Source organism: Lytechinus pictus, chromosome 14 (assembly GCF_037042905.1).
Source record: "Lytechinus pictus isolate F3 Inbred chromosome 14, Lp3.0, whole genome shotgun sequence".
NCBI lineage: Eukaryota > Metazoa > Echinodermata > Echinoidea > Temnopleuroida > Toxopneustidae > Lytechinus > Lytechinus pictus.
In genome coordinates this window covers 11928868-12000956 of record NC_087258.1, presented here as the reverse complement: position 1 = coordinate 12000956, position 72089 = coordinate 11928868, and the positions used below count along the sequence as shown (strand labels likewise).

Genomic DNA, 72089 nt, shown 5'->3' with positions numbered 1-72089 from the left:
ATAGGGAGCTGTAAACATGGTAAAGATGAACCTGGTGGTGGGAAAAATCGTAGGTTAGTGTCTCGTTCATTCAAGGAAAGACTCTCACCTTTATCGTGGCACTCGTCGGGCATTTTTGGAAACGTTACCTGACTTGTCAGATAATGGTCGTTTCTATCAAAAGCATTGTGGGCGTTGTCTCGAGTGTTTGCACGTTCTATTACTGTTTCTTTGCCAAGGATACCAGTGTCTCTGCCCGGTGGTTCCGTCTCACGGCCTGTCGAAGAAGTACCGATACCTACATCTTGACTGACCGTAGGAAGACCATGTCCATTGTTGATCAGGTCGGCGTGAATCTTAGCCCTTTTCCGCAAATAGTGGTACACGAGGCCGTACATGACAGAAATTGTTGCAAAAGATAAGAAAAACAGGCCCAGGTGCAAAACAAGGAACGAGAGAGTCACATTATTTTGCGCCGATGATACGCACGTGATGCTTCCGTCAGAATTTAAGTCTGGGACTACACTGAATGTGACGAATGGGCTGTTCGTGACGATGGCGACCAAATACATACCGCTACCATGAAGTTCGACGCTCGTACCGTGACCCGACGTCGTAATGGACGACAGACAGCCATGTATAGCGGTCGACACTGATTACCAAGGTTGGCAAGATCGAAGCAAGAGCGTAAACTTCTCCCAAGAACAAACCGAGAGCTACTCTATCCGACACATGAGATCGGCATTCAGCTCTAGAACTCTCAGCAGAAAAATGCATACAGGTGTGGATGTGCTGGCGACCAAGTCGACTACCGCTTGACCAGTGATGGGGATGTCCGTGCTCGTCTTCCGTTTCTTCCAGGTATAAGCGCGGATGATGACGCCGTTGCCTGGCATTCCTAAAATTAATATAATCGTATGGAAAATCAAATAAGCAATTTTGTTAGTTTTAATAATGTCGTTGTGTGTGTCGTACTGGCAAACATCATTTGATGCCGAATTATAGCCTGCAAGCAAGTCCAATTCTTGAGGATCATCCATTGCAGATCAGTTGATGACAACTCTACTTTAAATAAGATGGTTTCAAGAACTCGAATACTTGTATATACTGCCATCGGTTTAACTGTTGTATCATTCGAGTCAGCCTAAGTAACAAACACTGGGCCGTAAAACGAGCATCATGCCTCAATTGAACAAGAATGAATAATCGGGGGAGGATTACATATAATGTTAAAAGTAATTCTTATAACGCTGTCGTCTTGCGTCTACAGTTAATTAAAGTGAAAATAAGGTTGGGTGACATTTCCTTGATGGGCAACTCATTTCACATTTCAAAGCAAATAAAGACATCGTGCGGATGTATCTGCAATGCCTCCGTAGTATTATGAAGGTTAACATGAATGGACGAAAAACACTTCTATGTACGGTAATGAATAGAAACCACCGTCAAAGAACTACTTTGAAAATTAACAATTGACGAGCAGAGAGAGAGAGAGAGGGGGGGGGGGGTTGACAGAGAGAGAGAGAGAGAGATAGTGGGGAGGAGGGAGAAATGCATGTGGAAAACCTGATTGCGATAACTTATTTGAAATGAAATTAAAGAAGCATAAGGGATTAAATAAATCTCGCAGTTTCTAAACGATTCAGAACTTTGAATATGTATATCATTGCCCTACCGCTTTCTCTCTCTCCCTCCACGTATTGGTGTGGTGACACGACACCTGCTCCTACGACATTTGCTCCAGTCTTAATATCTCAGAGAGTATAGGGTTAGAGTAAGGACTGTAATATAGCATAGGTACAGAATAAGTTTTTGAGGATGGGTTTTATGTTTGGCTTAATATGCAGAGTTTTTATCGGAGAAAATGTCATGGAACCATTGGTGCATAAGGATCGTATTGGTGTATAAGAGTCGTATTGGGGTATAAGAGTCGCATTGGTGTATAAGGGTCGTATAGGGGTATAACGGTCGTATAGCCTATTTGGGGTATAAGTGTCTTATTGGTGTATTAGGGTCGTATTGGGGTGTAAGGGTCGTATTGGTGTATTAGGGTCGTATTGGGGTATAAGGGTCGTAGTGGTGTATAAGGGTCGGATTGGGTTATAAGGGTAATTTTTATAATAATTATTTTTTTCATTCACGATGTGCCATTTTCCTTGGGTTGAAATGACTAATACGTCACATATTTTCCAAGCCCAAAAAATTATTTGAATGTCGGGTGGCAAAGGCACTTGTTGTTGAAATGGTAGGGCTTTATCTGTATATCAGATGAATGTACCAACTCAGAAATTATTAATCAGCATGCACTTCGGGTAAGCACATATATATTTATATGTATACATATATATTTAGCCTTTACTAGGTAAGAAATCTGTAATTTATTACATGCTTGTGTATTAGCAGGGGCGGATCCAGCTTTCGCCAATAGGGGGGGGGGGCGAAAAATATTTTCATCAACATTTTTCTAGATTGGCTGCTATAATCTGATTTTTTTGTTGGTTTTTCAGGGGGTAGTCCTAACTAAAGACTGAAGTTTTAAGTACATGTTAATTTTTATCGTTATAAACAAGATAATGTATCTCATGTGGTCTTAATATATAATGCGAGCGCAAGACAAGGGTGTCCATTATCAGCATTGTTGTTTATTTTGGTTGCAGAGATTTTAGCAATTCGTATTAAAGAAAATGATGAAATCAGAGGAATAGATATTTCTGGAAATTGTTTATGCTTACCACACAGAGAGATAAAAATAACACAGTTCGCAGACGATACGACGATATTTATTAATTCGATTAATTCCCTTTATAATGTTATGAAAGAGATAAATAATTTCGGTAATATTGCAGGTCCAAAAGTAAATTGGAATAAGACAAAGATGTTAAAAATAGGGATATTTAACTTAGAAAGAAGTGAGTTCGATTTTACAGATGATCCTGTTAAGTATTTAGGAATATTTGTGGGAAAAAATGAAGAGCATATACGAAAGCTAAATTGGGAAGGGAAAATTGAAAAGGTCAATAACATATTAAAAACATGGAAAATGAGACAGCTTACATGTTATGGTAAAATAATTATTATAAAATGTTTAATTGTGCCTCAAATCGTTTATGTTGGTACGGTTATACCAATGCCAGACTATATATGCAAGGGTTTACATAAGATAATGTATTGCTTTTTATGGAATTCAAAGCGTGAAAAAGTTAAACGTAATATTTGTGTCAGACCGATAGTTGAAGGTGGTCTTGGTATGATCGATCTATATTCGAAATCAAAATCACTTATATTGTCTTGGATAAATTCCTTTTTTAATAATTATGATGCAGTCTGGAAAACACTTTTGTCGTTTTGGTTAAGTTACATAGGAGAAATCCCCTACTGTTTTCAAATGAATTGTCATCCAAAACACATGTTAAAGCTTTGTCGAAAAAAGGGTTTACCAATGTTTTATATTGAATTTCTATATACATGGGCTCAATTACGATATTTAGATGAGCAGAATGTTGAAAATATATATCGTGAAACATTATGGAATAATAGTAATATTACAATAAATGGACAACCTTTAAATTTTCAGGAATGGAAAGAAGCTGGTATTTTATATGTTAAACAAGTTGTATATAAAGGTAAATGGAAAGATATATCATTTTTTAGAAACTTTTTTGATGTTGATAATTTAGTATTTAGTTTTAGATTTTTAAAATTAAAAAAAGCATTTCCTGCTCATTGGCTTAAAAAAATAAGTACGATGAAAGAAAAGCAAAATGAGTCTTCAGAACAAGAAGAAATTGATACATCTGTTGGTGAACGTATTAATATAACTTGCACCAGAGCAAAACAATATTATGTGTTGTTTTTACAACAAAAGAATGTTGATTTTTATATTCTGGACATCTGGGGAAAACAACTAAAATTGCCAGAAAATTTAGTTTGGAAAGATATCCTTCATTTTAAATTCAAAAAGATAAAAGATAACAGAATTAAGCAATTCAATTTCAGACTGTTACATAAAATATTACCTTCTAGAGACAATTTGTTCAAGTGGAAAATTGTAAATACAAATCAATGCGAAATCTGTAATGAAATCGAGACCATTGGCCATTTTCTGTTTTTTTGCAAAAAGATTAAAGTTTATTGGAAAATCATATCGAGGATGATTTATTTCATTTTCAAAGAAGAAATGGTGATAACTATGAAAACATTGTTAATTGGGTATAAAATAGAAAACCCAAAATTTGAACTTATTAATTTGACGATCAATGTTGCTCAGTTTGTAGTTTATAATCATTATGTAAAATGCAACCTTCAGAATCTAAATCATAGCAATAAGAGATTGATCACGGAATTCGTTTCATATTTGAAGTTTTATTTGAATCATTACGGATCTAAACAATTTTGTGTATTAGAGGTCAAGAAAATTATTGATATATTGTAATTCCTGTTATAAATATTATATCATTTGACTCTTGAAAAAAAGTTATTCCTATATAAATATGTATATATGTAAATATTTTGAAACAATAAATCCTCAAGGAAGAGGCAAAGAGAAAAAAAAAATAATGCGAGCGCAAGCGCGAGCTTAAATTCTTTGATATTTTATGTCTATAGACCTGAAGTTTCTGAAGAGATTTTATAATCATGAAAAAAGATAAGTATCCAACTGAACAATGCGAGCGCGAAGCGCGAGCCGAAATTTTATTATAGTAACGTGAAAAGGGACTCAATTAGGAACGTTTTTTAGTGATTAATGAAGAGGATGCAAGTATCACCAGCGAAATGTTTTATATAAAGTCTATTTTCCAATTCTTCCCCTCACCTTTTTCTTGTTTCTTTTCGGCCGGGATCGGGCCGGCCGTTACGAGGCTGTAAATTACAAATCATGGGTATGATACCTCTTTCTGACTTTTCTTTCTGTACACTTTTTTTCTGCATGTTGTCCAAAAATAGGTGGGGGGCCGGGGCCGGCTCGGCCCCCTCCTGGATCCGCGCCTGGTTAGTATATTGTGTAAGTCAATGTGTGCAATCGTGAGAGTGCTTACGTGCAAACTTAAGTGTGCGCGCTTATATGTGAATCTGAATATAAACGACATATTTAGAAACCAATATCTTCACAAATGAACCCATTTTTTATGTTGCATATCATAATAGCATTTATTCTGAATCAGAATTCGTCCGCATATGTTTATAGACTATATTTTCATAAGATGTCTATTATAATTACCTGCAAAACGTAAATGACTTCGATATCAAGGATCACTAATGTAATAACCTTTTTATGTCTAGGCCTATAGGCATTTGGTGATAACCTCGCATGAAGAAATTGTTTGTAAGTTATAGCTATTTTTTCTCTCATTCGGTTCGTTTAGATACTGTTTATAGAACTTGTCTTCATTATAATAATAGCTCAGCAGCTCATTCAATAAGTCGTCTATTCGAAGAGAACTCGAGACAAATTCTATGCCAAATCCAAAATTTAATACCTATTTATAGATACTGCCGATACAGCGATATTCAATAGTTGTTGGTATTTTTATTCATTTAATGTCCACTCAGATGTGATCGCATCTATATCTTTATCAAGATGTTTCTCTTTATATATCTTATCACCAATGGTATTGTTCATAGAGTACTGTAATATCCATAGCCCATGACGTTGTGCTAACTTTAAGAGATCGATTATTTCATTAGTTTCATGAATTTTCAAAGTAACGCGAAATAAGAATTAAAAGAATCTATCATTTTATTTAACTGGTAGATTCGTACTTGAAATTTATTAACAGAGGCATTTTATCCCACTTTTTGATGACGGGACTTCCTTTTTGTTCATTTGAAAAATCTACTTTTAATCAAGGGGAATTATTTTGAATGCGATTGCTTTCTGACTTTATTACGAAGTAATCAGCTAACAAATCCATTTTTGTAAGTTTCTTGTCACGGCGAAAATTACTTGCGAGAGTGCGAGCGATCAAAATGATTGATTCCGGGACATGATTGATTTGTCAATATCATAACACAATGTCAAAGCTATTAGACCGACGTTGTTACTCCAGTAAAAGGCTTACAAATGATGTCAACATAAAATAAAAACTTCATAAAAAAAAATACTTGACAGAGAAAGAGGCAGACCACTGAAATTGGAAGTCAATATCATATTACCCCTCGCACACTGGTTTTCAAATTTATCCCGGTGCTGCCAAGGGACGGCGACACTGCTATAAACCTGCTATAAATGCATTCACAGTAGAAAATTTATCCCGGCACGGAATAAATTTCATGTACCCATTCACACTGCAGCAAGGGATTTTACTACCTGCATAACAAAACACATGTAGGCTTGTGACCCCATGAGTGACGCGACTCTGATATACTGGAAATACTTGAGGCGGAGAATCGAACCCACGTTCTTCAGAGTGAAAGACGAGAATCATAACCACTAGACCATGACGCCCCCACATTATGGTGAACATATCATAAGTGGTTTATCCAGTGTTGTAGAGTTGTACCTTCACTTTTGCCACCTTTCGCAAACCTCAGGGGCGGTGACATAATTATAGGGTCCCGTAACACAAAGATTAACGATTAATCGTTCACTCGATTTTGACGATTGATTGTACATTATATTCAATGGAACCAGTCGTATAAAACTGTTCTACAATCTTTGCTAAGCTTTGTGTTACAGGCCCAAGATCTGCGTTTCGTGTGCAAAATTCTTTCATGCGACACCATGCAAGCCATTCAGGTTGTGAGATCAGAAAATCCCGTGCTTTCATGTACGAACGACTGCACATCACAGCATGCCCGCCTGATCCCGGGGCTGTGCTCCGGCCGCTGAGCTGGGGATATCATGATAAACACTAGGCGTACATGGTGTATTAGGACATGGATAAAATAAGAAAGTGGTTTTCCAAACAAATCGTGTACATAAGTGAGGAAAAACTTACTGAATTCAGGCTTAGGTATAGGCCTATATCATTACAGTCCATCAAATCGATATTGCATCTAACGTGGATTATTGGTGGATCGCTGGCAATTAAATGCGTTGGTCATATTCACCTCTCCTGCTAAACCACTTTGCATGCGATATATGCACAGCAAATCTGTCTGAAAACGATCTGGATTTGTTGCTATTCTTTTCTTTTGCTGGCTCCTCATACACAAACGGAAAGCCATCTCGCAAACAATGTGAAGAATATTATGCCCGTGTGCATGGTGGGTATTATGTTTTACTTCCCTCCGAAATGGGGGATTAGATTTCAAATTTCCGGGGGTGACCACTTCCATTGACGAGTGGATACCAGGCGCGACCATGGGGTTTCGAAAAGCACCCTAAACAAGTCTGTTCCATATTATGAAAATGCAGCCCTTAACAAGTATTGGCGTGTGAAACCCTACCCCTAACAAATATTGGAAATTTGACCGTAAACACGTAGCTTTCCTAACGAAATATATACAATTTTTTTAAGTATTTTAAACAGCGTTTTTGACACCCTTATTACGTTACATACGTAACGTGCCCACTCTTGAAAAAAAAATCCCCTCTTACGCGTGGTCGCGCCTGGTATCCACTCGTCAATGGAAGTGGACCCCCCCCCCCCTTTCCGGGCGGAGAAATTTTTTCCCACCGCAGTTGTGGACATCAATATGAATATTCATGACTTTCGTCTTCGGAATAAGACTACGCGTGGACTTGTCTTTACAAAATTGTGGCCGTTTTGTTCGCGTTGCATGCATGCCATGAATGAATCAGCTAGCTCCCTCAAATTGCCGGTAGGCCTAACCAATTATAGCCTAGGCCTTAGCCCTTAGATCTATATCTAGATCCAAGTCTTAAACACTTATCAAATTGACATTAATGACAAGACAAAATGTTAGGCTAGGCTATAACCTAGGCTAGGGCATTTTGTTCGACATCTCAATATGATGTTCGCACTGATGTTTGTAACTCTGTAAACGTAGAATATAATGCACCATTGATTACCCACGACTTTGTGGTAAAAACTATAAATAATCTCTCGTGCAAGAAAGCTACTGGACATGATAACTTGTCTGTAAAACTGTTAAAACTTTTAATTACCGTCCCTATCGTTCTGTCCACGCTTGTTTATATCTTGAACCTATCATTGAATGAAGGACTGTTTCCAACCGAATGGAAAACTGCTAGAATTCAACCAATTCCCAAATCAGGTGATAAAGCATTTGTTCAGAATTATAGACCGATAGCTATTTTACCTGTGCTCTCCAAGATCATTGAAAGAGCTGTAAGTTCAAGCCTTCTAAAACATCTTCTTCAACAAGAAATGTTGTCTCCTAATCAGTTTGGCTTTAGGCCTAATCATTCATGCGAGACAGCACTACTTTGTATGGTTGATGATTGGTCGAAGCAAGTAGATGGTGGGAGACTGAACGGTGTTGCATTCATTGACTTACGTCGTGCTTTCGACACAGTAGACCATTCACTTCTCCTCAATAAACTTAAATCATGTGGCTGCTCTCGATCGTATTTAAAATGGTTTGAATCGTACTTAGAAAACCTCAGACAATTCGTTTCTTTAGGTAATGAAAAGTCTTCTACAAAAGAAATTAATGTAGGTGTCCCTCAGGGCTCAATTCTTGCCCCGGTTCTGTTTTCACTATTTATCAACGACTTATCGAATCATGTTACTAGTGCCTCAGTATATATGTACGCAGATGACACTACTATTTCAGTATCTGGTAAGACTATGGCAGAGGTCGAAACCAATCTAACCCAGGCACTATACGAGACCTATTCATGGATAAGAAATAACAAACTGATCTTAAACTATAATAAAACAAAAGTAATGCTATTAGGGTCAAAACAAAAACTAAGTACTACTCATAATCAACAAATATCAATAAATATACTGTACATGGCTGTACTCTAGAATGTGTAAATGAAGTGAAGTGTTTGGGCGTAACAATTGCTAATTGCCTTGACTTTAAGCAACATACCAATTCAATTTCAAACCTTATCAAACGTAAGCTTGGACTTATTCGCAGGAATAAACATTATTTTAATCAATCTCAACTTTCCAAACTTTATTGGGGATATGTCATTCCCCATATCCTTTATTGTTCTAATGTTGGTTTGGGAGATCAGAAGGAAATTATGACACGCTTAACAGGTTACATAAAAGAGCAGCGTATCTGATATCAAATCGCACATGGATGACACGTTCTGAAATCGTGTTTAAAGAACTAGATTGGCCCTCTCTAAACAAAGTTCTCCATAGAACCTCATGTGTTCTTATGTATAAGTGTGTCAACAAATTATCGCCCGCCATTTTGTACGATAGACTTTCATTTGTCGATGATGTCTCTACGAGAACCACACGTAGTTCTGACAAATTGCTCTTGAGATTGCCAAAATGTCGTACGACCTTTTACCAAAAATCTTTTCTGTTTCTAGGCTCTTTCAATTGGAACCAGCTGCCTGACCATACAAGATTTTCAAAATCCGTACATTCTTTCAAATACCAACTTAAACACATATAGACAAATCATATCGTTCATTTTAATCAGTATACAATACACTTATCACCAACTATTCTCTTGTCCGTGTCGTTCCTAAAGTACTCTTAATCTTGATTGCTGCTCTTTTCTTGTCTTTCTGTGTTTCCCACTTATTATTTAGACATTAAAGCGTGTCGTGTTTTGTTTGTTGTTTTTTTTTCTTTCTTTTTATTTCGATGTATATTAGTGATGAAATTTCCAATGATGCGATATGTCTTCTGCTTGATACATTGCCTTATGTTTTAACGATCTTTCATCTTTTTTTATTTATTTTTTTATTTTTCAAATATATATATATAATCACAGGACCCTCAAGTAGACCAGCTTTTAATGTTAATATTTTTCGTATTTATAATCTTGCCATCTGTAACTCGTAACATATTTCCGTATTTTACTTTGTATTTGTTCCTTTTTTCTGTATCTCATAATGACCTGTTACTATGTTTTTCGTATATTGTATGTTTTTTAATGCTGATCAGGCCACTCTGTATAAATATTCGAGAATAAATAAATAAATAAATAAATTAACTTAATTTCAAATATGGACCTGTCTAATGCCTGCAGCAGCCGACTAATGCCATGGTTAGCTTAGAACTGGTTAATTCCGAACTTTACGTTTACTTACGTTAAACCAATGAGCTTGGTAGCCTTAGTTTACAAAGTCTAGTCCGCATATAAAACTAGTAACACAATTGCCTATTTCGATCGAGCACGGAAAATTAAAAACTTAATAATTTGTTTAAAAAAATACTTATCGATCAATTACATTTTGTTGATCAAGAGAGTTTACACATACATGTGACGTGTACTGACGTTAATTTGTGCCTGACGTTTAGTAGGTCTACGTGATCATGAGTGTAGATCAGAAAGGTCTATCACGATCTAGATCCAGAGACTAGACTAGATCTAAACTAAATTTATTTAGATCTAGGACTATAGTTTCATATACGGACTAGGTCGACCTATTAAATCAAGGCTACCAAGCTCATCGGTCTAACGTAAGTAAACGTAAAGTTCAGAATTAACCAGTTCTAAGTTAACCATTAGTCGGCGCAGGCACTAGACAGGTCCAGATTTGAGATAAAGTTAATGCCCTAGCCTAGGCTATAGCCATACCCTACCCCAACATATTGTCTTGTCATTAATGGCTATTCGATAAGTGTATAGGAATTGGATCTAGATATAGATCTAAACCTAAGGCCTCGGCTAGGCCTACAGGGTACCGGCAATTTTAGGGTGCTGATTCATTTATGGCAAGTTGCGAACGGCCACATTAATTTGTCCACGCGCGTGCGTAGTCTTATTCCGACGACAAAATCATGAATATTCATATTGATGTCCACAACTGCGGTGGGAAAAATAATTTTGCTTCCGGGCAGCTACCTCGAGCTCTAGGACGAACCAAAGGTGGCTCTGGAAACTCCTAAATCGGATATGTCGCTGTTACCATAGTAGCAACCAGAATTTTGCACACGAGCCTCAGATTGAATGTTTCCGTGTTGGATGCGAAAGGTAAACAAATTCTCATAATATTAATATACAGTTCTTGTATAGCGCATAACACATTATGAATATTGTCTCTATGCGCTTCCAAAGGACTTGGATATTATTACCCCAGCTGTAGCTTGGCAGCCGTAATTACTAAGATTACAGCGCACACGCATTTCAAGGAATAAATTCCTGCCAGGTACCCATTCACCTCACCTGTGTTGAGTGCAGCACAATGTGGATGAATTTCTTGCTGAAGGAAATTACACCATGGCTGGGATTCGAACCCACGACCCTCTGTTTCAAAGTCAGAAGACTAATCCACTGGGCCACAACGCTCCATAATTGGATTCAATTAAATGATTTATGTGAAAATATTCCTATACACTATTTTAAATATGTTGATGATTTGTCTTTAGTACAGTGTCGTAAATCAACCGACACTTCGCAATTACAATCAGTACTTAATTCTGATCAGTGCAATCCTGGTCACAATCAAATAATATGTCACTCAATCCCTCAAAGTGTTTTACCTTACATATTACTTTTATGAAAAACCCCATCACTCTTGAGGTTCTTGCCATTAATAACTCTGCCTTATGTAATGTAGAAAGTATCAAAATTCTTGGAGTTATTATACAATCTGATTTGAAATGGAATTTACATGTCGATGACTTGGTTAAAAGGTGCAATAGAAAATTATATATGTTAAGGAAACTGAAAAAGTTCAATTTACCTTTGAAGGATTTAGTGACAATATATATGGGTTATATACGACCAATTTTAGAATATTGTGCTCCAGTTTTTCATAGCAGTCTTACAGCAAAACAAAATAATACTATTGAAAGAATACAACGGAGAGTATGTTAAATTATCATAGGACATAATTACATGTACATCACATACACAAATGCATGTCAGGTATGTAATTTACCAACACTTGAGGAGAGAAGACTGACACTGTGTAAAAAAATTGCAAAATCACCGTGAATTTCAACTCATCCTTTGTGTAAGACATGGCTACCTCGAAAAAAAAACATACAAACATATCTCTTCGTCGCACAAACAACTATCAACAATTTCCAATAAGAACAACAAGATTTAAAAACAGTCCATTGCCTTTTTTGGTTGACATACTCAACAAAAGATGAGTGTGTAGACTAGAAAAGGCAATGCAAAATGGTCATCCCCACCCCACCATACAATTAATTTTGTCATTTAAATAAGTGTCAGTCTCCTCTCCTTCAAGTCTGCCATTATCATATTACATTCATTCATTCATTGCCTTTTATGCTATCTAAATTGTATTAACTTTTAAATGTATAGCCTTTCTTAATGCATTTTACTATGGTTTTTACTATGTATTTAATAATGTGCCAACACCAACTTGTAAACATGATTTTTCCAGCTCTTGCTGTTTTTTCATGAATGATTGTTAACATGTTTGATTATTAATAAAGACCATTTTTAAATTGAATTGAATTGAATGAAATGTCAAACAACTTGCATTAATTGCAGGACAGTCTCTCCAAAAGTCTCAACTTACCGTCGTAAAGTCCGTTTGCGTCGTGCAGCGAAAGTCCAGACTGAAGGTACACCGCGACAGTCACGCGGGGCTGTCTATTGTTATAGTCCAGATTGGACCTTGGTGTTTGGAAGTTCCTTTTTCCAAATCAAACATAGAGGGCACATGTCCCCCAATCTCTAATCAGCGCCAATTCACTCATCTTCCCTGGGTTGGCACTGATTAGTGATTGGGAGACATGTGCCCTCTATGTTAGCTTTGGGAAAGGGAACTTCCAAACACCAAGGTCCAAACTGGACTACTATTGTTATGGCTTGCCTAGCGAGAGTTTGTGGTGGAGTTAATTTATGCGAGGCAATGTTATCCTGGAGTACTTTAATGCGGGTCCGAGAATTCACACTGAACATGTGCTGAAGGCAACACTGCTATATACAGTCTCAGGACAGTCCCGGTACTGTAGCGGTGTTTGTGGCTAGTTTTAAGAGGGTAATGCAGACGGAGAGGATTAAATGAGACAAAGGGGGGACTTTGGCAAGATATTAAGTAATTAAGGAGTATTATTCACGTATGTATAGGGCAAGTCTGTGGGAGAGGCTATTGATGTAAGTTTTCTGAGACTTATAAATGTGGAATATTATCATTATCATAATATATTAAAAAAGAAGATCCACGGTGGAAGCTTGATGTCCATTTACATGTAATTGAGTTTTTATTATTCTGCGATGGGTGATTGTTATGTTTTTATATTCTATTCGATAACATTTCCGATATATTGATGTGAAAATATTAATGACTTGTAATCTTGGTGATGTAACATTAAGTTGCATGCATGTGTGTTCTCATAACACAAGTCTAAGGCAAGATCAATATTTGAATTATACATGCACGACAAAAGAAAAATTAACTTGGGGGAGTGCTTTTAAAAAAAGTTTGACGACAATAACCTACATCATCTATAATGGTGTATATGAAGTCTATATTTTTTCCGTAACTCTCCAGTTAATGACATTTAAGATTTATCTCCTAAATTGTATTCTTCAAATCATTGTCAGTTTTCATTATATCAAACTATTAAAATGCTCCATCAACATGTCAAGCCTTTCAAGCAGTCTCCTCTATGCCGTCATGTACTTTAATTACCAGGACATGACACTTATAAACCACCCCTCCCCCTGGTTTTGATCTTCATCATCGCTGTCTATATTTGATGTTGGTCATTTCAACCCAAGGAAAATGGCATATCGTGAATGAAAAAAAAAATGAAACCAGTCCACTTATACGCCAATACAACCCTTATATACCAATACGACCCTTATACCCCAATACGACCCTGATACACCAATACGACCCTTATACACCAATACGGCCCTTATACACCAATACGAACCTCATACACTAATACGACCCTTATCCACCAATACGACCCTTTTACCCCAATACGACCCTTATACACCAATACGAACATTATACACCAATACGACCCTCATACGCCAATACGAACCTTGTACTTCAAATATGACCCTCATACACCAATACGAACCTTATACACCAATACGAATCTTATACCCCTATACGGCCCTTATACACCAATACGACCCTTATACCCCAATACGACCCTTATACACCAATACGACCCTTATTCCCCAATACGACCCTTATACACCAATACGACCCTTATACCCCTATACGGCCCTTATACACCAATACGGCCCTTATACACCAATACGAATCTTATATACCAATACGACCCTTATACACCAATACGACCCTTATACACCAATACGACCCTTATACACCAATACTTGGAGGGAAAAAGAGAAAATGGGGGGGGGGGTGATGATATACATATTCAAAGGTCTGAATTGTTCAGAAACTGTGAGATTTGTTTAATCCCTTATTACAGTATCATTTTAAATAAGTTATCGCAATAAAATTTTCCACATGCATCTCTCGATCCTCAATACCCTCTTCCTCTCCCTCTTTCTCTCCATCTCTCTCTCCATCTCTCTCCGTATCTCTCTCTATCTCTCTATCTCTCTGTTCTTCAAGTGTGAATTTCCGAAGTCTTTCTGTAATGGTGGCTTCCATTCATTCTGTGAATGGAATTAGTGTTTTTCGTCTATTCTTGTTCAGCTTCATTCAGCTTCAGGTACATCCAAACGATGTTTTTATTTGCATGAAGTGAGTTGCTCATCGAGAAACTGTCACTTTATTTTCACAGTAATTATTGTAGGCACAAGACGACATCAGCGTTATATGAATATCTTTCATCATCATATATAAACCCACCCCGATTATTCATTCTTGTTCAATTGAGGCATGAATATTCGTGTTAGGTCCAAGTGTTTGTTAGGCTAACTCGAATGCTACAACAGTTAGACTGTTTGCAGTATATATATATATATATATATATATATATATATATATTCGAGAATTTTGAAAACCATTTTACTCTAGAGCTGTCATCAACGAATCTGCAACGAAAGATTCTCAAGAATTGGACTTGCTTGCAGCCTATAATAATGTATCAAATGATGTCTGCCAGGACGACACACATACCAACATCGACGAAATTACCAAAATTGCTGATTTGATTTTCTATACGATGGTATTGATTTTAGGAATGCCCGGCAACGCCGTCATCATCCGCGCTTATACCTGGAAGAAACGGAAGACGAGCACGGACATCCTCATCATCGGCCAAGCGGTAGTCGACTTAATTGCTAGCACGTTCTCATCTGTCATGCCTGTAGGCAATTTTGTGCTGAGAGATCTGGAGCTGAACGCCAATCTCACGTGTCTGATGGTAGCTCTCCGTTGGTTCTTAAAAGAAATTTATACTTTAGCTTCGCTCTTTCTAACCTTGTCAATCAGTATTGACCGCTACGTGGCTGTCTGTCGTCCATTACGACGTCGGATCACGGTACGATCGTCGTGTTTCATTGTAGCGGTATGTATTCTGGTCGCCATCGTCTCAAACATCCCATTCGTCACATTTAGTGTAGTCGGAGACATAACGCTTTACGGAATCATCACTTGCGTATCATCGGTGCCGAATGACGTGACTTTCCCATTCCGGGTTTTGTACTTTATCTTGTTTTTCTTATCTTTTGTAACAATATCTATCATGTACGGCCTCGTGTACCACTCTTTGCGGAAGAGGGCCAAGATTCATGCCGACCTGGTCAACAATAGACATGGCCTTCCTACGGTCAGTCAAGATGTAGTTATCAGTACTTCTTCGACAGGCCGTGAGACGGAACCACCGGGCAGAGACACTGGTATCCTTGGCAAAGAAACAATAATGAAACGTGCAAACACTCGAGACAACGCCCATAATGCTTTTGATAGAAACGACCATTCTCTGACAAGTCCGGTGTCTTCGTTTAAAAAAATAGCCGAAGAGGGCCACGATGAAGGTGAGAGCCATTTCTTGAATGCAGGAGACACTAACCTACGATTCCCCCCACCAACAGGTTCATCTTCACAGCTCTCTGTTCCTGTTTCTGTTCCACCGAAGTCGATAAAGAACAAAAAGTATTCTGATCATGGACGGAAAACTACTCGCATGCTTCTCATCATAACAGCTTTCTTCTTGGTAACGTGGACCCCTAAACTAATTATCCCTGTCTTACCGATATTGTTTTGGCGTCGATTCCATATCGTCATCAACATTCTGTTAGATCTCGCGCTCCTCAACCACGTCGTTAACTTCTTTGTGTATTATCTTGTCAACAACAGCTTCAGAAATGATGTGAAGGAATCTTTTAAATTTTGTAGATTTGCTAAATGATTTTGGCAATGAATCGAGGAATGCAAGCCATGAAAATACCTTTGTAATTCAAAAAGGAATCAGGATGGAATCCTTGCTAACCTGACAACTATAGTGTCTGAATGTTCCTGCAACAACTCCATTTAGAAAAATAGCGATCGCGAGAAAATGAAATAATATCTTTTGAAACATATTTTTTTTTAATGTCGATAATTGTGTGATGACATGTGTTTTGAACGTGTGTCCTGTTGGTATTGTATAAAGCTATTCGTAAAATTACATACGACGTTACACACGACTCTAAAAAAATTTCAGTGCTAAGTCAGCTACATAGGCATAGAATATGAATACACAATTTTAGTACAAGAAAGGGTCAGCAGTCATGAGTAAAATCACGCGTAACTTCATGAAATTACGAACAGCTGCATTCTACGTCAATCGCAGACATCTCATCTTCAATAAAATGAATCGCGGCACTCTCGTCATTTAACGTGGCGTTGTTTACCACGCTCCATCCAGGTGTAGAGCTCGAGTGCCTGATAAGGTTGGCCGTTTTCAAGCTATATAAACATTCTATAAAGCGCTTCGTACATTCTGCATAATATTTATTTGATTGACCCACTCATAATGGTATAGGCGGGGATTGGCAGGCCGCTGATGTTCCTTCTTCCACGTTGTCTGTATGGGCATGTTGAATAAATGAAACCCTCAGAATTACATTCATATTTCGTAATTTCATTCACATATTTTTTTGGTTTTGTGTTCCCGTAACTGGAAAATGCACCATATAAGCATGCTTATATGGTGCAGCCTTCTGTTACAATAATTATAATTTATATTATTTTATCATTACTATTATTATTATCATCATCATCATCATCATCATTATCATCATAATCATCATTTTACTTTCCTTCCAAAACTCATTCATTGCTGACAAACAACACTACTTGGACTAGTTTCTTTTATTGTTTATTATCCCCCTAATATTAGAACGACATATTTCAGAATTACAATAACAAATTTATATTACAAATGCAAAAATTTATCACTTTCCCCAAAATGGAGCAATTTTTACATAAAGAGAATACATAAATACACAATTGGAGTTGAATATAGAACTGTTTTAAATCTATTCCTGGTAAAAATGCAATTCATTATATACTAGAAAAATATAAGATTATACATTTATTTTTTTAATGATTCTCCATATAAACACTTTAAGGGGGAGTCACTACAACGCTATATAATATACTGTATAAGCACATGCTTGTACATAATTATCTCAATAAATAACTATTCATTGTAACATTCATTCAACTCAATGTCAGTGTTAAGGGTAAATTACTTTTTGATTGCATATTTAATGAGGCAGTGGAATTTTCATTATTCAGAAATGAACCACATAATTATTAACCTGCATTAATCTCTATAGACAATATGATTCGCTGGCTGGCAAGGAAAAAGGACAAGATAGGTATTGTTTTTACCATTATGAGATCATTCAGGATGTTTTTTAAACTAGTGTATTTTTCTTGAAGAAAGGGGAATGTCCATATTGTAGAAATAACTGGAAGCTTCAAGAAGATTGGAAATTGATATCAAAGTTTGGGAGATTTTTCAGAAGAATCAGAACTCAAAATATCACAAGATAGAATTTCAGAGCCCAGAATTTATCTCCGTACAGATCGAGTTTTATACGGAACTGTTTGCCAGTATGTAAAGAGCAATTTTCAGTTCTCATTCTGCAACCCGTGGACTGCTGAAATCAGCTGTTTATCATCATCGACATTGTCTTCACGGACATTTTAGTTCAATACGGTGACTGCGATCGCCCATCGCATTTTCAGCATCCGTTTCATCATAACCAGCATTGCGGACTACAACTTAAGGAGTTTCTACCAGCCCAGTTGGTTCTTTTGTTGGATTATGACCAGGGGCCCATTTCATAAAGGTACAGCGTCAGCGTCAAGTCCCAAAACAGCGTCAAATTTTCACTTGCAGCGTCAAATTTAATATTTGACGCTGCAGCGCATTTCATAAAAAGTTGACGCTCCAGTAGGAGCGTCAACTTTTTACTGGAAAGTCAAGTATGGTTACTGGAGCGTCAAATAGGGTTAAATATTTGAAGCTGGCCATAGGGGAGCGTCAAGTTGACACTGTAAAGGGTTTTTCATTGTTAAGAATGGCGTACGTTGTGCTCAGGCATGCCCAAAGGGCTCTTACAAGAGAACGGATATTTAGAGCAATGTCTGTGATAATTAATAATGGTTACACTTCGTAATTCTGAAGGTTCTATATTTCGAAGGTTCGTAATTCCGAAACACGTAAATTGCCTATACCTCGATGTTCGTCAATCCGAAAACGTAGAAGGGTTCGTTAATCCGAACATTTGTGGCGTTATTCCGAAGGTTCGATAATCTGAAAACGAAATAAGGTTCGATGTTCCAATGGTTCGTTAGTCTGAAAACGAAATAAGGTTTGTTAATCATTATGTTTTCGGAATCACGAACCTCATTTTGTTTTCGGATTAACAAACCTTCGGAATTACAAACCTCACTTTGTTTTCGGACTAACGAACCTTCGGAATAACGAACCCTATTTCGTTTTCGGACTTACGAACTTTCGGAATTACGAACCTTCGGAATAACGAACCTTCGGAATATGCGAACCATTGGAATAACGAAGCTTCGGAATTACGAATGTATGCGTTAATAATGCTAATAACATGAATAAAGAATATATTAAGGGAACGCTTTCTAGTAGAAATGCAGTTTCTTTTTTTTGTCCTACCTACCAAAAAAAAAATGTTAAAAAATTCTTCCGAAACAACAAATTTTTCAGTTTATCACGGGGCAGGCCAAGGAAAAAAAAAGGGAAGTTATAGACAGACTTAAAAAAAAAAGACAAATGGAGAGGATCTTTTTTCTTGTAGGAAAAAATAGAGGAAGGTAGATCTATTATGTGGAAGTGTTTAATTTAAAGCCTAAATTAAAAAAGTCCTAGGCCATAAAAAAAAAAATGATAAAATCTTTTTTTTCTGTTTCTGACTTTCTCAACAACAAAAAAAGTCATGGCCATGGCATTGTGGAATCCGTTTACTTTTAAAGTTTTAGTTTACGGTACTGAATGGTTATTCGCCGTTGAAACCGATAACTTAAAAATATTTCCATTATAAACAAAAATAATCTTTTAAGGTCATTTTCGATGTTTCATGCATGATTAGAGCCTACAAATTTACTTGCTTCAGGTACGTGATTTTTAATAGCACTGCACCAGCAGTGGCCTGCGCCTGCCTAACCCAGGGAGCTCCGGCCCGCCCAGCAGGCCGGAGCCCAGGGGCTTACCGTGTATTTTACCATACTCAAAAAAAAGTTCTCTCCTTCTACCGTACCCCAGTCTCGATCGGCCATTTTGTTACAATTCATAACAAAAATGGCCGATCGAGACGGGGGTAGAAGGAGATAACTTTTCATTTTTTTGAGGTTCCAGTTTGTGCCCAGATGTCAGGAAACTGCCACTCGTTAGACCTTCATCCATATAATCGTGGTAAGTGCATAATTTCTGTTTTCACAATTCATTTGGAGAAATATTTAGACCACAAATCACCCTAGTCCCGTGAGTATGGTAAAATACACGGTAAGCCCCTGGGCTACCGCCCGCTACGCGGGCGGGAGCTCCCTGGGTTAGCGCCTGCCTTGTTGTTGATACAACCTTGCATTACCGACACAAATAGTCAAGTGTGGGACTGGGATGAAAATTGTACGGTAGAAACTTTGTTGAAGGTGAAATTTCGACCGGCAATAATAATAAATTTTCCCCCTTTTTAAAATAATTTTTTCCCTGGCATAGGGCTAAATTAAATCAATTCTCTGAAAACTTACACAATGGAGAAACAATGCTATGCCATCCTGTGACAAATTGATATTTTCTTCTTACTCTCTTCTAGAATGGCAAACTATCGCCATAGAGCCATCACTCTGCTTCAACTGCTAGTCTTATGCTGCAGACCCTGTTTGCAGCTGCTAAATAATAATTTCGCTCCCGAAAAAATTAATAAGCAAAAAAAAAATATATATTCTCTTTCAATTTTTTTCTTCTAATTTTGCTTCTCAAAGGTGGGGGGGGGGGGGGGGCACGAGCCGGCTGTGCCCCCCCCCTGAATCCGCCAGTGCTTTCTACCTAAACTTATGACTTGAATTGAAAACAAAAAACTGGAGATAAAGGGGATTTCCCCCTAATCAGCCTCGTACATGACTATTCAAATAAATAGCTGGAAAGTCAAGCTGACTTTCCAGCGAATGTGCTTTTATGAAATGCAAAGTTGCTAGCATAGCAAGCAAAAGCTGCTATTCTACCAGAGTTGCTATGATAGCAACTTGCTATGATAGCAACTCTTTATGAAATGGGCCCCAGAACTGTCTATGCCTTCCAACGGAAGTTTACGTACGATTTTTTTTTAAAAACAGAAAAAAGGGATTCTATACAAAATGTTGGTCATTTTGGTTACATTTCTCCATTTTGTCACACCTACCAGAATTCCAGGGGTGCTGCCTATGGAGAATAATACACGCAGCACCCCCGCTTCCCAGGGCCATTGCTGTGACATTATATCATTATCGGTTGTAACATGGCCAGGTGAAAAGCAAGTGGATCGTAGTCTGCAAACACAGATTCATATTTGAAACTTTAACCAAATATACCATGTCTAGAGTGAAGACTAGACGCCAAAGGCTCTGTCTGCGTCAAATAAGACAGAACCAGCCACAGTACACAGTTAATCTAGTCTCACTCTGTTCTATGCACAATGCAAACTGTGAAATCAAAGGGTCTGTGCCAGCAGACTAAGTGGATAGATTAATAGGCTAGTAATAGGCATGCATATTAAAGTCTATACTGTTTGCTAGCTTGCAGCACGCTTAAATTTCTCTAGGGGCACTACAATCCTACAAGCCTAGAATGAAAAATTGTAAAAAAAAAACGTAGATCGCAGAAAGGAGAGAAAATACAAAGCAGCTACTGAAGGAATCATTGTAGCTGCATCTCCTCCCCGCCGGCGACTGCGTACGCACTCGCATCACAACCGAGCTAGCCACGTGAACGCTGTCTCCATCGGATAACCGTCGTCAATCTGGACGGTGTAATCGTTAAACCGGTAATGATCGGTTCCTTTGAAGAACTCTGCTACCAGGATGATTCGCGACATGACCTTCAACGAGTGAGCACGTGTGCGGACCCTCTCCTAAAATTTGTATTGACTTTGTGTGTACTGAGATTTGAACCCGCAAGCACCTGCAATGAACCGAGACAAGCGAAAGAAACCGTCCTCTAGCCCCGGGAGCCAGGCAACAGGGACCGCCGGCGCTGGGCAGAGAAATGAGAATGAAGAGACTGAATCTCTTAGACAGCTGATGAACAACCATTTCAGACAGACGCAAGAAAGGCTAGATAGACTTGAGAAAAATATGGAGGCCCAGATTCGAAACACAATGTCTCGCGTTATGGAAATGGAAACGAAGTTGACGGAATTGATTACATCGGTATCCTATAACGCAAACGTGACGGAGAAAATAACTTTGGAGACCATACCGCAGGTGGAAAAAAACTTCAAGGAGAAGTTCGAGAAGCTGTCGATGGAGCTGGAAAAGCTGAGTGTTTACGCCGCACGAGAAAACATTGTGTTTCTTGGGATTGCAGAAGGAGGAGGCCCAGCTGAACCAGAGGATACACAAAAGGTGGTGAGAGATTTTATGAAGGAGAAATTGAAGATGAATGAGGAAGAGGTTCGAGGAATGGAGTTTCAGCGAGTCCATCGATGCCCGGCTCCACGAGGTCCTCGTCCGATCAAAGCAAGAATGCTGCGGTATCCAGATAAAGATAAAATAATGAAAAATGCCAAGCATCTTAAAGGTACCAAGTTTGTTATAACGGATGATCTCCCTAAAGCTGTCCGGGAGGCGAGGAAACCTCAATTTCCACTGCTGCATGCGGCCAAGGATGCTGGAAAAAGAGTTTATTTTTCAAGGGCAGAACCGAGGAAGCTATATATTGAGAGTAAGTTCGTTCCCCTAGGGGAACAGAAAGCCTTGTTGGATGAATTTCGAAACCCGGGCAGAGAGAGGCCAGTACATTTCAATATTTAATTTATGAAAGAAAATGTAACTGAAATGTAATCTTTAGGCTAGATGCTTCTAAAGGGAATATTACAGAATAAACATTATCAGCATTATACAGCTCTGATTCTCTGAATCTTTTTTTGTTTGTTTTTTGGTTACCTATATTTACCTTCATTCGGAAAACTGAGCTGAAACGTTATTTTTCTTTACCTAAAAGATGTGAACAATGATTAAATGTTTTGCTTTTAGGTATATTGTGATTTATATACGATTGATGTGTTTACTACACGCCATTAACAGAGAAACAGTGTAGTTTAAAATCTCTGTTGGCGATCTTGAAATTTGAAGAGGTAATGTTGCCTTAGCTTTTCTTTGCTCCAAAATTAAAATTTTATTATCGGTAATCAAGTTATTGATCAATGAAAACTTTTCGTCCTGATGAATATACAAGGTAAAATGACAGGAATAAGCAGTTTGAAGTTAAGTGCAGGTTTTTGTTTTCTGTTAATGCCAATATTTACACTTGCATCTATATAACATTATTAAGGAAAAATGGCCTACCCTGAAAAGCAGATTATAAAAATGACCTTTCCCATGTTTTCATGATTATGATATGGCTGTATTAAACCTCAGTTATTGATTTGATGATGATTCCATAAAACAATAGGTCTACATCTTCTGTCAAGAGTGCGATTTACATGTTTCTCTGTATTGAGGGGCACTAAGTGCCAGCTAGAAGAGAAACATAAATTTCATATCCAGGAGTAATGTTGCTATATAGCATTTATATTTTCCAAAACTATGATTCATGATCATGAGTCCAGTCTTGGGTCAATAAGAACTTTTAGTCCTGATATTATACAAGGAGAAAATAACAGGAATGAGCAATTTGAAATCAACAGCACAAATCGTTTTATTTTGAGGTCAATATTTACACTTGCAATAACATTTCAATGGAAATATACTTTGAAAGGTAAATTATAAAAAATGATTTTCCAGGTTTTCATGGTTGTATTTAGTCTCATATTGAATTGATACATGTAATAGTGGTAGTTTCATGAGGTAGTATAGCTTCTGTGAACAGTGGGAGCTACATGTTTCTCTAGTTTTACATGGAGATTTATTATTATTATTTTTAAGTTAAACAGAAATTTGAATGGTTTCGAATAATTTTTCCCCATTTCATTTGATACAGAAAAAGACATTGGTAGGACCTCAAATTCTATTGCTGGCATTTATTAATTCAATAATGTTAATCAGAGAGGCGAGATTTTTTTTGTAATTTCTTTGGTACTGTATCGTGTTATAGATAGATCTGGAACTAATCATATGTGCACACAATAATATAGTATATTTTAGGTCATTCAAATTGATTGTGTGAATTCTCTATTTGCAGCTACTTAGTGGAACAAGGGCTTTAAGTGTAGTATACAGTCTAAAAATACCCTTCTCTGAAGAATGTACAGAAAAGGTTAATTTTCCACTGATTAGGTTTATTAAGTATTTTGAATGACAATTTTGATTTGCCATGTAGGCTTAACTGTTCTACAAAACATTGACACTTAAAACCCTTGCGTAGCATATTGGTCCATGTTTTGTTTGGATGACCTTTTTTTTTTTTTTTTTTTTGTGTGGTTTATTTATTTTTTAAGGGGGGGGGGGGAATCCCAGAATGTCAATTGAATGATAACTCCAGCTTTGGAGCTTTTTTTAGAGGGGTATTTGATTATGTTACGCAAGATCACAGTCAATGTATGTTATGTACAATGCTTTTCTAAATGAAGCTTAAGTTAATGTACTTGAAATTATGCATGCATGTAATGAGTTAGGTTGGGACGTATCTGAAGGACAATGCAGTTTAGTACCTATTAACAGTTTGGATATTTTAGTAAGATGGAATTTTTGACCTGCATTTGTTTTTCCATCTAACGAAATGTTTTTTTTTTCCTTCTTTCATAATGAGTAGTTTGATCACATTCCTATGAACTGTAGATAGTTCAGAATTTAAATCGGTATGGTTGCCTTTCTGCTGTGGATTTTTTTGAGAGTCCACTATCGGGCACGGAAATAAACCAAGATTGGAATTCAGATGAACAGAAGGTACTGCCCGGGTAGGTGTGTAGCGTAGTGTAGGCTGTAGCAGTAGTGAAGTGGAGACTACACGAACATCACTTGAGGTACAGTGCTCTCTGAGTCTCTGTGTCATTACAAAGATTGCATTTATCTTCATTGTTGAAGGCATTACGCATGCATATATGCAGCAACACTCTAATCAGAAAGAAACACCAGACTCTAATTTTGGCCCACCCAAGGGTTCATTACATGCCGCCGCGCACAGAAAATTCAAGCCATAGAAGTCGTGTGTTGTGGACCTAAGAAGTGAGATCCCAGCACGCGCGACCCACTAGTTAGAAATCCACTGCCAAACGCGGTTTGCTGGCTCCTCATACACAAACGGAAAGCCATCTCGCAAACAATGTGAAGAATATTATGCCCGTGTTCATGGTTGGCAGTATGTTTTACTTCCCTCCGAAATGGGGGATTAGATTTCAAATTTCCGGGGGGGGGGGGACCACTTCCATTGGCGAGTGGATACCAGGCGCGACCATGGGGTTTCGAAAAGCACCCTAAACAAGTCTGTTCCATATTATGAAAATGCAGCCCTTAACAAGTATTGGCGTGTGAAACCCTACCCCTAACAAATATTGGAAATTTGACCGTAAACACGTAGCTTTCCTAACGAAATATATACAATTTTTTAAAAGTATTTTAAACAGCGTTTTTGACACCCTTATTACGTTACATAAGTAACGTGCCCACTCTTGAAAAAATAAAATCCCCTCTTACGTGTGGTCGCGCCTGGTATCCACTCGTCAATGGAAGTGGACCCCCCCCCCCCTTTCCGGGCAGCGAATTTTTTTTCCCACCGCAGTTGTGGACATTAATATGAATATTCATGACTTTCGTCTTCGGAATAAGACTACGCGTGGACTTGTCTTTACAAAATTGTGGCCGTTTTGTTCGCGTTGCATGCATGCCATGAATGAATCAGCTAGCTCCCTCAAATTGCCGGTAGGCCTAACCAATTATAGCCTAGGCCTTAGCCCTTAGATCTATATCTAGATCCAAGTCTTAAACACTTATCAAATTGACATTAATGACAAGACAAAATGTTAGGCTAGGCTATAGCCTAGGCTAGGGCATTAACTTAATTTCAAATATGGACCTGTCTAATGCCTGCAGCAGCCGACTAATGCTATGGTTAGCTTAGAACTGGTTAATTCCGAACTTTACGTTTACTTACGTTAAACCAATGAGCTTGGTAGCCTTAGTTTACAAAGTCTAGTCCGTATATAAAACTAGTAACACAATTGCCTATTTCGATCGAGCACGGGAAATTACAAATTAATAATTTGTAAAAAAAAAAATACTTATCGATCAATTACATTTTGTTGATCAAGAGAGTTTACTTGGCGATCGAAATAACAATGCCGCAGACGTCGGCCAGCTCTGCGCGTTAATGTGCAGCGTGCAGCGCAGAGCCGCGCGTTTTAACACACGTCACATGCATGTTCTGCGCACTGACGTTAATTTGTGCCTGACGTTTAGTAGGCCTACGTGATCATGAGTGTAGATCAGAAAGGTCTATCACGATCTAGATCCAGAGACTAGACTAGATCTAAACTAAATTTATTTATATCTAGGACTATAGTTTCATATACGGACTAGGTCGACCTATTAAACCGAGGCTACCAAGCTCATCGGTCTAACGTAAGTAAACGTAAAGTTCAGAATTAACCAGTTCTAAGTTAACCATTAGTCTGCGCAGGCACTAGACAGGTCCAGATTTGAGATAAAGTTAATGCCCTAGCCTAGGCTATAGCCATACCCTAGCCCAACATATTGTCTTGTCATTAATGGCTATTCGATAAGTGATATAGAAATAGATCTAAACCTAAGGCCTCGGCTAGGCCTACAGGGTACCGGCAATTTTAGGGTGCTGATTCATTTATGGCAAGTTGCGAACGGCCACATTAATTTTGTCCACGCGCGTGAATAATGTCTCTATGCGCTTCCAAAGGACCTGGATATTATCACCCCAGCTGTAGCTTGGCAGCTGTAATTACTAAGATTACAGCGCACACGCATTCAAGGAATAAATTCCTGCCAGGTACCCATTCACCTCACCTGGGTTGAGTGCAGCACAATGTGGATGAATTTTTTGCTGAAGGAAATTACGCCATGGCTGGGATTCGAACCCACGGCCCTCTGTTTCAAAGTCAGAAGACTAATCCACTGGGCCACAACGCTCCATAATTGGATGTCACAAAACTTGCATTAATTGCAGGACAGTCTCTCCAAAAGTCTCAACTTACCGTCGTAAAGTCCGTTTGCGTCGTGCAGCGAAAGTCCAGACTGAAGCTACACCGCGACAGTCACGCGGGGCTGTCTATTGTTATAGTCCAGATTGGACCTTGGTGTTTGGAAGTTCCTTTTTCCAAAGCTAACATAGAGGGCACGTTTCTCCCAATCTCTAATCAGCGCCAATTCACTCATCTTCCCTGGATTGGCACTGATTAGTGATCGGGAGACATGTGCCCTCTATGTTAGCTTTGGGAAAGGGAACTTCCAAACACCAAGGTCCAAACTGGACTACTATTGTTATGGCTTGCCTAGCGAGAGTTTGTGGTGGAGTTAATTTATGCGAGGCAATGTTATCCCGGAGTACTTTAATGCGGGTCCGAGAAATTACACTGAACATGTGCTGAAGGCAACACTGCTACAGTCTCAGGACAGTCCCGGTACTGTAGCGGTGTTTGTGGCTAGTTTGAAGGGGGTAATGCAGACGGAGAGGATTAAATGAGACAAAGGGGGGACTTTGGCAAGATATGAAGTAATTAAGGAGTATTATTCACGTATGTATAGGGCAAGTCTGTGGGAGAGGCTATTGATGTAAGTTTTCTGAGACTTATAAATGTGGAATATTATCATTATCATAATAAATTAAAAAAGAAGATCCACGGTGGAAGCTTGATGTCCATTTACATGTAATTGAGTTTTTATTATTCTGCGATGGGTGATTGTTATGTGTTTATATTCTATTCGATAACATTACCGATATATTGATGTGAAAATATTAATGACTTGTAATCTTGGCAATGTAACATTAAGTTGCATGCATGTGTGTTCTCATAACACAAGTCTAAGGCAAGATCAATATTTGAATTATACATGCACCAGAAAAGGGAAATTAACTTGGGGAGTGCTTTTAAAAAAGTTTGACGACAATAACCTACATCATCTATAATGGTTTATATGAAGTCTATATTTTTTCCGTAACTCTCCATTTAATGACATTTAAGATTTATCTCCTAAATTGTATTCTACAAATCATTGTCAGTTTTCATTAAATCAAACTATTAAAATGCTCCATCAACATGTCAAGCCTTTCAAGCAATCTCCTCTATGCCGTCATGTACTTTAATTACCAGGACACGACACTTATAAACCATCCCTCCCCCTGGTTCTTATCTTCATCGTCGCTGTCTATATGTGATGTTTGTCATTTCAACCCAAGGAAAATGGCATATCGTGAATGAAAAAAAAAATGAAACCAGTACACTTATACGCCAATACAACCCTTATATACCAATACGACACTTATACCCCAATACGACCCTGATACACCAATACGACCCGTATACACCAAAACGTCCCTTATACACCAATACGAACCTTATACACCTATACGACCCGTATACACCAATACGTCCCTTATACACCAATACGAACCTTATACACCTATACGGCCCTTATACACCAATACGACCCTTATACACCAATACGACCCTTATACCCCAATACGACCCTTATACCCCAATGGGACCCTTATACCCCTATACGGCCCTTATACACCAATACGACCCTTATACACCAATACGACCCTTATACCCCAATACGGCCCTTATACACCAATACGACCCTTATACACCAATACGAACCTTAAACACCAATACGACCCTTATACACCAATACGAACCTTGTACCTCAAATATGACCCTCATACACCAATACGACCCTTATACACCAATACGACCCTTTTACCCCAATACGACCCTTATACACCAATACGAACCTTATACACCAATACGACCCTTATACACCAATACGAACCTTGTACCTCAAATATGACCCTCATACACCAATACGACCCTTATACACCAATACGACCCTTTTACCCCAATACGACCCTTATACACCAATACGAACCTTATACACCAATACGACCCTTATACACCAATACGAACCTTGTACCTCAAATATGACCCTCATACACCAATACGAACCTTATACACCAATACGAACCTTATACCCCTATACGGCCCTTATACACCAATACGACCCTTATACCCCTATACGACCCTTATAACCCAACACGAACCTTATACACCAATACGACCCTTATACCCCTATACGACCCTTATACACCAATACGACCCTTATACCCCAATACGACCCTTTTACACCAATACGACCATTATACCCCAATACGACCCTTATACACCAATACGACCCTAATACCCCAATACGACCCTTATACCCCAATACGACCCTGATACCTAGTACGGCCCTCTTATCCAATACGACCTTATATCCCAATACGACCCGTATACACCAATACGTGGAGGGAAAAAGAGAAAATGGGAGGGAGCAGGGTGATGATATACATATTCAAAGTTCTGAATTGTTCAGAAACTGTGAGATTTGTTTAATCCCTTATTACAGTATCATTTTGAATAAGTTATCGCAATAAAATTTTCCACATGCATCTCTCGATCCTCAATACCCTCTTTCTCTCCCTCTTTCTCTCCATCTCTCTCCCTATCTCTCTCTCTCTCTCTCTCTGTTCGTCAAGTGTTAATTTCCGAAGTCTTTCTTAAATGGTGGCTTCCATTCATTCTGTGAATGGAATTCGTCTATTCTTGTTCAGCTCCATAATACTCGGAGACATGACAGGTACATCCAAACGATGTTTTTGTTTGCATGAAGTGAGTTGCTCATCGAGAAATTGTCACTTTATTTTCACAGTAATTATTGTAGGCACAAGACGACATCAGCGTTATATGAATATCTTTCAGCATTATATATAAACCCACCCCGATTATTCATTCTTGTTCAATTGAGGCATGAATATTCGTGTTAGGTCCAAGTGTTTGTTAGGCTAACTCGAATGCTACAACAGTTAGACTGTTTGCAGTATATATATATATATATATATATTCGAGAATTTTGAAAACCATTTTACTCAAGAGTTGTCATCAACGAATCTGCAATGGAAGATTATCAAGAATTGGACTTGCTTGCAGCCTATAATAATGTATCAAATGATGTCTGCCAGGACGACACACATACCAACATCGACGAAATTACCAAAATTGCTGATTTGATTTTCTATACGATTGTATTGATTTTAGGAATGCCCGGCAACGCCGTCATCATCCGCGCTTATACCTGGAAGAAACGGAAGACGAGCACGGACATCCTCATCATCGGCCAAGCGGTAGTCGACTTAATTGCTAGCACGTTCTCACCTGTAGGCAATTTTGTGCTGAGAGATCTGGAGCTGAACGCCAATCGCACGTGTCTGATGGTAGCTCTCCGTTGGTTCTTAAAAGAAATGTACACTCTTGCTTCGCTCTTTCTAACCTTGTCAATCAGTATCGACCGCTACATGGCTGTCTGTCGTCCATTACGACGTCGGATTACGGTACGAGCGTCGTGTTTCATGGTAGCGGTATGTATTTTGGTCGCCATCGTCTCAAACACCCCATTCGTTACATTCAGTGTTGTCGGAGACATAACGTTTTACGGAAGCATCTTGTGCGTATCATCGATGCCGAAAGACGCGACTTTCTCATTCAATGTTTTGTACTTAATCTTGTTTTTATTATCTTTTGTAACAATATCTATCATGTACGGCCTCGTGTACCACTCTTTGCGGAAGAGGGCCAAGATTCATGCCGACCTGGTCAACAATCGACATGGCCTTCCTACGGTCAGTCAAGCTGTAGGTATCGGTACTTCTTCGACAGGCCGTGAGACGGAACCACCGGGCAGAGACACTGGTATCATTGGCAAAGAAACAATAATGAAACATGGAAACACTCGAGACAACGCCCATAATGCCTTTAATAGAAACGACCATTCTCTGACAAGTCCGGTGTCTTCGTTTCCAAAAATAGCAGAAGAGGGCCACGATGAAGGTGAGAGCCATTTCTTGAATGCAGGAGACACTAACCTACGATCTCCCCTACCACCAGGTTCATCTTCAGAGCTCTCTGTTCCTGTTGCTGTTCCACCGAAGTCGATTAAGAACAAAAACTATTCTGACCATGGACGGAAAACTACTCGCATGCTTCTCATCATAACAGCTTTCTTCTTCGTAACGTGGACCCCTAAACTCATTATCCCTGTCTTACCGATATTGTTTTGGCGTAGACTCCCTATCGTCATCAACATTCTGTTAGATCTCGCGCTCCTCAACCACGTCGTTAACTTCTTTGTGTATTATCTTGTCAACAACAGCTTCAGAAATGATGTGAAGGAATCTTTTAAATTTTGTAGATTTGCTAAATGATTTTGGTAATGAATCAAGGAATGCAAGCCATGAAAATACTTTTGTAATTTAGAAAGGAATCATGATGGAATCCTTGTTAACCTGACGACTGTGGTCTCAGAATGTTCCTGCAACAATTCCATTTAGGAGACTAGCAATCGCGAGAAAATGAAATAATATCTTTTGAAACATATTTTTTTGTAATGTCGATAATTGTGTGATGACATGTGTTTTGAACGTGTGTCCTGTTGGTGTTGCATAAAGCTATTCGTAAAGTTACATACGACGTCACACACGACTCTTAAAAAAAATTCAGTGCTATGTCAGCTACATATAGGCATAGAATATGAATATAAAATTTTTGTACAAGAAAGGGTCAGCAGTCATGAGTAAAATCACGCGTAACGTCATGAAATTACGAACAGCTACATTATACGTATCTTCAATAACCTGGATTGCGGCACTCGCGTCATTTAGCGTGGCGTTATTTACCACTCTCCATCCAGGTGTAGAGCTCGAGTGCCTGATAAAGTTGGCCGTGCTTAAGGCATACTGTATAAACATTATATTAAGCGCTTCGTACATTCTGCATAATATGTATTTGATTGACCCACTCATAATGGTATAGGCAGGGCTTGGCAGGCCGCTGATGTTCCTTCTTCCACTTTGTCTCTATGGGCATATTGAATAAATGAAACCCTCAGAATTACATTCATATTTCGTAATTTCATTCACATATTTTTTTGGTTTGTTTTGCGTTCCCGTACAAAGAACATGATTTAGTGTTAACTAACAATATTTAAGTTTTAATTAGACACTTTTCCCCACTTTTGAAGTTTTCTTTCACACGTGCACAAGTGGAGGAGTGAGTTAGATTCAATCAGTAAACCGTCTGCCCGCCGAATCATAAGTCATGGGTTCGAGTCCACCTTGGGCGGATGACTGAGGCATATGCTGTGTGTAAACGTGTCCCTCTCCTGTTCCATAGATGTAGGCTATATGTTACATTAGAACACATTTTGTCCCTCGAATATGATGTTAAATTGAGGCCTCGTGTAGAAGAGAATCACTACCCTCCACGTTAAGAACCCACTACATTAGTATGAGAGTAGGGTGAAAGGCCGGTGTATAGTGGTCCACCATCAGTTATATTGGGAGGAGAGACTTAAACGGGTCATTAGTGATTCAGTTCGTTTTTCCACCTCCGATGCTCAGGAGACGCCAAACAAATAATAACTAAGGTTGAAATTTCGTCTTATGTACATTATCATTTAAACAAGTGCATGTAAGTGTCTTGGTTGTCATGTAGGTACTTAATAAAGCAAATTATAATTATATAGACCTATTGCAGATCTGAAATTGATTTCCTCTGATACAGCGAATATGGTAAATATAAATGACGCGTCATCTGAGCAAAGAGAAAAGTTATGAGAATATATATCTCTCGCACACAGATACAACTCCACACCCAACACTTTATGTGTGAGGGTGTGCGTGGGTGTGTGTGCGCGTGGGTGTGTGAGAGAAAGAAAGGGAGAGAGAAAGGGAGAGAGAAGGGGTGAGACAGGCAAGCGGAAGGGGAATATTTTACTATTCGTGAAGGTATACAGTTTAGTAGCTTTCTACATTATATCACCATGTCTAAATAATAAATGCCTCCTAACAATGGAACCAAACGAGGTTAACATCAAGTAAATTTACTTTCTGATTCCAGTCTGAAATGCAGTAATTACACCGGTGCAATCGACTGCACACCGACGAAAGCTATCACGTTATTACAAATGACTGTCCTTCGATCGGTTGGGAATTGCAATCGTTGGTGTGACCAAGGTAGTATTAGAGAGGCTTAGCATTATCATGATTACAGACTAACAGGGACCTGGAATCCATTGTGTATAGGGGTCCTGGTTTGGAAGAAAGCTTTGACAGGCAAAAAATAAAATAAAATAAATAGTAAAAAAGTAAGGTTTTCACTAAAAAATTAAGGTGATTTGGATCAGGAAAAATTCGGCTGGTTACTATTTTGTTGTGTGTATTTATATTCAGGCTTATTTATTAGGCTGATTTTGTAGTATATATGTCGCATTATAGACCTATGTACTGTATATATGTAAATAGGGAAGGGGAAAAAGAGAGAGCAAAAAAACGAACAAAAAACATTTATATCTGGAGATTCTATTGGGAATTCCATATAGATACCATTTTCTTTCTTCTTCTGTTTCTATATTTTTACTTTTTTAATAAACCGAAGATATGGAGTAAGGAGCGCTTATAAATGCTTTCGAAAGACACATTATTAAAACCAATAAACTAACACTCACATCCATGAAAGGAAAACACAAGCACGAGTACTAACTGTTAAATCTAACAAAAGATGTTTAAACAAAATACTCAAAAGATTTGAATACTACACAACGCCTTTCCTCGGTGAATCTATATCTCACACACAGTGCAATTAACAATTAATCGAATGACGAGAGCTGTACAGGGGAGGGTGGAATCCCTCTCGCTTAGCCTGGCGGAAATCATCGGATATCGATGGATAGCGCCACCTCCACACTATTAAAACTCAACCAACCAATCGACACCCCAGCACCCCCGCTTGCGATTTTTTCCCCTTAACCACATAGCTATGGCAAAGATTCCCAGGACAAGAGGCGTAACTACGGCACATGCCCCCTTGCCCCCCCCCCCTATCGGCTGGCAAAAAACGGAGGAAAAGGAGAAAAAGAGGGAAAAAGAAAGAGAAACGTAGCGGGGAAGAAGAAATTATCATTATGCTAATCATATTACATTTTATTACATATTGCATGATATTTTTTTCGTAACTTTATGAAACATAATTTGCGTAGGCCATAGGGCGTAAGTGTTCATCATTCCTGGTGCTCGCATTGTCAGTTTAATCCTTTTCATTTATATAGTGTATATAAACAATTTATTTTAAAGGAAAATAATATTATGCTGCTGCTGCTAATGATGATGATGGCGATGATGATGATAATAATAATGATAATAATAATAATGATAATGATAATAATAATATAAATAATATTTATAGTAAGTGGAAACTGCACCATATACGCATGCTTATATGGTGCAGCCTTCTGCTACTATAATTATAGTTTATGTTATTTTTATCATTACTATTATTATTGTTATTATCATCATCATCATCATCATAATCATTTTACTTTCCTTCCAAAACTCATTTATTGCTGACAAACAACACTACTTGGGCTTGTTTCTTTTATTGTTTATTTTCCCTCTTTATTAGAACGACATATTTCAGAATTACAATAACAAATTTATATTACAAATGCAAAAACTTATCACTTTCCCCCAAATGGAGCAATTTTTACTTAAAGAGAATACATAAATACATAATTGGAGTCGAATATAGAACTGTTAAATTTATTCTTGGTAGAAATGCAATTTATTACATACTAGAAAAACATAAGATTATACATTAATGATTCTACATATAAACACTTCAATGGGGAGTCACTACAACACTATATAATATATAAGCACATGCTTGTACATAATTATGTTAATAAATAACTATTCATTGTAACATTTATTCAACTCAATGTCAGTGGTACGGGTAAATTACTCTTTGATTTCATTTTAAATGGGCAGTGGAATTTTAATTACTAAGAAATGTTCCTCAAAATTAACCCGTATTGATCTCTATAGACAATATGGTTCGCTGGCTGGCAAGGACAAAGGAGAAGATAGGTATTTTTAAAAATTAAGAGATCATTTAGAATGTTTTTGAAACTGGTGGATTTTTCTTAAAGAAAGGTAATGTCCATCTTGTAGAAATAACCGGAAGCTTCAAGAAGATTGGAAATTGATATCAAAGTTTGGGATATTTTTCAGAAGAATCAGAACTCAGAACATCACAAGATAGAATTTCAGAGCCCAGAATTTATCTCCGTACAGATCGAGTTTTATGCGGAACTGTTTGCCAGTATGTAAAGAGGAATTTTCAGTTCTCATTCTGCAACCCGTGGATTGCTGAAATCAACTGTTTATCATCATCGACATTGTCTTCACGGACATTTTAGTTCAATACGGTGACTGCGATCGCCCATCGCATTTTCAGCATCCGTTTCATTATAACTAGCATTGCGGACTATAACATAAAGGGATGGTCCCGCGAAATTATTTTTCCCACCGAGTTCTGGACCAACATATGAATATTCATGACTTGCGTCTTCGGATTGAGAGTACGCATGCGCGTGGACTTGGCCTCCACCAGTGCCGATCGTAAGCATTCACGTTGCTCAGAATGAATTAGCATCGTCAAATTACCGGTACCCTTACTTAGTTACATAGGCCTTATAGGCTTAGATCTATATATATACATGTATATATCAAATTCTTAAACACTTAATAAACTAGCTGCCATTAATGGCAAGACATGTGATAGGGTAAGGCTAGCTTAGGCTAGCGCATTAACTTTACCTCAAATCAGGACCTGTCTAATTAATGCATAGTACTAATCAGTGTTGTAGTGCCTTGATGCTCGGCCTACTTTTTCAAAGCCTTGGCATTGAGAGGGCCTTGGCCTTGAGAATTTCGAGCCTTGAAATTTTAAGGCATTTTCAAGGCATTTTCAAGGCTTTTTCAAGGCATTTTGTATTTTGTACTTTCATTTGTTTTAAATAAGTAATTATAAATGTTTCAATTTTTTTAATATATATTTAATAACACTAATGGTCAATACTTCCAATCACCAGTAACAGTAGCAGCAGCAGTAGTAAGTGTACTAGCAGTGTCATCAATTGTAATTGTCACCATTATCAAGAAATTCAAACAAAGAATACATCAGTTATGAAAAATAGCATTGTGTATTGGTAATGTGTTGTAATCATAATAATGACAGTAAATAATAATGGTCATGATCAAGATATTAGTGCTTTGATGACAAGAAAAATTTTTACATCTGACTGCAATTTTGACAACAATTTTCATACTTTAAACATAGCTAACTCTAAAGAACGATAACAAGTTTGATTTCTATTCCATTAGGATTTTCCTTGTATTATTTTCTTTGGCCAACAAGAATGTTTTAAGTCTTAATGCTATTCTGAAAAGATTTGGTAAACTTGAACACAGTCTCCAATTTTGTCATATCCAAATGGGTTATGTCAATGGCATGATGAGCCAGAAACTTTGAGGGGCCAAGCATGGCATATAGAGCAAAATTTCTCTCTAAAAAAAAAGAAGAAAACGATTGAAGCGAGCGAGTGAACAAAATTTGTCCCCCTCTTTCTATAAGAAAAGCTAATTTTGCAATAGATTGTTTAAAAAATAATATCACATTTACTCCATCTTTTCCTTTCCCTCCCCCCCCCCCTTGTCTAAGTTTATTCTTGGTGGTGGGACTTCTTCTTCTCTCTATCTCTCTTCTAAATTTTATATATGTTTTGGGTCAGATTGACAAAACAAAGGGGAAAAAATGTTTACTTCTTTTTAATCATATATCGTTCAACATGAATCTCATTTCTCTACAGTTTCAAGGAAATAAACAACGTATTTGTTTTTGTGTCATTATTGGTTTCAAGAAATAATAATTAATAAAAAATAATTAAATAATTCATAATTATTAGTATTGTAAATAAGTATTAATAATTAATGATTAATTAACTGTTTAATAAAAGTGGTTGTAAGCAGAAAAAAATATGAAAACTGACAAGAGTCCTAAAAATGACTCATTTTCAGTTTAAGCATTTGAAAATTTTAGCTTGCGCTTTGTGCTCTCTTGCCCCCCCCCCCTCCCCCCAAAAAAATGAAATATGCCCTTTTTAAAAAAGAAATACCTTCTTTAATAATAAAACATAATACATTTCAGGTTCGAAAATCACAGATTTTGAATCGTGCTTGCATCAATTATTGTTTAGTACAGTACTGCTAATGGTTACAAAAATGTATAGAATGTTGCTTTATGGTTGAAATATCACAAATTTTTGGCTCGCTTCCTGCACTCGCATCAATGATTATACTCGTTCTCTTCCCGTTCACAAAAAAATGCTTAGAATGTCCAGTTTTCAGGTTGGAATATCACAAATTTTTGGCTCGCTTCCTGCACTCGCATCAATGATTATACTCGTTCTCTTCCCGTTCACAAAAAAATGCTTAGAATGTCCAGTTTTCAGGTTGGAATATCACAAATTTTTGAGCTCGCGCTTTGCGCTCGCATTATTTTAATTGGTGAGTTATGTATCTTATTTAAAATGCAGTAATTAACTGCTTAATTAACTGCTTCCTTTACTGGTCAGTATATAAAAACGATTAGCGAGTGCAAAGTTATTTTTAGTTAGATACACATCTTTTTCATGATTAAAAAACCAGCTCAGAATAAAATAATTTCCATGTCTTATTACACGACATGTCAAGAAGTTTGAACTGGTGATTCGCGCTGGCAACATCGCGCAAGGAAATTTCAACAATGATTAGCCCCATAATTGACCATAAATCAAGTTTTACAACTTCAGAATTGATTTTTTTTTCAAAACCGCTTGCTCGCTATGCTTTCTCGCTGAGAAGTAAAACCTAAAGCAAAATATCTATCTTATAATTAAAAATCACTTTAGAAAGCCTTTGCTCAACTTAATTTCTACAAAACACACAATTACTTCACGCAGTTCATAATCTCATTTTGAAAATACATGTATCTGTTTGCACAAATAAAACTCATTTTGATAAATGGGTGCCTTTTTGGCGTTGACCCCCCCCCTCCCCCCAATAATAATTTTCTGCTGCCTCTGTCCCAGGGAGTGGAGAAAAACATACGTTGAGAATGCCAGGATCAGATGACCGTGGTAATAATAATTATTGCAATGTAAATGGCCTATAGAAAAATTATGGGTTATGTGTACACAGGTAACTATATCATTATTTTAATATGTCTCTATCATGAAATTATTTTTGTTTTTAAATGTACAAAGGTTAGATTTTTTTCTCGCTCAGTCCCCTCGCTCACATACATTTTACCATGTGAGATGTCTGCCGCCTAAGTATTGTTAGTTCATTGTTCTGTATATCGTAAGTTTGAAATGCCTTGGCCTTGAGGTTTTCAGGCCTTGGCCTTGGGTTTCCATGCCTTGGCCTTGACCTTTGGTATTGAAGCCTTGGCCTTGGGTATTAAAGCCTTGGCCTTGGCCTTGGAGGTTTGAGCCTTGACTACAACACTGAATAGCCGACTAATGCCATGGTTAACTTCGAACTGGTTAATTCTGAACTTCACGTTTAATTAGGTTTAGACAAATATTAGCTTATTTGCCATGGTTTAATATGTCTAGTCCGTATACAAAACCAGTCCTAGATCTATAAAAATAATTATCTTATTTCTAGTCTAGTCTCTATAGCTAGACTCTGATCTACGCTGTATCAGCATGGAACCACTAGTGTACCAAGGGGGGGGGGGGGAAGACTGTCCCTCTGACGAGTCACAACTGATTCAGGGGACGTGCCCCCTTTGAGAAGCCAAATTAATAATTTGTAATGTAAAAATGCAATGAAAAAGACGTTTTTTGAACGTGAAGATCTTTTTTTTTTTTTTTTTTTTTTGCTTGTCAATTTTGTTTTCAGCTAAGAAATTCATAATCCATAATCCATAAGTACACCAGTGCGTGCATGGAACGTATTCTAACGTCAGGCACAAATTAACGTCAGTGATCTTGATCCACGTCTTCACCCAAAATTAAGGATTTCGTAGCTGAAAAAAATTTAACAAGAAAAAAAAAGATTTTCACGTTCAAAAGAGGGGACATACGTCTTTTTTCGTTGCATTTTGACATTACAAATCATTAATTTGGCTTCTCAAGGGGGGGGGGGGACACGTCCCCTGGATCAGTTGTGACTCGTCAGGGGGGCAGTCTGCCCCCCCCCCCCCCTTGGTACACTAGTTTGCTGATAGCGCGTAGATCAGAGTCTAGATCTAGAGACTAGACTAGAACTAAGATATTTTTTTTTTTAGATCTAGGACTTGTTCTGTATACGGACTTGACATATTAGACCATGGTAAATAAGCTAATTGGTCCAAACCTAATCAAACGTAAAGTTCGGAATTAACCAGTTCGAAGTTAACCATGGCATTAGTCGGCTATTCCTATTAGTATAGGCATTAGACAGGTCTAGATTTGAGGTAAAGTTAATGCGCTAGCCTAAGCTAGCCCTACCCTAGCACATGTCTTGCCATTAATGGCAGCTAGTTTGATAAGTGTTTAAGAATTGGATGTATATATAGATCTAAGCCTATAAGGCCTATGTAACTATGTAAGGGTACCGGTAATTTGACGATGCTAATTCATTCTGAGCAACGTAAATGCGAACGATCGGCACTGGTGGAGGCCAAGTCCACGCGCATGCGTACTCTCAATCCGAAGACGCAAGTCATGAATATTCATATGTCGGTCCAGAACTCGGTGGGAAAAATAATTTCGCGTCCGGGCTATTATAAAGTATTTATAGCTTGATAAATAGAGTAGAATTCACTGAGCAAAATGCCGAAAATTTCATCAAAATCGGATAACAAATAACAAAGTTATTGAATTTTAAAGTTAAGCAATTTTTTGTGAAAACAGTCGTCATGAATATTAATTAGGTGGGCTGATGATGTCACATCTCAACTTGTTCTTTTGTATTTTATTATATGAAATTAGGTTTATTCAAATTTTTCCTCCAAGAACTAGAAAAATTGGATTGACAACTGATTTAGTGCATTATATATTTATTGCTGCAACTTATTTCATTATTAGGGAGACTTTTTATTAACACAAGTATGAAATAATAAAAAAAAATATGATTTTATGTAATAACATAAGTAAACGAAAGTGGAGATGTGACATCATCAGCCCACCTAATGAATATTCATGACGACTGTTTTCACAAAATATTGCTAAACTTGAAACTTCAATAACTTTATTATTTGTTATCCGATTTTGATGATATTTTCGGCATTTTCCTCAGTGAATTCACTCTATGTATTAAGATATATATTTTCAGACCGGACCATCTCTTTAAGGAGTTTCTACCAGCCCAGTTGGTTCTTTTGTTGGATTATGACCAGAACTGTCTATGCCTTCCAACGGAAGTTTACGTACGATTTTTTTTGAAAACTTTTTAATTTGTTATTGTGATAAAAGTTGCATTATATTCTATGATCTTAACAGTTCAAAAGTTCCATAAATGATTTTAGTATGATATCTACATGAAAACAGACTTCAGTTTCCTTGAAATAAATGACATGGGCGTCAGCGCAGAAATTATCTTTTGATTTAGATTTTTTTTGGGGGGGGGTCTTGTTGCGTCCCCCTAAATGAAAATCCTCTCGTCCCCCTAAAAGGACAATCCTCTGCACTGACGCCCATAAAAATGCATAAATTATTCATCTCAATTTTTATTTTCAACCAGTAATTCTGTAGGGATAAGTTTCTTCTAAAACATTTTTTTTCATCAACTGAACATTGAATCGAAGAGGAACGGACTATATACACTATATAAATAAGATACTGTATCTATACATATCGAGCATAATTCGTGTTAAGGAAAAAACAAATGATTAGCACTCTGTCACCGAAATTTCAAGCTAGCGGCTAGCTAGTCACTAGCAATCACCTGTTAACCGATAATAGAGAGTTTTCGCAATCACGACGCGGCCGCGCTCTACAACTCACCAATTTCTTTGAAAATGCAAGTCAAATCACAATTGGGAGCTGAGAGGATTTTGTCGAAAGTTGTTGGACCAGGACAGCAGATCATCCGAAGATTTGGACCGGACGAGCAATTGAAAATACCTCGTTGTCCAGAGTCACAAGATGACGCTGCGCTGCTGTCCCGGTCCACCAACTTTTGACAAATCCTCTCAGCTCTCCACTGTGCTTTGACTTACTTGCATCTTCAAAGGAATTGGTGCGTTGTTAAGAGCGGCCGCGTAGTGATTTCGAAAACTCTGTATCGTGACTGTTTTGGGTGGTCAACGCATAATGTAATTTCCTGCGACATTGTGCGTTCATGTGACATTATGCGTTGATGTGACCAAGGCCTTGGGAACGATTTTTTTTTTTACAGGGGGAGCTGATGTAAATTTGACAAGCCATAAAATAGGGGAGTGGGGGTTACTACAAAAAAATGAAAGTCATTTGGGTCCCGAGAAATTTGACAAGCAAAAAACAAAACAGAAAAAAAGGGTTTCTATACAAAATGTTGGTCATTTTGGTTACATTTCTCCATTTTGTCACACCTACCAGAATTCCAGGGGTGCTGCCTATGGAGAATAATACACGCAGCACCCCCCGCTTCCCAGGGCCATTTCTGTGACATTATATCATTATCGGTTGTAACATGGCCAGGTGAATAGCAAGTGGATCGTAGTCTGCAAACACAGATTCATATTTGAAACTTTAACCAAATGTACCATGTCTAGAGTGAAGACTAGACGTCGAAGGCTCCGTCTGCGTCAAATAAGACAGAACCAGCCACAGTACACAGTGAATCTAGTCTCACTATTTTAGACTCTGTTTTATGCACAGTGCGAACTGTGAAAACAAAGGGTCTGTGCCTGCAGACTAAGTGGATAGATTAATAGGCTAGTAATAGGCATGCATATTGATGTCTACTGTTTGCTAGCTTGCAGCACGCTTAAATTTATCTAGGGGCACTACAATCTTACAAGCCTAGAATGAAAAATTGTTTTCAAAAAACGTAGATCGCAGAAAGGAGAGAAAATGCAATAGCAGCTACTGAAGGAATCATTGAAGCTGCATCTCCTCCCCCGCCGGCGACTGCGTACGCACTCGCATCACAACCGAGCCACGTGAACGCGGTCTCCATCGGATAACCGTCGTCAATCCGGACGTTGTAATCGTTAAACCGGTAATGATCGGTTCCTTTGAAGAAATACGTGAAGCCGTCGTAGTCTTGGAAAGCAGCGTCGACGCCCCCACTCGGTATTCCCCTCCAGAGACTCAGCGGGCGCGGATAGTTCGGGTGTACACCGTAGCCCATATAAAACAGATAGTACTCATCGCCTGTTTTAAGTCGGAAACGCAATATGAAAAGCAGATTTGTAGAATGCAGTTGGAAGAAACAGCACAACTTAATATCATGTTATTCATGTATCTTGACTTCAAGTAAATGAAATATGAAAAATCTTTACTGAAAGAAGATGAGGAAATGACCCGGAGTGGGGCAGTCAAATGTATTGCTGTACACACACGTGACCAAATCATTTGTAAACACCCCTTAAACGATTTTTTTTTTCTGTGGGCAAAATAACCCCCTAAACAAGTTTTTCGCGTGCTTTATTTACACAATTTGGCCCCTAAACCAGTTGTTGCCAAAATATGACATCGGGGGAAAAACATACCCTAAATACGTTTGACCCCGCGATTGACCATTGACCAGTCTTTCAAAACCACCTTTTTTCTTGAAAATCGGTGTTTTTGATACCCTTAGCGAGTCCACACGCGGACCGCGTCCAAAACTGAAAGAAAAAAACCCACCCCTTTAAACGCCTTTTTTGGTCACGCGTGTGTACAGCAATATATTAGACCGCCCCCCGGGGGGGGGGGGGAAATGACCATAATACACAGCAAGGTTGAATCTGGAATAACACATTCTGTCATTTCAATATTGAATGAACGGATGCCCAGTGGCGCAATGAGCAAAATAATTTTTGAGGTGGCAAACTTGACGTATGGAGCAAAGTTTCTAAAAAGCTACGTGCAAGCAAAGAGAGTGAACAAAAGTTTTGAACATAAACGAAAAGATATAATTCTGTGCAAATTTTGACAATATATGTATTTCTTTAATAATATCATATTTTACAATTTTCCCTTTCCGTTCTTTTCCTCACTTTTCTTGGTAATGGATTTTGGGGGCTATGGTCCCAAGTCCCCATTTTTATACGCCAGTGTGCCCTTTATTCAGTATTTTAGTATTTTTGACACTGTTATTTCGTTACGTACGTAACATGTCATCCTTTTTTGCGCGCTTCTTTGGTCGCGCGGTCGTGCCAGGTATCCACTCGTCAATGGAAGTGCCCCCAATTTGTGAGGGTGTTTGGGTTTGCGCGCATCGAAGTAAACACATGAACTAGTCTGACTGTCCGCACTTTAATTCATGAATTAAAGAATGAAAACAGTTTTCATATATGGGAAAAAAATAGTCATGTTATCAGAAATAATGAGTTGCCGGACAAACGCAAATTTATTAAATTCCATCTGCAATTTTTCTTCTTCTTCTTCTATTTTTTTTTTAAATAACACGATTTAGCAGAGTCGTTGTATAAACAAAACAGGCCAAATGATGCATGTCTTCATTCGTCCACTATGCTACATCATCACTCTCGTTGAGGTTGTGTTCAACTCATTGCACTCAGCCTGCAATGGATTGAACAGAGCCTCAACTCGAGTGAAGATAGATCGCATAATGAGCTCATGTGCATGCATCATACAAGATACGAGATAGTTTATTTCATATATCATACTGAAGTTGGGTCTTTTTCACCCCCTATGGTTAAATTTTTACATTGAAGCCACCAACCAGATAATGAATTAATTTTTATTTATATGACACCTAGATGGATCCTTTTCATTCAGCATATTTTACAACGACGTCATCAACCGTTCAATTTTGGATACAATACGATTTTTTCCATTGCGCGCGCGCACCGAGTCCACCGGTGTTACACACGTATTTGCAGTGCGCGTGTTGAATGTATGCGACGATAACAAACCGCGCTCTGACTGAAGGCACTTTTATTCAAATTTGTAAATGAGAAATTACAACGATCTATTTTTAGATGTCATATAAAACAGTATAGTATAGTAAACAAATAATGCACAAAGCGAGTGCATGCAGGGCCAAATAATGAACGATGTGCGAGAAGAGCCAATGGATATACCGCACCGAGGTCCGCTGGACCGAGTACGGTATGTCCATTTGGCGAGTCGAGCACAGAGTTCATTTATTTAGGTCCTCTATGCACAAGAATGCGTACATTGTTTGTTTTATACAACCCCCTCCTCTCCCATGTTACTGAGTTGCCCCGATTATTACTATTTGATCTAAATTCTAGATAATTCTAGATCATTCCAGACCTCGTACTATCCTGCACTTTGACGTCAGAGTGCAGGATAGTGCATTTTGGATGCAATAGTGCAATTCGCTGAATATCATGTGATATAATTTGGACCAATCAGATTACAGAACATTGGGAGTTGTATGATATAGTATACAAATCGTCCTTAGAAGGGACGATTAAAGTATGAATATCTTTTACTAAAAATATTTTTGCCAGACAATATTTTAGGAGTGTCAAACCCCTGTTATACAATTCCCAAAAATGGTCCGAATCGGATCGCATGATATTCAGCAATTACATTATGGTATCCAAAATGCACTATCCTGCACTCTGACGTCATACCAAATGCACTATCCTGCATCCCTCTGACGTCAGAGTGCGGGATAGTGCATTTTATGAAGAATTTAGATCAAATATTATAGCATTCGGGACAACTCAGTAACGGGGGGGGGGGGGGTGCATGTATAAAACAAACGATGCACGCATTATTGTGCATAGAGGACCTAAGTAATGAACTCTGTGCTCGACTCGCCAAATGGACATACCACACTCGGTCCAGCGGACCTCGGTTCGGTATATCCATTGGCTCTTCTCGCACATCGTTTATTATTTGGCCCTGCATGCGCGCGCTCACGTGCATTATTTGTACATTATAAATTAGCAGCATTATTTCAAGCATCGCGATTGGTCAATACGCGTCACATGACATCCAACTTTTTTTGTGCACTGCACGGTAGTGCAAAAGGTGTGCAACGAAAATTGACATTGCACGCTCAAGCAAACCAGTGCGGTAGAAGTCCAACAAAACTGTACTGTAACTTTTTAAAAATTGTTTCTGTGTTGCTATTTTATGAAACAAATAATGAACTTGCTCTGTCGTGCGTAAAAGCCCGGGGGGGCCACTTACATTGACGAGTGGATACCATGCGCGACCAAAAAAACACGTAAAAAGGATGTCTTTTTCACGATAGGGCACGTTACGTACGTAACGTGATAAGGGTGTCAAAAACACAAAAATAATGAAAAAAGGGTATCTATTTCGCTAGGACAATTACGTGTTTAGGGTCGAATTTGCGGGGATGATAAAACAAAATTAAAATGTTTTATAAGGGATGTCCTTTTTGCCCCAACACTTCGTGTTTAGAGTCCAATTTGCGCGAGGTGTAGAAGGTGGGGTCGTACTAAACCAAACAAGGTAAAGCCGACGACCGAAGGACCCGTAACAATAAAACATTCCTGTACTTGTTTAGGGGTTCATTTCAGTGAATATTTGCCAACAGTATCGTTTTGTTTCCAATACTTGTTAAGGGTAGGGTTTCACACGCCAATACTTGTTAAGGGGTGCATTTTCAGAATATGGAAATTACGTGTTTAGGGTGCTTTTCGAGACCCCATGGTCGCGCATGGTATCCACTCGTGAATGGAAGTGGCCCCCCCCCCGGGCGTAAAAGTAAATGCAGAGAAAGCTCGGTTTCTTCAGATGGAGCACACTGGGCACTCGCCGCAAGCGGCTCGTGCACAGTGCGGCACCTATCTAAAGAAACCTCGCGTGCTCTGCATTTCCACTAACGCACTCGGCTGCATGCATTATTTGTATATTATACAACTCCCAAGAATGTTCTGTAATCTGATAGGTCCAAATCGGATCACATGATATTCAGCGAATTGCACTATTGCATCCCAAAAGTACTATCCTGCACTCTGACGTCAGAGTGCAGGATAGTGCGAGGTCTGGAATTATCTAGAATTTAGATCAAATATAGCATTCGGGGCAACTCAGTAACATGGTGGAGGAGGGAGGTTGTATAAAACAAACAATGCACGCATTCTTGTGCATGGAGGACCTAAATAATGAACTCTGTGCTCGACTCGCCAAATGGATATACCATTGGCTCTTCTCGCACATCGTTCATTATTCATGTTATTTTGCCCTGCATGCACGCGCTCACGTGCATTATTTGTATATTACTGTTTGCATGAGCAAGTTTCCACAAAACAACTTTTGGTAGCCCGCCCCCTTCACCATTTCTGAATCTTCAATGTGGCCTTATTATTACTATAGTAGGTCCATGTTATTACTAACCTTTAGTTACGTAGACATTACCAGTTCTACCCCATATGAAGGCCGAATCAATATTGCTTGGGAGATCATTAAAGCCGTAAAACGCCTGACGGTATGGGGAGATTAAGTCTGACATTTCTCCTCTAGCAACTAAGTCCTGATTTGAATATTTCCAATATTCACTTCCCTGGAAAAGAGAAAATAGATATCAATGATTCTACTTATCATGCATCGCGAGGTTATCAAGACTTAAATAAAACAAAAAACCCACATCGAATGATAAAAAAGAAAGAAACGAATTTGACCCTTTTTGTCTCGTATTTGGAACCCTCGAGAAAAGGGTTCCAAAATGTTCTTTGAGTGTTCAAGAACCTTCAATGTTTTTATAAAGAACCTGAAAATGTTCAAAATTTAGAAACTTTGAGGGAACTTTTAACGGTTTCGAATTCAGGAAAAGCATAGAACCCTCTAAAAACCCTTTTCTAAATAGTGGATGATTGACTAGGGGGCGACCCGTTTTAATGCCAAGTAATACAAATGAATAAAGCACAGGGCACACTATGCTATGCGATCCGATGCGACGCGAGTTTTTAATAAATCACATTTTGCATTTTGTGACACTTCCAAGAAGTAAAATGATTTCATTTGAAGCATAATGTTAGGAATAACAAACTCGCAACTTTGCTTTGCGGCAAGCCCTGTGGTCGGAGTAAAGTCCAAATCGGCTTCAAGTCGATTACGATTTGGATTTGAATGTGCTTTTATTCCTACAGTGAGACTCAAACTATACTGAATTTTGATTTCCGTAGTCCTACCACTATTCTGGACTCTGATCGCCAATATTAATTGGTTGGAATATATTTATATCAAATGTTATCAAAATTTCTTTGAAATTGGGATTGCAACTAATCGCATAGTGTGCGCCGGTTTTTAAAGGTGTGAAAAAGGGTAAAGATGAGAGCATAGCGGCACGAAAGAAGACCAGGGCCCATAACTATGTAGTTTTCATTCAGAAAAAAGAAACGATGTCTTATTTTCCGATCAATGATGAGATCCCAGATCTTGTCATCTGGTCATCTCTTCAACAGGATGTAGACATGATGAGATCCAAGATCTTGTCTTCTGATCATGTCTCCCACAGGATGTAGACATGATGAGATCCAAGATCTTGTTATATCATCATCTCTTCAACATGACTCTTTAGACACGACGAGATGCAAGATCTTGTCTTCTGATGTCTCCCACAGGATGTAGACATGATGAGATCCAAGATCTTGCCCTTCTGATCATGTCTCCCACAGGATGTAGACATGATGAGATCCAAGATTCTGTCTCCTGATCATCTCTCCCACAGGATGTAGACATGGTGAGATTCAAGATCTTGTCATCTCATCATCTCTTCAACATGACTCTTTAGACACGACGAGATGCAAGATCTTGTCTTCTGATGTCTCCCACAGGATGTAGACATGATGAGATCCAAGATCTTGCCCTTCTGATCATGTCTCCCACAGGATGTAGACATGATGAGATCCAAGATTCTGTCTCCTGATCATCTCTCCCACAGGATGTAGACATGATGAGATTCAAGATCTTGTCATCTGGTCATCTCTCCCACAGGATGTAGACATGATGAGATCCCAGATTTTGTCATCTGATCATCTCTTCAACAGGATGTAGACATGATGAGATCCAAGATCTTGTCTTCTGATCATCTCTCCCACAGGATGTAGACATGATGAGATCCAAGATCTTGTCTTCTGATCATGTCTCCCACAGGATGTAGAAATGATGAAATCCAAGATCTTGTCTTCTGATCATCTCTTCCACAGGATGTAGACATGATGAGATCCAAGATCTTGTTATATCATCATCTCTTCAACAGGACTCTTTAGACACGACGAGATACAAGATCTTGTCTTCTTATTATCTCTCCCACAGGATGTAGACATGATGAGATTCAAGATCTTGTCATCTGATCATCTCTCTCACAGGATGTAGACATAATGAGATCCAAGATCTTGTTATATCATCATCTCTTCAAAATGACTCTTTAGACACGACGAGATGCAAGATCTTGTCTTCTGATGTCTCCCACAGGATGTAGACATGATGAGATCCAAGATCTTGCCCTTCTGATCATGTCTCCCACAGGATGTAGACATGATGAGATCAAAGATTCTGTCTCCTGATCATCTCTCCCACAGGATGTAGACATGATGAGATTCAAGATCTTGTCATCTGGTCATCTCTCCCACAGGATGTAGACATGATGAGATCCCAGATTTTGTCATCTGATCATCTCTTCAACAGGATGTAGACATGATGAGATCCAAGATCTTGTCTTCTGATCATGTCTCTCACAGGATGTAGACATGATGAGATCCAAGATCTTGTCATCTGGTCATCTCTCCCACAGGATGTAGACATGATGAGATCCAAGATCTTGTCTTCTGATCATGTCTCCCACAGGATGTAGAAATGATGAAATCCAAGATCTTGTCTTCTGATCATCTCTTCCACAGGATGTAGACATGATGAGATCCAAGATCTTGTTATATCATCATCTCTTCAACAGGACTCTTTAGACACGACGAGATACAAGATCTTGTCTTCTTATTATCTCTCCCACAGGATGTAGACATGATGAGATTCAAGATCTTGTCATCTGATCATCTCTCCCACAGGATGTAGACATAATGAGATCCAAGATCTTGTTATATCATCATCTCTTCAAAATGACTCTTTAGACACGACGAGATGCAAGATCTTGTCTTCTGATGTCTCCCACAGGATGTAGACATGATGAGATCCAAGATCTTGCCCTTCTGATCATGTCTCCCACAGGATGTAGACATGATGAGATCAAAGATTCTGTCTCCTGATCATCTCTCCCACAGGATGTAGACATGATGAGATTCAAGATCTTGTCATCTGGTCATCTCTCCCACAGGATGTAGACATGATGAGATCCCAGATTTTGTCATCTGATCATCTCTTCAACAGGATGTAGACATGATGAGATCCAAGATCTTGTCTTCTGATCATGTCTCTCACAGGATGTAGACATGATGAGATCCAAGATCTTGTCATCTGGTCATCTCTCCCACAGGATGTAGACATGATGAGATCCAAGATCTTGTCTTCTGATCATGTCTCTCACAGGATGTAGACATGATGAGATCCAAGATCTTGTCATCTGGTCATCTCTCCCACAGGATGTAGACATGGTGAGATCCAAGATCTTGTCTTCTGATGTCTCCCACAGGATGTAGACATGATGAGATCCAAGATCTTGCCCTTCTGATCATGTCTCCCACAGGATGTAGACATGGTGAGATCCAAGATTCTGTCTCCTGATCATCTCTCCCACAGGATGTAGACATGGTGAGATTTAAGATCTTGTCATCTCATCATCTCTTCAACATGACTCTTTAGACACGACGAGATGCAAGATCTCGTCTTCTGATGTCTCCCACAGGATGTAGACATGATGAGATCCAAGATCTTGCCCTTCTGATCATGTCTCCCACAAGATGAAGAAATGATGAGATCCAAGATCTTGTCTTCTGATCATCTCTCCCACAGGATGTAGACATGATGAGATCCAAGATCTTGTTATATCATCATCTCTTCAACAGGACTCTTTAGACACGACGAGATACAAGATCTTGTCTTCTTATTATCTCTCCCACAGGATGAAGAAATGATGAGATCCAAGATCTTGTCTTCTGATCATCTCTCCGACAGGATGTAGACATGATGAGATCCAAGATTCTGTCTCCTGATCATCTCTCCCACAGGATGTAGACATGGTGAGATTTAAGATCTTGTCATCTCATCATCTCTTCAACATGACTCTTTAGACACGACGAGATGCAAGATCTTGTCTTCTGATGTCTCCCACAGGATGTAGACATGATGAGATCCAAGATCTTGCCCTTCTGATCATGTCTCCCACAGGATGTAGACATGATGAGATCCAAGATTCTGTCTCCTGATCATCTCTCCCACAGGATGTAGACATGGTGAGATTCAAGATCTTGTCATCTGGTCATCTCTCCCACAGGATGTAGACATGATGAGATCCCAGATTTTGTCATCTGATCATCTCTTCAACAGGATGTAGACATGATGAGATTCAAGATCTTGTCATCTGGTCATCTCTCCCACAGGATGTAGACATGATGAGATCCCAGATTTTGTCATCTGATCATCTCTCCCACAGGATGTAGACATGGTGAGATTCAAGATCTTGTCATCTCATCATCTCTTCAACATGACTCTTTAGACACGACGAGATGCAAGATCTTGTCTTCTGATGTCTCCCACAGGATGTAGACATGATGAGATCCAAGATCTTGCCCTTCTGATCATGTCTCCCACAAGATGAAGAAATGATGAGATCCAAGATCTTGTCTTCTGATCATCTCTCCCACAGGATGTAGACATGATGAGATCCAAGATCTTGTTATATCATCATCTCTTCAACAGGACTCTTTAGACACGACGAGATACAAGATCTTGTCTTCTTATTATCTCTCCCACAGGATGAAGAAATGATGAGATCCAAGATCTTGTCTTCTGATCATCTCTCCCACAGGATGTAGACATGATGAGATCCAAGATTCTGTCTCCTGATCATGTCTCCCACAGGATGTAGACATGGTGAGATTTAAGATCTTGTCATCTCATCATCTCTTCAACATGACTCTTTAGACACGACGAGATGCAAGATCTTGTCTTCTGATGTCTCCCACAGGATGTAGACATGATGAGATCCAAGATCTTGCCCTTCTCATCATGTCTCCCACAGGATGTAGACATGATGAGATCCAAGATTCTGTCTCCTGATCATCTCTCCCACAGGATGTAGACATGGTGAGGTTCAAGATCTTGTCATCTCATCATCTCTTCAACATGACTCTTTAGACACGACGAGATGCAAGATCTTGTCTTCTGATGTCTCCCACAGGATGTAGACATGATGAGATCCAAGATCTTGCCCTTCTGATCATGTCTCCCACAGGATGTAGACATGATGAGATCCAAGATTCTGTCTCCTGATCATCTCTCCCACAGGATGTAGACATGGTGAGATTCAAGATCTTGTCATCTGGTCATCTCTCCCACAGGATGTAGACATGATGAGATCCCAGATTTTGTCATCTGATCATCTCTTCAACAGGATGTAGACATGATGAGATTCAAGATCTTGTCATCTGGTCATCTCTCCCACAGGATGTAGACATGATGAGATCCCAGATTTTGTCATCTGATCATCTCTCCCACAGGATGTAGACATGGTGAGATTCAAGATCTTGTCATCTCATCATCTCTTCAACATGACTCTTTAGACACGACGAGATGCAAGATCTTGTCTTCTGATGTCTCCCACAGGATGTAGACATGATGAGATCCAAGATCTTGCCCTTCTGATCATGTCTCCCACAAGATGAAGAAATGATGAGATCCAAGATCTTGTCTTCTGATCATCTCTCCCACAGGATGTAGACATGATGAGATCCAAGATCTTGTTATATCATCATCTCTTCAACAGGACTCTTTAGACACGACGAGATACAAGATCTTGTCTTCTTATTATCTCTCCCACAGGATGAAGAAATGATGAGATCCAAGATCTTGTCTTCTGATCATCTCTCCGACAGGATGTAGACATGATGAGATCCAAGATCTTGTCTTCTGATCATCTCTCCCACAGGATGTAGACATGATGAGATCCAAGATCTTTTTTTTTATATCATCATCTCTTCAACAGGACTCTTTAGACACGACGAGATACAAGATCTTGTCTTCTTATTATCTCTCCCACAGGATGTAGACATGATGAGATTCAAGATCTTGTCATCTGATCATCTCTCCCACAGGATGTAGACATGATGAGATCCAAGATCTTGTCATCTGATCATCTCTCCCACATGATGTAGACATGACGAGATGCAAGATCTTATCATCTGATCATCTCTCCAACTGGATTTAGACATGACGAGATCCAAGATCTTGTCATCTCATCACCTCTTCTAAACATCTTTAACATGTTTCCAGAATGTCTTGTAATAATCTTGTAACAATCTTGTTATCGTTTTTAACAGGATGTTGACGTCACGAAATCATTATTTGAACATTTTGTTGGCTTCCATTATAATTCTTACATGCTCACAGTGTCGTGATTGTATTGTAAAAAAATGATAACACAAAAGGGTTGTTTTACAATCGGGGTATACCGAGCTGTTTCATTATTTTGACTAAAACGATAATTGATTTTTTTCTCTTAAATTTTAGTGTGTGTGTGTGTGTGTGTGTGTATGTTACAAACAAGACGTAATATGGTACTTATTTCAAATTTTGAGGCATAAGGTCACCAAGTAATTATCTTTTTATAGGGGTTCAATCTTTTAATGACATGTTCTTGTCAATTGCTTCATTTTTCGGAGAGGACACTTTGGACAGATATTGATTTAACAACATTGGAACGTGTACTGTCTTAAAAATAAGTGGATGTGGAAAAAGTGAACATTCTCAGTTTGTTGCATAATTTCCTAGTGCCCTGGTACACAAAGACATTACTAATCAAGTAATGTCTAACGACGTGTAAAAACACCGAATTCGGAGTAGATATTTGTGGACAGAATTGGCACCCCATTTTGGCGTTAATAGTTATACAAAAATCAAATTATCTGTAGGTTTGCGGGTTTTCAGTTTGTAAAAAAAATTGCATTTCAATAATTAGTTCTGATTGGCAAAAATTACCCACTGATTACCTAATAATAAAGAAGCGAGTGCTTGAAATTGAAAAATGAAACTAGACAGTAAATTTGTCCCTATATTTTACTTTTCGAAAAGTAAATAAGCATTTCAATAAGAAATTTTTTTTAGCAGTTTGCTCTAACAGTGCTCAAATAGCTTACCATCATAGATTTTCAGATTACAGTAAACTTACTTATTTCTTTTTATGATACGCAAAACGCAATATTTGAAAGTATACTCTGATTGTAAAACAACCTCAAAGCAATGTATGTACTGAGATTATAGTTAGTTAACATTTTATTTTAACCATTTACCTACCTTAAAAAAGTAAGTGTTTCCGTTGTACTGGTAATACAATGCAGCGTCTAAGTTGGTTTCAAGGCCGGGAAATTCTACTTCTATTTTCTTTGGATAACCGTCAAGAATTGTGTCGCCGTCCCGACGAAATACGTGTGTTTCTATGGAAACAAAATTTTATAAAATAGGTTTAGTTCGCGTGATCAGCGCTTAGGCAAGGAATATTGTGAGTGTACGTGCTTGTGTGTAGAAGGAAAATAGTAAGAAGACGCTTATTTTCGAAGTGTCAAAGGTTTTGTATTTTTCAAACAAAATTCTCAGCTGGGATTTCAATGCTTTACCATTGACGAGTAGATTCATGGATTGATAGAACAAGGAGGAAAGAGAGTAAGGCACCGAAATATTACAGTCACACCAATAGAACCGACTCCAAACCGACAGTTGATATGTCACTGAAAAGAATACAATAACTTTTATCGGTCTGGAGTCGGTTTCGGCAGTGTGACTGTAACCAAAACCGACTCCAAACCGGTCGATAGTATGTCATTGGAAATATTGTATTAGCTATGATCCGTCTGGTCGGTTTCGGCAGTGTGACTGTAACCGAAACCGACTCCAAACCGACAGTTGGTATGTCATTGGAAAGAATACAATAGCTATGATCGGTCTGGAGTCGACTTCGGCAATGTGACTGGGGCATCGAACGAGGGCCGTTTCATAAAGGTGTTCGTATAAATTAAAGGGGAAGTTAACCCTGACAAAAAGTTAATTGCAAAAAAAGTTGAAAAAATATATAAAAAATATTGCCGAATGTTTGAGAAAAATCCATCAAAGTCTAAACTATTTATCAGAATTTGAATTATTTTATTTGTGAAGTCATATGCGAGCAGCTTTCTTACATAATTATATATGGTGAAAAATCAATGAAATGTCAATTTCTCAGATAGTTGTAAATGGTTTTTACTGTACCTTCAGTATATCAAGAGAAAAATCATGACGTCGCAAATCCCAAACTTAAAATTCTAATAACTTATTTAATCTTGAATGGATTTTCTTCAAGATTTCACTATTATCTTTTTTATTTTTTTCTGCTATTTTTACAACAATTTTTTTTCTTCAGAATTAACTTCCCCTTTAAGACTGAGTGATACATGTTTTTACCAGTAAAATAAAAACAATATTAATGTAGGATATACATAGCGCACTTATCCACCTTTTTAGGTGATCAAGGCGCTCCTATATATTACCCCGGTCAAGCTAGTCCCTCTACCGATTCCGGTGCTCACGGCTTTTTGAGGAATTACTTCCTGTCGATACCAATTTACCTCACCTGGGTCGAGTGCAGCAAAATTTTGGTAAATTTCTTGCTTAAAGAATACACGTCATGGCTGAAAATCTAATCCACGTTCCTCAACTTGTAAAACGAGAGTCTTAACCACTAGACCCCGACGCCCCTACACGTTCATTGGTGATTATTTACAAGAAAGGATCACCAGTCGTTCTTAAAGTCGGACAGCTTAATGAAACACCCACTGCCACTGGACAGGTCAACCCATACATGGATGCTTGTCTTACCGTTTCCCAAGTACGTACTGCCATCTCTCGTCCGTGTCGCAAAAGATATCTGGGTCATGCAATCGCTTGTCGGCGTAGATGGAGTACTGCTTGTCGGCGTAGAGGTAGTACTTCTCTCTTCAGGTCTTCCTTCTTCTACTCGTTCTCCTATGATATTTAAAGTATTTTAAAAAAAAATCAGAGAATTTTAGAATAATCTTATTCCCAAGTAAAGTTGTCCGAGGATGACCTATGCATTATGGTACTCTGATCAACGTGGGCAGTCTGCCCCCCCCCCCACCCTAGGATTTCGCCAGGTATAAAAAAAAACGGGAAGAAAAGAAGGGGGAAGAAAGAAAGAAAGAAAGAAAGAAAGAAAGGAAGGAAGAAAGAAAGAAAGAAAGAAAGGAAGAATGAAAGAAAGAAAGAAAGGAAGGAAGAAAGATAGAAAGTATTTTCCAGACGATCCTGGAAAGCGCCGACGGAGAACCATCAATGAATCATCAGAGAACAGAAAACCTACAGATAATTTTCAAGAACTCAAAGAGAGCCCTCAAGAACCGTCAAAGAACCATTAAGGAACCATTAGGGAACCCTCAGAGAGCCCACAGAGAATCCTCAATGAACCCCAAAGAACCACTCACCGCCAGTAATTACAATGAATAGTACAACAAAACAGACACGTTATTCAGGTACTTGTCCAGCTGAAGTAAACGTAATATAGCCTGAAAGAAGACTAACCGAAATTTCCTTCAGTTCACGGCGAGAAAAAAAAATGGAATTGCATTGCCGATGATAATGATTAAAATTAAATACATACATGCTAAAGACCCTAATTATGAAAGAGTATGAACATGGAATTAGTTTTGATCATTTATATTTTGATAGACAAACAATTTGTCTATTTTTCATGAATTATTTCAATCAATAAAATCACATTACTTACGCCTGTCCAGAATGCATTGCGCGCAGATTAATAACTCGTGTATGCCCTAATTATGATCTCGCCGCTACTGCTTACCATACAGTTGACGAATACCGGCGATATCATCGTCGTGGAGCTGGAAGTTCGATTGGTATCCTCTGTAGTACGGGCCCATGAGGGCGCCCGCCACTTCAGAATGGTCGAGACCAAGACTGTGGCCGAACTCGTGAGCAGCGACTTGGAAAAGATTGGTTCCTGGTTCATTAAAAAAATATGATGAAAGGACACTTAGGGCAATGGAAGCTCTACTTTATTTCCTTCAAGGAATTTCTTGTCGATTTCTCTTATTTATCTCCATTGTGAAAAGTGCAAGTGAATTATGGTCATGTGTAATAAATATTTGACTAAAACCACACTAAACTACGGTGGTGACTATTTTTTTTTGTATTAAAGAAGTTTTCATTTGATAACTTGAATTCAAATACAGAATAAAATCATATCATGATATTTTCTACAGGAAATTTGCAAAATCTCATTTGTAAACAATAAAGAAGACACCAAATTGTCAAGAAAATCGATGAATTTATGAAAATACATATCTAGAAAATTGTATGAACAAACATGCAATATATTTTTTGTTGACTTTGCTGGCTTTCCATAGTTACCATTGATCAGATTAATCGCAACTCTTATAGTGATAGTGGGACCTACAATGGACTTGCAATTGATTTCATGTTTCTTGCAATGCCCCACAAGTATCTGCCAGTTCAGTATTCAGCATACAGCAACATTCAAAGTATGATGCGGAGCATCTTTAAACTCACCGTCGCTAGTTCTATCCGTGAAATCTTCATCATCATCGAAGTGGGCGTCGCCGCCAAGTGGATGGGGTTGTGGGAAATACGCATGCGCTAGAACATTTGAACGGCCATCGAAGGCGGAGTCGGGCACCGGATCTCCGTGTTCACGCCTTGCAAAGATGATCCTGATGTCAGGTTCTTGAGTGTTGACTTCGTCGAAATTTAGATTAGAAACATCACTCCAAACCTGTGGATAGTAACCACACACAAAAGACAAACTGTGATTATAACCCGTTGTAATGGAAGGCCATGCCAGTCATTTGACGCCGGACTTATATTGGTGGTATTAGTTAGCACCCAATAGTGTTATTTCAACATTATTTTTATAACACCTTTGGTGTTATGTTCAAACTATAGAGTGTAATTTTAACACACTCTACAGTGCTTTTCCGAAAAAGTTTACACTTAGAAATAATCCTGTAAAATTATATATTTGAAGTATCCTGATTTTTTCCCACATTTAAACATTGATATACAGATCTCTGTAAGTAAATGAAGATATGACTGTCGAAAAATCTTTCCGCTGGAGTGAGTACCACTTACTTTGGAAAAAGTTAGTGAAAAATAATTTGCGCAGAACTTGGAAATAGTTATATGAATAAAAGTCTATGTTGATCATGAAGAACAAATGGACTTGAGCTATGTATTACGTTTTTGACCTGTTTCCTTTCCCAAAACACTTCATATATAGCGCCATTTCACACTCCCCCCTCCACACACACACCGAGGCCAGGGTGATGATACGACTTCTGCTTCACACGGAGCAGCTGTGATTGATATGAAATGGCTTAGGCTTGATTTTCCTTTTGTCTATCATTGTCTAGCTTAGAAAAAAAGTGTGGTGAAACAAGTTATACATGTAAATGAAATATGGAATATAAACCAACTTTAAATAATAAAAAAACCTAGTGAAAGAATGCTAGAAATGTCTGAAATAAAATTTTGTTTACATTCAGCTATGTCCTCAGATCCAGATGGCACAAAAATGGAAAAAGTTGTGCTTACCTCGGGTTGGAATGTGAATTTAGGTGGCAAAGTTGTTACAGAATATTCAAATGTTCATGTTTTATTTCAATTGGCTAAAAATGCAAAAGAAATGTATCACACTGTCAGTTTGTTTTCACCCTTTTTACTTGACATACATTTTTTTTTGCGTGAAAATTAGCATTTCTGCGCAAACCGATTTCTTCGAGGCTTACACAAATGTACAGTGTTCACTCAAGTGTAATATTCTGTCGAAATATTTACTTTCGTTTGATAGATGAGACCAAAACCCAAGAATATATGTGTCAAAAATTAACCCCAAGTTGTATATTTCTATTCTCAGGGATTTTTAAAGTGTAATCATTTTTATTGATACGCGCTGCACCGACAGAGTCAGTTTTAACGCACTGGGGCTGTTGCTTTTTATGGAATAAAATGATACTAGGCCAGGTACTACAACCGTTACTATTACCACTACTACAACAACAACAAATACTACTACTACTACTACTACTACTACTACTACTACTACTACTACTACTACTACTACTACTACTACTACTACTACTACTACTACTACTACTACTACTACTACTACTAATACTACTACTACTACTACTACTACTACTACTGCTACGACTATACTGCTACTACTTTTACTACTACTACTACTACTACTACTACTACTACTACTACTAATACTTTTAATACCACTACTACTACTACTACTACTACTACTACTACTACTACTACTACTACTACTAATACTACTACTACTACTACTACTACTACTACTACTACTACTACTGCTACACCTACTACTACTACTACTAATACTACTACGACTATACTGCTACTACTTTTACTAATACTACTACTACTACTACTACTACTACTACTACTACTACTACTACTACTACTACTACTACTACTAATACTACTACTACTACGACTACCGCTACTACTTTTAATACTACTACTACTACTACTACTACATAACTACTACTACTACTACATAACTACTACTACTACTACTACTACTACTACAACTACTACTACTACTACTACTACTACTACTGCTACTGCTACTACTACTACGACCAGGGGCCGCAGAAGCGGGGGGGGGGGGCTTCAACCCTCCCCCACTTTTTTCAAAAACCGTGTACAAAAACGTAAAAATGACCATATGATTGTGATTTTTTTGCATGGTCAGCCCCCCACTTTGAAAATCGTTCCGTGGCCCCTGACGACTGCTGCTAATACTTTTAATACCACTTCTACTACTGCTGCTGCTGCTACTACTACTACTACTACTACTACTACTACTGTAGTAGCAGCAGCAGCACTATATATTACCTTCAAAGCATCTTGCATGATTCTCTTCTGATCTAACTGTGGTAATTGATTGGTTGGTATAAGGATATTCCACGTGAGATCGGACTTTGGCCAGGGATTTCTTGCTAAATAACGTTTCTTTCTCAAAGAAAATGTTTCCATGTCTTTCATTCCACAGCGCGGTGTGTTCATTAAAGCCTTAGATTCATTGTTCAGAGTCCCTATATACAGATATAGATTATCAAGAAAATGGTGATGATGATTATGATTATGGTAATGATAATGAAAAATCCATATTTTGTCGTTAAAAGAAATCTGAAATAGAAATACGCCGAAAAAAACATTTGTGCTCAGCCACTGTAGCGCCAGCTCAACGTTGCTCCCTCATCGTTGAAAGTCAAACAGGAGAGCAGCAACTCCATCTTTAAATGTATATTTTTTTTTCTGATGTGGCCGTGGCTTGAACTCCAGACATCCCGGTTATGAGACGGACGCTTTACCAACTGAGCCAACACACGATAGTGACGATATAACATAATGAAGATATAATAATAACAATACTAATAATGAATAATAATAATAATAATGATAATAATATTAGAGCTGTTGGAGTCTAATGGTTTATGAAATATGGGACCCACAGAACTATTAGAAAATATCTATTGGAGCAACATCCACCTACAGAAAAATGCTGATGGTTAAATATAAATTATGTTGGACCAACAGAAAACATCTAATGGACCCATAGAAGATTCAAGATTCAAGATTCAAGAAGTTTATTTCATTTCCATGACAAATATAAATCAAATACAGATAAAAATCAAAGTACGAGTACAAAATCAATTTTACCTGAACATAATTATATAACAAAAGCTTGTATAAACAGTAAAAAAACGTGTATGGAAATGGAAATGAGGGGATCCACTAAAAAGCATTGCTTGTAGAGCGTGGATCCCCTATAGCGAGTTGAAAAAATAATTCATATTAAGCAATTGAGAAAAGGCAAAATAATAAATATTAACTAAATGTGGAAATTCATTCGATTGTACAAACATACAATATTATAAAATGGGAAAGTAAAATGTGATAAATATAATAGGAAAACTATTTTAGAGAAAAAAAAGGAAATGATAGCAAAAAATTGAAATAAGGTGACAGAAGTACTGGACGACATGCATTATCAAAGAAATCTAATGGACCAAAAGGTAATTTGTATTGGCCCAACAGAAAACTTCTATTGGACCTACACCAACAAATTATATTAGACCCACAGGAAACATCTATGGGACCCATAGAAATCTATTGGACCAACAGAAAACCTCTATTGGACCATCAAAAATATTATATTAGACCCACAGGAAATTTCTGTTGGATAATGATAATACATGTAATGATAATGATGATGGTGATAATAATAATAATGATAGTGATAATAATAATATTAGTAATAGTAATAATGATGATAATAATAATAATGATAATATTAATGATGAGAAGAAGAAAAAGAGGACGAAGAAGAAGAAAAAGAAGAAGAGGAGGAGGAGGAGGAGGAGAAGAAGAAGACCAATGATAAGAAGATGATGAAGAAGTAGAAAATACTATATGAATGTTACCTGTCATTGGAATATTTCCCATTTTCTGGAAGTACATGATGGCTCTTCTCATAACCTCTTCATTCTTTGGCATACCATCTACCATGTCACTGTCTTTAAGGTAGCCATATTTATTCAAGAATGACTGTAATTTGAAGAGAACAAATATATATTTGATATGCAAAATAATAATCATTATTACTATACTTACTTATATAATTATATAGCGTTTAACACTTACTTTATCAGAAGTCTCTAAGCACTCTACATTAATGCAGCATAATATTATCCTGGCTTAGGCAGAGCAGCTGTTACGCGTTCATGCGTTTAAAGGAAGTTAACTTATAGAGTACCGAAGTGATGACGTCATATTTTTTTTTTTCATTTCAGCATTTTTGATACCATATTCTGGTAGAGCACGATGGAAAACGCCCACTACCAAAATTTGGTGGAATCGGTCCATGGGGGCCTTAGATATGACCTCATGAATACATGAAATCAGCCCCATGTATTCATAAGGTCATATCTAGGGGCCCATAACCCGATTCCTACCAAATTTGCTCTACAAAAAATATGGTATCAAAAACGCTGACGTGCAAAAATTGATGACGTCACACTTCGGTACCCTATAACAACCTACATTTTGACATGGCGAGATACGTCATTTTGCCAGGTCGACTTATAAATAGAGATCTGTCGACACAGTGGCGTACAGATGGGGGGGGGGGGGGGTCACGATCAAGAAAAAAGTATAAAAGGAAACATAGAATGGTGAAATATGGTATCATTCTACTAATATTATGCCAAAATATTTTAATAAATTTTACGCGATACGCCATATCTAGCCATCTCAAAAATTTTTGATCGTTACGCCTCTGTGTTGACATGGTGTGATACGTAGTAAATAACGCTAACGTAACTCGCCGTGACGACAGTTATTGTTGATAAGTCTACAAGGCAAATTCCTTCCACCGTGACGACATTTACTGTTGATAAGTCTACTAGGCAAGATACCTCTCACCATGACGACATTTATTGTTGATAAGTCTACTAGGCAAGACACCTCTCACCATGAGGACATTTATTGTTGATAAGTCTACTAGGGAAAATACCTCTCACCATGAGGACATTTATTGTTGATAAGTCTACTAGGCAAGACACCTCTCACCATGAGAACATTTATTGTTGATAAGTCTACTAGGCAAAATACCTCTCACCATGACGACATTTATTGTTGATAAGTCTACTAGGCAAAACACCTCTCACCATGAGGACATTTATTGTTGATAAGTCTACTAGGCAAGATACCTCTCACCATGAGGACATTTATTGTTGATAAGTCTACTAGGCAAAATACCTCTCACCATGACGACATTTATTGTTAATAAGTCTACTAGGCAAAATACCTCTCACCATGACGACATTTATTGTTGATAAGTCTACTAGGCAAGACACCTCTCACCATGAGAACATTTATTGTTGATAAGTCTACTAGGGAAAACATCTCTCACCATGAGGACATTTATTGTTGATAAGTCTACTATGCAAGATACCTCTCACCATGAGGACATTTATTGTTAAGAAGTCTACTAGGGAAAATACCTTCTCACCATGAGGACATTTATTGTTGATAAGTCTACTAGGGAAAATACCTTCTTACCATGACGACATTTATTGTTGATAAGTCTACTAGGGAAAAAACCTCTCGCCATGAGGACATTTATTGTTGATAAGTCTACTAGGCAAGATACCTTCTTACCATGAGGACATTTATTGTTGATAAGTCTACTAGGGAAAAAACCTCTCGCCATGAGGACATTTATTGTTGATAAGTCTACTAGGCAAGATACCTTCTTACCATGAGGACATTTATTGTTGATAAGTCTACTAGGGAAAATACCTCTCACCATGACGACATTTATTGTTGATAAGTCTACTAGGCAAAATACCTCTCACCATGACGACATTTATTGTTGATAAGTCTACTAGGCAAAATACCTCTCACCATGACGACATTTATTGTTGATAAGTCTACTAGGCAAAACACCTCTCGCCATGAGGATATTTATTGTTGATAAGTCTACTAGGCAAGATACCTCTCACCATGACGACATTTATTGTTGATAAGTCTACTAGGCAAAATACCTCTCACCATGACGACATTGATTGTTGATAAGTCTACTACGGAAAATACCTCTCACCATGACGACATTTATTGTTGATAAGTCTACTAGGCAAGACACCTCTCACCATGAGAACATTTATTGTTGATAAGTCTACTAGGGAAAACACCTCTCACCATGAGGACATTTATTGTTGATAAGTCTACTATGCAAGATACCTCTCACCATGAGGACATTTATTGTTAATAAGTCTACTAGGGAAAATACCTCTCGCCATGAGGACATTTATTGTTGATAAGTCTACTAGGCAAGTTACCTTCTTACCATGAGGACATTTATTGTTGATAAGTCTACTAGGCAAGATACCTTCTTACCATGAGGACATTTATTGTTGATAAGTCTACTAGGGAAAAAACCTCTCGCCATGAGGACATTTATTGTTGATAAGTCTACTAGGCAAGATACCTTCTTACCATGAGGACATTTATTGTTGATAAGTCTACTAGGGAAAATACCTCTCGCCATGAGGACATTTATTGTTGATAAGTCTACTAGGCAAGTTACCTTCTTACCATGAGGACATTTATTGTTGATAAGTCTACTAGGCAAGACACCTCTCACCATGAGGACATTTATTGTTGATAAGTCTACTAGGGAAAATACCTCTCGCCATGAGGACATTTATTGTTGATAAGTCTACTAGGCAAGTTACCTTCTTACCATGAGGACATTTATTGTTGATAAGTCTACTAGGGAAAATACCTCTTACCATGAGGACATTTATTGTTGATAAGTCTACTAGGCAAGATACCTTCTTACCATGAGGACATTTATTGTTGATAAGTCTACTAGGCAAGATACCTTCTTACCATGAGGACATTTATTGTTGATAAGTCTACTAGGGAAAAAACCTCTCGCCATGAGGACATTTATTGTTGATAAGTCTACTAGGCAAGATACCTTCTTACCATGAGGACATTTATTGTTGATAAGTCTACTAGGCAAGACACCTCTCACCATGAGGACATTTATTGTTGATAAGTCTACTAGGCAAGATACCTTCTTACCATGAGGACATTTATTGTTGATAAGTCTACTAGGGAAAATACCTCTCACCATGAGGACATTTATTGTTAATAAGTCTACTATGCAAGATACCTCTCACCATGACGACATTTATTGTTGATTAGTCTACTAGGAAAGATACCTCTCACCATGACGACATTTATTGTTGATATAAAGTCTACTACGCAAAATACCTCTCATCATGACGACATTTATTGTTGATAAGTCTACTAGGCAAAATACCTCTCACCATGACGACATTTATTGTTGCTAAGTCTACATTTATTGTTGATAAGTCTACTAGGCAAGATACCTCTCACCATGACGACATTTATTGTTGATAAGTCTACTAGGCAAGGTACCTCTCACCATGACGACATTTATTGTTGAAAAGTCTAGTAGGGAAAATACCTCTCACCATGACGACATTTATTGTTGCTAAGTCTACATTTATTGTTGATAAGTCTACTAGGCAAGATACCTCTCACCATGACGACATTTATTGTTGATAAGTCTACTAGGGAAAATACCTCTTACCATGAGGACATTTATTGTTGATAAGTCTACTAGGGAAAATACCTCTCACCATGACGACATTTATTGTTGATAAGTCTACTAGGCAAGAAACCTTCTTACCATGAGGACATTTATTGTTGATAAGTCTACTAGGGAAAATACCTCTCACCATGACGACATTTATTGTTGATAAGTCTACTAGGCAAGATGCCTCTCACCATGACGACATTTATTGTTGATAAGTCTACTAGGCAAAATACCTCTCACCATGACTACATTTATTGTTAATAAGTCTACTAGGCAAGATACCTTCTCACCATGAGGACATTTATTGTTGATAAGTCTACTAGGCAAAACACCTCTCACCATGAGGACATTTATTGTTAATAAGTCTACTATGCAAGATACCTCTCACCATGACGACATTTATTGTTGATTAGTCTACTAGGAAAGATACCTCTCACCATGACGACATTTATTGTTGATAAGTCTACTACGCAAAATACCTCTCACCATGACGACATTTATTGTTGATAAGTCTACTAGGCAAAATATCTCTCACCATGACGACATTTATTGTTGCTAAGTCTACATTTATTGTTGATAAGTCTACTAGGCAAGATACCTCTCACCATGACGACATTTATTGTTGATAAGTCTACTAGGCAAGATACCTTCTCACCATGAGGACATTTATTGTTGATAAGTCTACTAGGCAAGATACCTTCTCACCATGAGGACATTTATTGTTGATAAGTCTACTAGGCAAAACACCTCTCACCATGAGGACATTTATTGTTAATAAGTCTACTATGCAAGATACCTCTCACCATGACGACATTTATTGTTGATTAGTCTACTAGGAAAGATACCTCTCACCATGACGACATTTATTGTTGATAAGTCTACTACGCAAAATACCTCTCACCATGACGACATTTATTGTTGATAAGTCTACTAGGCAAAATACCTCTCACCATGACGACATTTATTGTTGCTAAGTCTACATTTATTGTTGATAAGTCTACTAGGCAAGATGCCTCTCACCATGACGACATTTATTGTTGATAAGTCTACTATGCAAGATACCTCTCACCATGACGACATTTATTGTTGATAAGTCTACTAGGCAAAATACCTCTCACCATGACGACATTTATTGTTAATAAGTCTACTATGCAAGATACCTCTAACCATGACGACATTTATTGTTGATAAGTCTACTAGGCAAAATACCTCTCACCATGACGACATTTATTGTTAATAAGTCTACTATGCAAGATACCTCAAACCATGACGCCATTTATTGTTGATAAGTCTACTAGGCAAAATACCTCTCACCATGACGACATTTATTGTTGATAAGTCTACTAGGCAAAATACCTCTCACCATGACGACATTTATTGTTGATAAGTCTACTAGGCAAAATACCTCTCACCATGACGACATTTATTGTTGATAAGTCTACTAGGGAAAATACCTCTCACCATGACGACATTTATTGTTGATAAGTCTACTAGGCAAAATACCTCTCACCATGACGACATTTATTGTTGATAAGTCTACTAGGCAAAATACCTCTCACCATGAGGACATTTATTGTTGATAAGTCTACTAGGCAAAATACCTCTCACCATGACGACATTTATTGTTGATAAGTCTACTAGGGAAAATACCTCTCACCATGACGACATTTATTGTTGATAAGTCTACTAGGCAAAATACCTCTCACCATGACGACATTTATTGTTGCTAAGTCTACATTTATTGTTGATAAGTCTACTAGGCAAGATGCCTCTCACCATGACGACATTTATTGTTGATAAGTCTACTAGGCAAGATGCCTCTCACCATGACGACATTTATTGTTGATAAGTCTACTAGGCAAAATACCTCTCACCATGACGACATTTATTGTTAATAAGTCTACTAGGCAAGATACCTTCTCACCATGAGGACATTTATTGTTGATAAGTCTACTAGGCAAAACACCTCTCACCATGAGGACATTTATTGTTAATAAGTCTACTATGCAAGATACCTCTCACCATGACGACATTTATTGTTGATAAGTCTACTAGGCAAAATACCTCTCACCATGACGACATTTATTGTTAATAAGTCTACTATGCAAGATACCTCTAACCATGACGACATTTATTGTTGATAAGTCTACTAGGCAAAATACCTCTCACCATGACGACATTTATTGTTGATAAGTCTACTAGGGAAAATACCTCTCACCATGACGACATTTATTGTTGATAAGTCTACTAGGCAAAATACCTCTCACCATGACGACATTTATTGTTGATAAGTCTACTAGGCAAAATACCTCTCACCATGAGGACATTTAATGTTGATAAGTCTACTAGGCAAGATGCCTCTCATCATGACGACATTTATTGTTGATAAGTCTACTAGGGAAAATACCTCTCACCATGACGACATTTATTGTTGATAAGTCTACTAGGCAAAATACCTCTCACCATGACGACATTTATTGTTGATAAGTCTACTAGGCAAAACACCTCTCACCATGACGACATTTATTGTTGATAAGTCTACTATGCAAGATACCTCTCACCATGACGACATTTATTGTTGATAAGTCTACTAGGCAAGATGCCTCTCATCATGACGACATTTATTGTTGATAAGTCTACTAGGCAAAATACCTCTCACCATGACGACATTTATTGTTAATAAGTCTACTAGGCAAAATACCTCTCACCATGACGACATTTATTGTTGATAAGTCTACTAGGCAAAATACCTCTCATCATGACGACATTTATTGTTGATAAGTCTACTAGGCAAGATGCCTCTCATCATGACGACACATCACTTTTTCTTTCTAAACATAAGTTGACTTGACAAGATATTACATCTCGTCTGTATCGTCAGCTTCTAGAGAATTCGTATATACCCATGGGCCGGGGTTAGGACATGCAGCAGTGTTAAAAAAGGATCGACAGATTTCTCCTTCCGGATATTTCACAATAAATATTCACTTCATTTTATGTTTTGGGAATATTGAAGAGATCAGTGTTCCCCAAACCCAAAGCTGTCATCCATTTACAGAATTAAAGACTAAAAACACCCCCTCCCCCACATTGACAAATAACGAAGTCATCCCATCGAGGCTCGCTTGTCAGCACAAGCCCTCGGTTCGATGAACAACTGAAAGCGATCTGAATATCAACGGGTTAAACCAGACTGAAAACAATGTGATTTGAACAGATGGCAATTGCTTAATTTTCTCCTTGTGGTTTTGTTATTATTTCAGTATGCTTATTATTGTGTGGGATGAAGTCAATGCCATAAAAAAAAACGTGAATGAAAATCTGATCATTATGACCGCATGCAAGTCATTTCCTGATGCCTATGCGATGAATAAAACATTGTATACAAAGAACATAGTTGATTAGATTCGCTAATGATTTCTTCCGGGTCCTGTTTCATTAACCAGTGTGTTAACACTTGTCATAATAACAAATGCACGATTTCTATAACAAATTCACTTTCAGCCAATCAGATTGACGGATTTCAGTAGCTTTAAAATGTTATTGCAAAGTTGTTATAATAACAAGTTTTATGAAAACGGGTCTTGGCCTTGGGAGTGAACCCAACCTACATTTATCATGTTTTTAATTATGTATCTCTGTACATGTGAATGAATATGGCCCTGGGAAGTGGATGTACACCCCCAGAATGTCCTTGGGAGTGCTGTGTGTATTATTCTCCATAGGCAGCACCCCCAAGTATTCTGGAAGTTGTTTAAAAGGGGGAAATGTAGCCCAAAATTACCATAATTTTGTACTGAAACCCCCTTTTTCAAATTTCTCGGGACCACTATGATACGCATCTTTTCAAATTTACATCAGCACCCCATATCAAAAAAATCGTTCCCAAGGCCCCGTGAATGACTCCTCAAATTTATTCAATCACTTATTACATAATCATTCTTTCATATCCTAGGGGTCCATGCTCTACAAGCTGCGCCTAATTCTTTCCATACAAATTTGGCATTATTTTGTTTGAATTGCTCACATAAAATTAGGCTGTTATACAATTATTATTGATTGATCTGTACTCGATTCGTAATTATATTGGATATGTATTTGATCTACACAGTATAAAAATACCACGTTGTTTAAGCCTGCCACTCTAACACAAGTTGTTTAAACTTTTTGGAATTGTTTAAACTTTTTAAACAACTTGTTTAAAAGTTTGAACAGTTGTTTACAAAGTCTAAACGGATTTTTGAAAAGTTTAAACAATAGTTGTTAGAGTGACGGGCTTAAACAACGCGCATGAAGTGCTTAAAAATTTAAACAGCGTTTTTACAGTGTATATTTGTGATGGAAATGAAATAAATTTCTTGAATCTTAAAATGTTGCTAAAATGATTTATTGACGGTCGTCAATCAATTGAATGGGGAAAATATGCAAAAAAAAGAATAGTTAAAGGGGGCATTCCAGGCTGAAATTTATGTGATTCGAACAGATAGTGTAAAACAAGACGAACAAAACACTTACATTTTCATCAAAGTTGGGCATTTATGACATTTCAACTTTTGCATTGTTTCGATGAAATATATAGTTCTCTGCATGCAATGAGCAAGCTGATAATGTCATTCCCCACTTATTCTTTTGAATCTTGTTTTAAGAGGTAATGTTTATTATTAAAAATAATTCTCCTTGCCAAGAATGTAAATATAGAATTGATTACTGATTTCAAAAGTGTAATATATTCATTGCTGAAACTTATTTTGTTACAAGGAAGACTTGTTTTTTAAACATGCGTGAAAAATTTGATAATCATGAGAAAAATGGCACATGAAAATGATCAACCCATCTAATGCATGATATTAAAGATGTTATACACTTTTGTTGTTGCAAGTGTTCGTGAAGGAATCTGTCGGCCTTGATACTGCGAGGCGGTGCAATTCAACATCCTTTGGAACGCCCAATGAAAAATCATTTTGAAAATGTTCTTGTATTAATATTATTTACATTCATTAGGGAAAAATGACCACTGTGATTCAAAGAGTGTTAAATTTCACTCCCTAGCAGTCATTATATTAGGCTTTTGCAACTAAGTCAATAAATATTCAACTGTTCAATACATAAAGAAATGAATTTACACGAGTAACATACCGTCATTTGCAGTTCTGTTTCAATCATTGGTGCTCCCATAGAACCAATAGCTGCCAGACAGCAGCCGAAAGAGAGAAGCGCCAATCTCGGCATCATTTTCGCGATCGATAACTTCAGTTTTTGTCTTTTCCAAACAGTGCTATTATAAAGAATCCCCTCACTTAAAAAATCCTAACGCTGTAACCCTCTTGCTTGAATGATGCTGATTGTGGCACGCCTTTCCTGAAAAATGATACCACTGTTGATTAAATTTCATTATATAAAGACCTGCTAGTTTATTTGTAGTTATCAGAATTCCATTTATGGATGAAAGGGATATAATTGGTTTCTTTCTAAGTTTTTTGCACGCGGCACCATTTTCACGGAAATTCCGCATAGTACACTGCACAGTGGGAAGTTGAGTCGGCCCACGTTTAGCCAGAGCAAATTATGATACAATTGATTAAAGGGTGAAGCACTGGCGTAAATCCGTGTTGATGGGTGGGGGAATCACTAAAATATTTTGGCATTTTTTTGGCAATCATGTTTTTAGATTTTCAAGGAATTGTCATTGATATGTCCACAGTGGCGTACCGTGGGTCACGGCATGGGGGGGGGGGGGCACCAGCAAAATTTTTGAATCACTGAGTGAATGCGCTAGTGAGCGCGCAAAGAGTGCTCAGTTGCCAGTTATACTGACCTAATAGAGACATTTTAAGGACAATGTCATTAAACGGATATGTATCTCCCTGATCAAATAATGCGAGCGCGAAGCGCGAGCTGAATTTTGTTTATATTCACACCTAAAAAGGGACATTATAATCAAATTTGTGTAATCATGATAGGTACCTGTCTCGCTAAACAATGCGAGCGCGAAGCGCGAGCTGAAAATTTAGATAATTCAGACCTGAAGTGGGGCATTCTAAGGTTTCTTTGTAGGAATTAACTAGGACCATACGTATTTCATTAACCAAATGATGCGAGCGCGAAGCGCGAGCTGAAATTTTTGATATTCAGATCAGAAGAAGGGACATTTTAAGGACTGATTTTAGGAATTCATGAAGAGCAGAGTGGAAATGGTGAACTGGCTCTTTATTTGCATTTTATGATTCAATAATATTGTTTCATTTGTTAAGCGGTATTTTAGGAATAATTTTCACCAATAAAACAATTATTTTTTCATTTCTTTCGTAAAAAGTGGGGGGATGTTTGTACAGGCCATCCCCCCCTCCTCGAAAAGTGGGGGGGGGGGGATATATCCCCCATCCCCCTCGGGATTTACGCCAGTGGATTAAAGGCAACGACGCACTACTATTGAATTGTTGATCATGATGTCAATTTCCGTAGAAAGTCATATGCAAAGTCACTGGAAAACTCTGTGCGTAGTTTTTATTATGGTACGTTAAAGCCACAGAAGGTCAAGTTCAGATTCATGGAAAGTAACTATTAGGAATTGGACAAAAGTGTAATCAACTCATACCGTTTTTACACAGAGACTCGGCTCGAGGGCTCGACATGCGAGTCATGCTCGACACGGCAATTTTATGCTGTGTAAACGCGATCAGTGTGATCCGCGAGCCGTGTCGAACACGGCATTTTTGATCAGTCAAAATCATTAGTTTCAACCCGCAAGCCGAGTCAGACTCGCCTATTTTTTTTTTGTTCATGTGTAAACAGAAAGCCGTGTCGAACCCGCATGACCTAGGTAAAAAATGCCATATTTTGTAACGTATATTCTACTTCCGTGCTTGGTCCGCGGGCCGTGTCGAACTCGCCTTTTTTGTTTCAGTATAAACGAGATCACAGTTGCCATCTTCGCAGCGTTCGACACTGCTTGGGGATTCAACACTCGAGCCGAGTTGTTTTTAAAAAAAAGGTATCAATAAATATTCTAGGCCTATTCTATCACCATTGCCAAAACCTTATTGTCATGTGAAGTCACGTAACATAGATTTCGTCACTCCAACCTTGGACATGGGGCACGCAATACCTGTGCTTCTCCTAGAGTTTAGATATAACACCAGAGTGTTAGAATGACACCACCAACTAACACCGATGTATATGCTGTGGTTCGCTATATGTACACCGACTTAACACCACAGTTATTGTGTATTTGTATATGATCACAAAACTATATTATTCGGAAATGTAGAACTTTGATGATTATTTACTATTTTCTCATGGTGGTTTTGTTATGATCTCATCCTATGTATAAACGATCGCGCGGGATGGGGTTCGTGTAGTTTGAAAAGGTGAGTAAATTCGGATCACTATGTCCTTTTTTTTGGTACGTGCAAGTCATTTCCTGATGCCTTTCCAATGAGAAAAAAAAATCATATGAAAAGTATACACAGTCGAATTTATTTTCCCCATTGTTTTGTTCTGGCGTTATGAGTGAACTCTAGCATGCAATGTTTACAATATTATACTGCATATCAACGCCCGTCAACCAATTATTATTGAACGGAAAAGCATAAAGGCAGACATGGATCGTTAAAGGGGTAATCAGGGTTGAAATTATGCAATTATAAGAAAAGATATATAGAGATAAACCAGACAGAGGAATCAATGAAAAAAGATGTGACATTTCAACTCTTGGGCTATTTCGGCGAAACAGCTCGTGCTCTGCATGTCCTCAAGAATATGCAATGAGCAAGCCGTTGACGTTATTTCCCCACTTATTCTTATGTATCCTATATATTCTTATGTTATCAGATTTTGATGAATTTTCTGTGTTTTGCTCTT

At 38.0% G+C, this 72089-nt stretch overlaps 2 protein-coding genes across 2 annotated transcripts; one reads left to right on the top strand and one right to left on the bottom strand.

Annotated features, from left to right (window-relative positions):
• Nucleotides 1-15125: 15125 nt before the first annotated feature.
• Nucleotides 15126-16313, top strand: LOC135156721 (vasopressin V1b receptor-like). Its single transcript, XM_064109756.1, has one exon. The coding sequence runs from the start codon at nt 15126-15128 to the stop codon at nt 16311-16313; it is 1188 nt and encodes a 395-aa protein (XP_063965826.1).
• A 23857-nt stretch (nt 16314-40170) lies between these two features.
• On the bottom strand, nt 40171-69669 carry LOC129276242 (matrix metalloproteinase-16-like). Its single transcript, XM_054912648.2, has 9 exons — nt 69366-69669; nt 60520-60643; nt 58928-59127; nt 56552-56774; nt 55824-55982; nt 54824-54970; nt 53270-53409; nt 46205-46370; nt 40171-42064 (listed from the first exon to the last, which is right to left on the bottom strand). The coding sequence occupies exons 1-9, from the start codon at nt 69459-69461 to the stop codon at nt 41730-41732; spliced, it is 1590 nt and encodes a 529-aa protein (XP_054768623.2). The 5' UTR covers nt 69462-69669; the 3' UTR covers nt 40171-41729.
• Nucleotides 69670-72089: the final 2420 nt, after the last annotated feature.

Coding starts and splice junctions, on each gene's coding strand:
- LOC129276242 (XM_054912648.2), bottom strand. CDS start 69,461: ATGATGCCGAGATTGGCGCTTCTCTCTTTCGGCTGCTGTCTGGCAGCT. Junction 59,128..60,519: donor GGGAAATATTCCAATGACAG/GTAACATTCATA, acceptor ATCTGTATATAG/GGACTCTGAACAATGAATCT. Junction 46,371..53,269: donor GAAACACTTACTTTTTTAAG/GTAGGTAAATGG, acceptor TCTCTTTTCCAG/GGAAGTGAATATTGGAAATA.
- LOC135156721 (XM_064109756.1), top strand. CDS start 15,126: ATGGTATTGATTTTAGGAATGCCCGGCAACGCCGTCATCATCCGCGCT.